This window comes from Triticum aestivum, chromosome 3A, assembly GCF_018294505.1.
Source record: "Triticum aestivum cultivar Chinese Spring chromosome 3A, IWGSC CS RefSeq v2.1, whole genome shotgun sequence".
Taxonomy (NCBI): domain Eukaryota; kingdom Viridiplantae; phylum Streptophyta; class Magnoliopsida; order Poales; family Poaceae; genus Triticum; species Triticum aestivum.
In genome coordinates, this window is record NC_057800.1 from 398355039 (window position 1) to 398427127 (window position 72089).

Genomic DNA, 72089 nt, shown 5'->3' on the forward strand with positions numbered 1-72089 from the left:
ATAAAAGTGTCATGAGTATGACAAAAAAATTTCGTTCGGCCCAAAATGTCATGGATGTGTCTTTTTTTGTAGTGTGTAGATGTGACCAAGACACCTCTCTGATCAATAACCAATAGCGGAACCTGGGTTCTCATATTGGCTCCTACATATTCTACGAAGATTTTTATCGGTCGAACCGTTATGACAACATATGTAATTTCCTTTGTCATCGGTATGTTAATTGCCCGAGATTCGATCGCGGTATCTTCATACCTAGTTCAATCTCATTACCGACAAGTCTCTTTACTCGTTCCATAATAAATCATCCCGCAACTAACTATAGTCACTTTGCTTCCAAGGCTTCTTATGATGTGTATTACCGAGAGGGCCGAGAGATACCTCTCCGATACTCGGAGTGACAAATCCTAAACTCGATCTATGCCAACCCAACAAATACCTTCGGAGATACCTGTAGAGCATCTTTATAATCACCCAGTTATGTTGTGACGTTTGATAGCACATAAGGTATTACTCCAGTATCCGGGAGTTGCATAAGCTCATAGTCGAAGAAATATGTATTTGACATGAAGAAAGCAATAGCAACAAAACTGAATGATCAATATGCTAAGCTAACGGATGGGTCTTGTCCATCACATCATTCTCCTAATGATGTGATCCTGTTATCAAATGACAACTCACGTCCATGGTTAGGAAACCTTAACCATCTTTGATCAACGAGCTAGTCAAGTAGAGGCTCACTAGGGACACATTGTTTGTCTATGTATTCACACATACATTTAGGTTTCCGATCAATACAAATCTAGCATGAATAATAAACATTTATCATAAGTAAGGAAATATACAATAACAACTTTATTATTGCCTCTAGGGCATATTTAATTCACCAAAACCACCCGGGGATTAGTTGCACTTTCAGCGACGACCCCCCTCTCTGGAGCCCCGAACGGACTCCAGATCAGCCCTCTCGATGAAGAACAGGAGGTGGCGGTGGCTCCGTATCGTAAAGCATGATGAAACTTTCTCTCTGATATTTTCTCTGCGAGACGGTACTTATGGACTTGGAGGTAGGGCAAACAAAGGCTCATGGGGCCCACAAGCCTGGGTGGCGTGTCCTAGGGGGAGCGCCAGCTGAGCTTGTGGCTCTGTGGTGGCCCCCTTCGGTAGTTTTTTTAGAAGTATTTTTTATATATTTTAGAAAAATTCTCTCTAAATTTTCAGCCCAATCTGAGAACTTTTATTTTTGCACAAAAAGAACACCATGGTAGTTTTGCTGAAAACAACGTTAGTTTGGGTTAGTTTCATTCAAATCATGCAAATTAGAGTCCAAAACAAGAGCAAAAGTGTTTGGAAAAGTAGATTCGTTTGAGACGTATCAGCCATCTCCTACAATCATAGCACACATTGACAGTAAGTGTAACACACACTACCGGATAATCTAGCTCAACACAACACAATATGAGTAGCATACATCAACAATCATTCTACCAATCCATCACAACTAGCTACCGATCCATTGTGTTCAACACTGCGATACAACCCTAGCATGCTACAAATGCATCCCCAATAGCTACCACAACATCAAAATCTCATAGATCGGCACACGATACAACCTTAGCATGCTACAAGATGCTCACAGAAACCCTACCACATGCTTGAACATCAAACCCTACCACAAGCTCTCAAATCTAACTACACCGAGTACAAAGAAGGGGTGATTGAACTCATAGATGCTATCATTACCATTCGAGGGAGACACGAAACAGGTCAGAGAAGACGAGGACACGAGTCGCCACCGTGGACCGCCGACTAGAGAAGGAGCGCTGCTTACCTGCTCGTCGATGCCAATGCACGTCAGAGGAAAAGGTCGAAAGGGGGCAGAAGTGTGGTGGGAATGTAGGTGGTGAGACGTAGGAGGCTATATAGGGCGACCGAACCGGTAGGAGGTAACCTGAAATCCTCCCGCCGATTTTTTGGAGATGCACGTGAGCTCGTGCCATCTCCTTGGGCGCACGAGCTCAGCGCCACGTTCCCCTCCACTACTTCAGTCGATCCTGGATCACTAGAAACTGCCGGTCCGGGGGTTCCTAGCGGGCTTGGCTGGGAGGTGCTTTAAAGTTCATGCTATGCAGGCCAAACAATGCACGCGGGCAACCGAAAAATCTGATTTAAAAACTGAAAAATGAGAATGGGTGGGTTGAGGGAAGTGATAACATCAAACCCACATTTCATGGCACTTCTCAAATTTGTTTAAGCTTGATGGAGGAGAGATAGATAACAATTTACTATCATAGGTCAAATCACTTGTGACTAATGACATGAACAACTTGCTTGTCGCCCCTTACACCAGAGAGGAGGTCCGCGAGGCACTATTCCAAATTGGAGATTTAAAGGCCCCTGGCCCAGACGGTCTTCACCCAATTTTCTTTAAAAGATTCTGGCACGTCCTAGGGGATGAGTTGACTAATGCATTCCTTGATGCTATCAGTAGGAAGAAGATATCGAAGGGATGGAATTCAGCAAATATTGTCTTAATACCAAAGGTGAATAGCCCACAGATGCTGACTCAGTATAGATATATAAGTCTTTGCAATGTGGTGTATAAGATTATCTCCAAGATGATTGCAAATAGGCTTAAAACAATTCTACCTAGGGTGATTTCTCCAACACAGAGTGTTTTGTCCTAGGCAGACTTATCACATATAATGTGTTGGTAGCATATGAGTGCTTTCATGTAATAAATAAGAAACCCATGGTTCTAATGGCTATTGTGCCATGAAGCTGGATACGATGAAAGCTTATGACAGAGTAGAATGGGGATTTTTGAAGGCCACGATGATTAGCATGGGATTCCATGTGCAATGGGTGGACCTAATCATGGAGTGTGTTTCCCCAGTTAGCTATAGAGGGAGATTTAATGATATTGAGACCGAGGAATTCCTCCCTACGAGGGGATTGACAAGGAGACCCACTCTCCCCATATCTCTTCTTGTTGTGTTCGGAAGGCCTTTCCGGTATGCTTGCCCATGAGGAGGAAGTTGGGGGGGGTGAAGGTATAAAAGATTACATAAATGCTCCCTCTATTTCTCATCTTTTATTTGCAGATGACTCTTTGATATTAATGGGAGCAAATGTACAAAATGCTATTACTCTAAAGAAGGTGCCGGATAAATATTGCAGTAGCTCTGGTTAAGTAGTGAGTACACCAAAATCTAGCATTTTTTCAGCCCTAATACTAGTGTTATAGTTAGAGGGGATGTTTGTAGAGAATTGAATATTTTAACAGAAGCTCTATGATACGTCTCCAACATATCTATAATTTTCTATTGTTCCATGCTGTTATATTATCAATCTTGGATGTTTTATAATCATTTTATATCATTTTTTGGTACTAACCAATTGACATAGTGCCAACTGCCAGTTGCCGTTTTTCCATGTTTTTTACATCGCATAAAATCAATATCAAACGGAGTCCAAATGCCATGAAACTTTAGGACAAATTTTGTGGTCTAGAAGGAACACAACAGGCCCTGGCTGTGTCTGGGGGGGTGCCACGAGGGAGGCACAACCCACCAGGGTGCACCAGGAGGCCCAAGCGTGCCCTGGTGGGTTGTGCCCACCTCGGGTTCCCCCCAGACCGCCTCTTTGCTCTATAAATACCCCAATATTCCCAAAACCCTAGGGGAGTCGACGAAATATTGATCCAGTCGCCGCAGAGTCTAGAACCACCAAATCCAATCTAGACACCATCTCGGATGGGGTTCACCACCTCCATTGGTGCCTCTCTGATGATGCATGAGTAGTTCTTTGTAAACCTTCGGGTCCGTAGTTAGTAGCTAGATGGCTTCCTCTCTCTCGTGATTCTCAATACAATAGTCTCTTGGAGATCCATACGGTGTACCTCTTTTTGCGGTGTGTTTGTTGGGATCGATGAACTTTGAGTTTATGATCAGATCTATCTTTTTATATCCATGAAAGTATTTGAGTTTCTTTGATCTCTTTTATTCATGATCTCTTATAGCCTCGTATTTCTTCTCCGATATTTGGGTTTTGTTTGGCCAACTTGATCTATTTATCTTGCAATGGGAAGAGGTGCTTTGTAGTGGGTTCGATCTTACGGTGTTTGATCCCAGTGACAAAAAGGGAACCGACACGTATGTATCGTTGATACTAAGGATAAAATGATGGGGTCTATCTCTACATAGTTAGATCTTGTCTACATCATGTCATCGTTCTTATTGCATTACTCCGTTTCTCCATGAACTTAATACACTAGATGCATGCTAGATAGCGATCGATGTGTGGAGTAATGGTAGTAGATGCAGGCAGGAGTCGGTCTACTAATCTTGGACGTGATGCCTATATAATGATCATTTCCTGGATATCGTCATGAGTATTTGAAGTTCTATCAAATGCCCAACAGTAATTTGTTCACCCACCGCTTTGCTATTTTTCTTGAGAGAAGCCACTAGTGAAATCTACGGCCCCCGGGTCTCTTTCTTATATTATTTGCCTTTGCGATCTACTTTTATTTGCATTTATTTTCAGATCTATTAATACAAAAATCCAAAAATACTTTGTTGCACTTTATTTTATTTGTGATCTATTTATCCAATCTATTACAACCTTTTTCCCGTCACGCACCAATTCCTGGCACTGTTACCCGAAAGGGATTGACAACCCCTTTAACATGTCAGGTTGCGAGGATTTGTTATCTGTGTGCAGGGGCTGTTTATGTTGTGTTGCTTGATTCTCCTACTGGTTCGATAACCTTGGTTTCATATCTGAGGGAAATACCTACCGCCGATGTGCTACATCATCCCTTCCTCTTTGGGGAAATACCAATGTAGCTTCAAGCGACATCAAAAGGAATTTTTGGCGCTGTTGCCGGGGAGGATCGTCGACATATACCAGGTTCCTAATCACAAATCTCATCTCCTTTCAATTTACATTATTCTCCATTTGCCTCTCATTTTCCTCTCCCCACTTCACAAAAATTTGTCGTTTTATTCGCCCCTCCTTTTCCATTCATCGCTTTCTCGTCAGATCTATACTTTGCTTGCAATCATGAGTGATTTCGGTATGGCACCAACGGATGATGGCCTAACTCCTAAAATTGGACGTACGGGCAATCTGGATGCCAAAACTTTTATCCTAGGGCAAGGAAACGTTGTGGGAAAAGAACGGATCCAAGAATTTTTCAATTGTGTTGGGAATCTAAGTCTTGATGATGCTCCTATACTTAAAACTACTAGATCTTATGCGGATGCTATTTCAGCACTAGTTCTGAAACTTGAAAGTAAATTTATTCGTACTCATCCTACTTTGGAAAGATTGTTTTTTGAGCTTCCTGTTATAAAGAATCCTAGGGCTAAAAAGTTGGCCACTCTCGTTCTTATGAATGAGTTTGACTACATAATACGTGAAGCTAGGGAAATCTTTGATTTTTATGGTATGAATCGTGAAAAACCTATGATAGATGAAATTCTTTACAATAGTGACTATGCTTTAAGATATTTGCTTGGGGATAATAAAATCTTTGATGAGAATCTTAAAAAGGAAGTCCCCGTTCTAGATATAATCCAACAAGTTTTCAACAACGTTAACCAACATTACTCTTGGATTGTTGCAGGGAATCAAAGAGGTTATGATGAACATCAACTTAGGAATGTTAAGGTTTCTATGGAAAATATGTTTTATGTTGTGTTTACAAAACCCCATGATTAAAGCACCCCTAAGAAGGTTACGAAGAAAGATGACAAAACTTAGATCCTTGCTTTATGCCTAGCTAAGGGCGTAAAACTATAGCGCTTGTTGGGAGGCAACCCAATGAATAAAATTTATTTTTGTGTTTTGTTTCCTTTTTTTGCGTGTTGGCACAATTATGCTACTGTTATGATTGTATTTTTATGTTTTAATTAGTGTTTGTGCCAAGTAAAGCCTTTAGGATCTTCTTGGGTGATAGTTGTTTGATCTTGCTGAAAAAATAGAAACTTTTGCGCTCACGGAAATAATTATCATTTCTTACTAGAGAGCGATAAAATAACTATTCCACTTGCAGTAGATCAATATACAAATTTCTCAGTCCGTCCTAATTTTTCAGAATTTTTGGAGTTACAGAAGTATTCGAAATAGTCAGATTGCTACAGACTGTTCTGTTTTGACAGATTCTATTTTCTTTGTGTTGTGTGCTTATTTTGATGGCTCTATGGTTTTCTTTGATGAGTTTTTCCATATAAAAGTTGGAATACAATAGATATAATACAAGAACAAAATATGAATTGGTTTGATACATCACTTATAGTAGTGATTTATTATTCTTATACTAACGGAAGTGACGAAGGTTTTGTTGAGTTATGTGTGATTGGAGTTTTCAAGTTTTGGGTTATCTTATGATGGATGAAGGAATAAGGAGTAGAGGAGCCTAAGCTTGGGGATGCCACGGCATCCCAAGCTATTATCCAAAAATGAGCAACCAACTAAGCTTGGGGATGCCCCCGAATGACTTCTAACAACCATTGGTATTTTACTCGAAACTATATTTTTATTCGTCACATACTATGTGTTTTTTTGGAACATCTTGTATGATATGAGTCTTTGCTTGTTTTATTTTGTGTTTAAGTCTTGATCCCTTGATGGACACACCTATTTGAGAGAGCCAAAATTATGTCATGACTTGTTAGAATTGCTCTCTATGCTTCACTTAAATTTTTATGAGCTATGGACTTGCTCTAGTGCTTCACTTATATATTTTTTGAGCACGGTGTGCTTTAATATTTTTTAAGAAATGTTCTCTTGCTTCACTTAGATTTGTTTGAGAGTTAGTAAAATTTTCAAGAAATTCTCTCTTGCTTCACTTAAATTAATTTGAGAGAAAGAAAAAATATGCTCATGATCTTCACTTATATTTGTTTGAGCTTGTCAAAAGCAACACATGAAAATTAGTCCCAAAGTGATAGATATCCAAGAAGGATATAATAAAAACTTTCATGAAGATCATTGGACAAAATAAACTTGATTCTTAGTAATAGTTTTGAGACATTATGGTGTGATATGTGAGTCATCTTGATGAGTAATTATGCTTTAGTAAGAATATTGGCGTTAAGGTTTGTGATTCCCTATGCAAGCACGAAAGTCAATAGTCATGCAATGAAATTATATCCTACTTATGGTGCATTATTCGGTGTTAGTTATGCTTAATGCTCGCTTATGAGATTATTCGTTTCTTGGTTGGTCGCTTCCCAATCTTTTGCTAGCCTTCATTTTGCACTAAGTATGATCGCTACTTGTGCATCCAAAAACCTTCAAACCAGTTTTGCCACATGAGTCCACTATATCTACCTATATGGTATTCTTTTGCCGTTCTAAGCAAATTTGCATGTGCCATCTCTAATTTTCAAAAATAAACTTCTCTTTTGTGTGTTTGTTTCGCTCGCAGAGCGGTGAGGGTGGCTAATATTTTCCATGCTATATGTGTTATTCCCAAGATGAGTGTTTATTCACTTGTCATTGCACGAGAGTAAGGCAAAGGTATTAGGGATGCCCAGTCCCGAAATGCAAAAAAAAATGAATTTACTAAAGGAAATATGCCCTAGAGGCAATAATAAAGTTGTTATTTATATTTCCTTATATCATGATAAATGTTTATTATTCATGCTAGTATTGTATTAACTGAAAACTTAGTACATGTGTGAATACATAGACAAACAAAGTGTCACTAGTATGCCTCTACCTGACTAGCTCGTTGAATCAAATATGGTTAAGTTTCCTAGCCATAGACATGAGTTGTCATTTTATTAACGGGATTACATCATTAGAGAATGATGTGATTGACTTGACCCATTCCGTTAGCTTAGCATTCGATCGTTTAGTATATTGCTATTGCTTTCTTCATGACTTATACATGTTCCTATGACTATGAGATTATGCAACTCCCGAATACCGGAGGAACACTTTGTGTGCTACCAAACATCACAACATAATTGGGTGATTATAAAGGTGCTCTATAGGTGTCTCCGATGGTACTTGTTGAGTTGGCATAGATCGAGATTAGGATTTGTCACTCCGATTGTCGGAGAGGTATCTCTGGGCCCTCTCGGTAATGCACATCACTTTAAGCCTTGCAAGCAATGCAACTAATGAGTTAGTTGCGGGATAATGTATTACGAAACGAGTAAAGAGATTTGCCGGTAACGAGATTGAACTAGGTATTGAGATACCGACGATCGAATCTCGGGCAAGTAACATACCGATGACAAAGGGAACAACGTATGTTGTTATGCGGTTTGACCGATGATACGTCTCCAACGTATCTATAATTTTTGATTGTTCCATGCTATATTATATCATGTTTTGGACATTATTGGGCTTTATTATACACTTTTATACTATTTTTGGGACTAACCTATTAATCGGAGGCCCAACCCAGTATTGCTGTTTTTTTTGCCTATTTTAGGGTTTCGCGGAAAAAGAATATCAAACGGAGTCCAAACAGAATGAAACCTTCGGGAACGTGATTTTCGGAACGAACATGATCCAGAGGACTTGGACCCTACGTCAAGCAACCAACGAGGAAGGCATGAGGTAGGGGGCGCGCCTACCCCCCCCCCCCCCCCAGGCGCGCCTTCCACCCTCGTGGGGCCCATGTTGCTCCACCGACGTACTCCTTCCTCCTATAATACCTACGTACCACCAAACTACCAGATACGGAGCCAAAACCCTAATTCCACTACCGTAACTTTCTGTATCCACGAGATCCCATCTTGGGGCCTTTTCCGGAGCTCCACCGGAGGGGGTATCAATCACGAAGGGCTTCTACATCAACACCATAGCCTCTCTGATGAAGTGTGAGTAGTTTACTTCAGACCTAGGGTCCATAGTTATTAGCTAGATGGCTTCTTCTCTTTTTTTGGATCTCAATACAAAGTTCTCCCCCTCTCTTGTAGAGATCTATTCGATGTAATCTTCTTTTGCGGTGTGTTTGTTGAGACCGATGAATTGTGGGTTTATGATCAAGTTTATTTATGAGCAACATTTGAATCTTCTCTGAATTCTTTTATGTATGATTGGTTATCTTTGCAAGTCTCTTCGAATTATCAGTTTGATTTGGCCTACTAGATTGATCTTTCTTGCAATGGGAGAAGTGCTTAGCTTTGGGTTCAATCTTGCGGTGCCCTTCCCAGTGACAGTAGGGGCAGCAAGGCGTGTATTGTATTGTTGCCATCGAGGATAACAAGATGGGGTTTATATCATATTGCATGAGTTTATCCCTCTACATCATGTCATCTTGCTTAAAGCGTTACTCTGTTCTCTTGAACTTAATACTCTAGATGCATGCTGGATAGCGGTCGATGTGTGGAGTAATAGTAGTACATGCAGGCAGGAGTCGGTCTACTTGTCTTGAATGTGATGCCTATATACATGATCATACCTAGATATTCTCATAACTATGCTCAATTCTGTCAATTGCTCAACGGTAATTTGTTCACCCACCGTAAAACTTATGCTCTCGAGAGAAGCCTCTAGTGAAACCTATGCCCCCCGGGTCTATTTTCCATCATATTAATCTTCCAATACTTAGTTATTTCCTTTGCTATTTATTTTACTTGCATCTTTATTTCTCTTTATCATAAAAATACCAAAAATATTATCTTATCATATCTATCAGATCTCACTCTCGTAGATGACCGTGAAGGGATTGACAACCCCTTTATCGCGTTGGTTGCGAGGAGTTTATTTGTTTGTGTAGGTGCGAGGAACTCGTGTGTGGCCTCCTACAGGATTGATACCTTGGTTCTAAAAACTGAGGGAAATACTTAAGCCGCTCTACTGCATCACCCTTTCCTCTTCAAGGGAAAACCAACGCAGTGCTCAAGAGGTAGCAATCGATAAAGATCTTTGTAGAATACGTAGGAGCCAATATGAGCATCCAGGTTCCGCTATTGGTTATTGACCGGAGTCGAGTCTCGGTCATGTCTACATAGTTCTCAAACCCGTAGGGTCCGCACGCTTAATGTTCGGTGATGATCGGTAATATGAGTTTATGTGTTTTGATGTATCGAAGGTAGTTCGGAGTCCCGGATGAGATCGAGGACATGACGAGGAGTCTCAAAATGGTCGAGACATAAAGATCGATATATTGGACGACTATATTCGGACATCGGAAAGGTTCCGAGTGATTCGAGTATTTTTCGAAGTACCGGAGAGTTACGGGAATTCGCCGGTGAGTATATGGGCCTTATTGGGCTTTAGGGAAAAGAGAGAGGGGAGGATGCATGCCCTCCCAAGGCTTAGTCCAAATTGGACTAGGGGGAGGGGCTGCGCCCCCTCCTTCCTTCTCTTCTATTTTCCCTTTCCTTCTCTCCTACTCCTACTACATGGAAGGGGGAGATCCTACTCCCGGTGGGAGTAGGACTCCCCAGGGCGCTCCATAGTAGAGGGCCGACCCTCCCCCTCCTCCACTCCTTTATATACGTGGGAGGGGGGCACCCCATGGACACACAAGTTGATCAGTTGATCTTTTAGCCATGTGCGGTGCCTCCCTCCACCATAATCCACCTCGGTCATATCGTAGCGGTTCTTAGGCGAAGCCCTGCATCGGTAGCATCATCATCACCACCATCACGCCGTCGTGCTGACGGAACTCTCCCTCGAAGCTCTGCTGGATCGAAGTTCGTGGGACGTCACCAAGCTGAACATGTGCTGAACTCGGAGGTGCCGTACGTTCGGTACTTGGATCGGTCAGATCGTGAAGACGTACAACTACATCAACCGTGTTCTCATAACGCTTCTGCTTACGGTCTACGAGGGTATGTAGACGATACTCTCCCCTCTCGTTGCTATGCATCACCGTGATCTTGCGTGTGGGTAGGAAATTTTTGAAATTACTGCGTTCCCCAACATTTACTTTATGTTGTCAAATAATAAATTCCTTGGAAATTGTTTGTATGGAGGGCACCCATGGATATGGTTAGCCATGGAAAGTGAAAGTATGGTGGAAAAGGAATAAACTTTATTTTCTGTCTGGGAACCGCCTATGGTATATCTATAAGCATGGAAATTATTGGGAACTCTGAGTCGTTTTCGTTGGTGGGATGGATACACCTCCCAAAATGTTTTTATCTCTAAGTTTTTCGCTTTGAGCTTTGGCACCTCTACAAATCCCTACTTCCCTCTGCGAAGGGCCTTTCTTTTACTTTATGCAATTTTTCTTTTGAATTTGAGTCTCCATCTTCTCTTACAAAAGCACCAACTAGGAGGCAATATGATCGTACTTGAGTATTGGACATAGCTAATATGCGAGTGTGTTTCATGAATGGATCAATGGTTGAGCATGATGGGCTAGGGATAGCTTATTTTAGCATTGATATTTTGAAAGACATGGTTGCTTGTTGATATGCTTGAGTATTTAAATTATCATGTCAAAACTAGACTATTGCTTTGAACAATATAAAAGTCCAAATGTCCATGGTATAAAAAAGAAATATGATATGACATGTTAGGCAGCATTCCACATCAAAAATTCTATTTTTATCACTTCCCTACTCGAGAACGAGTAGGAGTTAAGCTTGGGGATGTTGATACGTCTCCAACGTATCTATAATTTTTGATTGTTCCATGTTGTTATATTATCAATCTTGAATGTTTTATAATCATTTTGTTGTCATTTTATATCATTTTTTGATACTAACTTGTTGACATAGTGCCAAGTGCCAATTGCTGTTTTTTTCCATGTTTTTTACATCGCAGAAAATCAATATCAAATGGAGTCCAAATGCCACGAAACTTTACGGAGAATTTATATGGGACAAAAGGAACACAACGGGCCCTGGCTGCGCTTGGGGGTGCCCCGAGGGAGGCACAACCCACCAGGGCGCGCCAGGAGGCCTAGGCGCGCCCTGGTGGGTTGTGCCCACCTCGGGTGCCCCCCGGACCGCCTCTTTGCTCTATAAATACCCCAATGTTCCTAAAACCCTAGGGGAGTCAACGGAATATTGATCCAGCCGCCGTAGAGTCCAGAACCACCAGATCCAATCTAGGCACCATCTCGGATGGGGTTCACCACCTCCATTGGTGCCTCTCCGATGATGCGTGAGTAGTTCTTTGTAGACCTTCGGGTCCATAGTTAGTAGCTAGATGGCTTCCTTTCTCTCTCTCTTGATTCTCAATACAATAGTCTCTTGGAGATCCATATGATGTAACTCTTTTCGCGGTGTGTTTGTTGGGATCGATGAACTTTGAGTTTATGATCAGATCTATCTTTTTATATCCATGAAAGTATTTGAGTTTCTTTGATCTCTTTTATGCATGATCTCTTATAGCCTCATATTTCTTCTCTGATATTTGTGTTTTTTTGGCCAACTTGATCTATTTATCTTGCAATAGGAAGAGGTGCTTTGTAGTGGGTTCGATCTTACGATGCTTGATCCCAGTGACAGAAAGGGAACTGATACGTATGTACCGTTGCTACTAAGGATAAAACGATGGGGTCTATCTCTACATAGATAGATCTTGTCTACATCATGTCATCGTTCTTATTGCATTACTCCGTTTCTCCATGAACTTAATACACTAGATGCATGCTGGATAGCGGGCGATGTGTGGAGTAATAGTAGTAGATGCAGGCAGGAGTTGGTCTACTAATCTTGGAGGTGATGCATATATAATGATCATTGCCTGGATATCGTCATGAGTATTTGAAGTTCTATCAATTGCCCAACAGTAATTTGTTCACCCACCGCTTTGCTATTTTTCTCGAGAGAAGCCACTAGTGAAATCTACGGCCCCCAAGTCTCTTTCTCATATTATTTGCCTTTGCGATCTATTTTTATTTGCATTTATTTTCAGATCTATTAATCCAAAAATACAAAAATACTTTGCTGCACTTTATTTTATTTGCGATCTATTTATCCAATCTATTACAACCTTTTTCCCGTCATGCACAAATATCTGGCACCGTTACCCAAAAGGGATTGACAACCACTTTAACACGTCGGGTTGCGAGGATTTGTTATCTGTGTGCAGGGGCTGTTTACGTTGTGTTGCTTGGTTCTCATACTAGTTCATTAACCTTGGTTTCATATCTGAGGGAAATACCTACCGCCACTGTGCTGCATCATCCCTTCCTCTTTGGAGAAATATCGACGTAGCTTCAAGCGACATCAGTCTATCAGACAAATACCTGGGTCTACCCACTATGGTTAGGGTTGACCATGGTGAATGTTTCCAGCACCTCATTCATAGAGTATGCTAGAGGCTAAAAGGATGGAAGGAAAAAGTGTTATCCACGCAAGGTAAAGAAATATTGTTGAAGTCAGTAGCACAAGCTATTCCTTCATATGCCATGTCAGTATTTAAACTGGCCAAAGGAATTTGCAAATCGATAACTGATGAGATGTTAAGCTTTTGGTGGGGAGATAGTGAAGATAAGAAAAAGATGCATTGGTATGGATGGTGGAAGATGTGCATCCCAAAGAAGAAAGGGGGCATGGGTTTTAGAGACTTGCACAACTTTAATCTTGCTATGTTAGCAAAGCAGTGTTGGCGTCTAATCCAGAACCTTGATTCATTGTGTGCACATGTATCAAGTACAAAATATTATGCTAATGGAAATATATTAACGACTAGCCCCAAGAAAGATTCTTCATATACTTGGCAAAGTATAGTCTTAGGGATCCAAACTTTTAAGAGGGGATATTTGTGGGGAGTTGGAAATGGCTCAAAGGTCAAAATTTGCAAGATCCTTGGATTTCGTCTAGTGTTTCAAGGAAAGTGATCATACCAAGAGGACAAACTTTACTATCGAAGGTGGAAGAATTAATCAACCCACATATTGGTCAATGGGACGAGGAACTCATACGTTCTGTTTTTAGCTAAGTGGGTGTTAGTAGAATTCTGCAAATCCCTCTTCGAGTTTGATATTGTAGAGGACTTTGTTGCATGGAACCACACAAGGTCAGGATACTTATGAGCGCGATCTTCATATCATGTGGAGTTTGATCACCAATATGGTCAGCGAACATTACTTACTAATGGTGCTAGAAGTGTTCAAGTAAATGAAATTTGGAAGGATATGTGTAGAATCGAGAAGAGGTGTCTAGAGGGGGGGTGATTAGACCCTTAACTAGAAAAAGTAGCAGTTTTTAATTTCTTTAAGTTAAGGTGGAGTTTTAGCACAAGTTTAAACATTCACAATACATTTCAAGCAAGCATGGCAAGAGTATATGAGCAACGGAAAGTAAAGCATGTAACTTGCAAGAAAGTAAAGGGATGGGATTGGAGTGTGCAAACGCAATTGGAGACATGGAGATTTTTGGCGTGGTTCCGATAGGTGGTGCTATCGTACATCCACGTTGATGGAGACTTCAACCCACGAAGGGTAACGGTTGCGCGAGTCCATGAAGGGCTCCACCCACGAAGGGTCCATGAAGAAGCAACCTTGTCTATCCCACCATGGTCATCGCTCACAAAGGACTTGCCTCATTTGGGTAAATCTTCACGAAGTAGGCAATCTCCTTGCCCTTACAAACTCCTTGGTTCAACTTCACAATCTTGTCGGAGGCTCCCAAGTGACACCTAACCAATCTAGGAGACACCACTCTCCAAAAGGTAATAAATGGTGTGTTGATGATGAACTCCTTGCTCTTGTGCTTCAAATGATAGTCTCCCCAACACTCAACTCGCTCTCACTGATTTGGATTTGGTGGAAAGATGATTTGAGCAGAAAGCAACTTGGGGAAGACTAGAGATCAAGATTCTTGTGGTTGGATTGGAATATCTTGGTCTCAACACATGAGTAGGTGGTTCTCTCTTAGAAAATGAATGGTAGAACTGTAGGCACGTTCTGATGGCTCTCTCCACGAATGAAAGTTGGGTGGAGGGGTATATATAGCCTCCACACAAAATCTAGTCGTTACACACAATTCTCCAAACTCGGTGGGACCGAAGCAAGAAACTCGGTCAGACCGATTTAGTTCAAAATGTGAACGTTAGGCATTTCGGTGGGACCGATATGATCAACTCGGTGGGACCGATGTGCTAGGGTTAGGGTAAAACCTCAATTCGGTTTGGCCGATTGCACAAACTCGGCGGGACCAATTTTGGTAATAAGAAAAACAGAGAGTTGGTCAAGCAAACTCGGTGGGACCGATTGCATATCTCGGTGAGACCGAAATTATTGCAACAGGTAATAGAGAGCTTGCAAGCCCATCTCAGTGAGACCAAGATCCCATTGGTGAGACCGAACTGATTAGGGTTTCTGGCAGTGGCTATGTCAAGTGAACTCGATGGCGCCAGATATATCAAATCGGTGGGGCCGAGTTTGACTTTAGGTTTGGGACATATGTGGAAATGAGAAAGTGGTTGAGGGCTTTGGAGCATATCACTAAGCATTTTGAGCAAGCAAGTCATTAAGCAACACCTCATCCCCTTTTAATAGTATTGGCTTTTCCTATGGACTCAATGTGATCTTGGATCACTAAAATGAAAATATAGAGTCTTGAGCTTTTGAGCTTTTGCCAATCTTCTGTCCTTAACAATTTGAAGGGGTTCCACATCATCTTGTCCAAGCCACTCCATTGTTGAACTTATCTGAAATATACTAGATAGAAGTATTAGTCCAACAAGAGATATGTTGATATTAATTACCAAAATCACACAGGGAGAATTTGTGCTTTCAATATGTGGCGTTTAAAAGTCCTTGGTAAATTCAAACATTTTGTAAGGAAGGTACTGCGTGGAGTACTCCCATGTTACGTCGTGCTAGCTAGTCGCCATATTCCTGTCACTGCCTGGTGCCTGATGTGCAAAATTGGGTTGAAGGATATACAACATTGCTTGCTCACTTGCACTAGAACGCTGAAAGTTTGGGCTGCTTTAGGCTTGGAGTAGGTCATTATGAAGGCAGTGGTAGAAGATCGCTCGGGATTGTTACTATGGAAATTTTAGAAAGAAACCAGGCAAACTATGGGGACCTACCAATGGCAGAGCTGATTGTTGTTGCAGCATGGTATATCTGGTGGCAACGGCGCCAGTTTGTGAGGGGTGAGACTATCCATTCGCCTGATCGTACGAGCGTTTCTATCAAAGTACTGGCCACAAACTTTGCAAGAGTAGTGACTCCGAGTCAACCAGTTTGAAAGAGTGATCACATGTGGAAGAGACCGCCTCAGGATTTAGTCAAGGTCAATGTGGACGCCACATTTCATCCTGACATGCAATGGGGTGCCACAGGGGTTGTCACACGTGATGATAAGGGGGGTTTTCTGGCTACAACTAACTGGTTTTTTTACCACATGTTAACAATGTCGATTGTGCAAAATTGAGTGCTATTTGTAATAGGCTTTATCTGGCAGCAAACATTGGAGGCACCTGAGTGATTGTTGAGTCAGATATAATACATTTGCGGTATAAACCTTGAACCAACATGAGGACTACTTTGGCCCTAAAGTTATGACGGTAAGGAAATGCCATAACCTTACTAATGAGTTTGGGGAAGTTTCGTATCATCATTGCTTCCGTGAAGCAAATGAGATACAAATTATATAGCAAAGTTTTCCTTTAGTTCTAGAGCTTCTTCACTTTGAGATTCCAATCCTCCTGACTCTATTTCTCACATGCTTGTAAATGACCTATCTATTATTTGAGAAATAAAGTTGTATTATTGTAAAAAAAACGTCAATTTTTTTTCGCATGGGTTTGATTGGGCTCTATGCGACCAACAAAGCACGCCCCAACAGTTACAGTAAGACCTTTTCTGGGGCCTGGTTGGAGGCCCGTTTTAGGGATTGGTTTCACCCTTTCCGCATTATTTTTCCTCCGGATCGATCTAGAAACTCTTGCACCCGTCTGGCCCCAATTAAAATTCGGAGAAGGGAAGCCAGAGAGAAGCAAGAAACGCAGCGGCGGCGGCGGCGGCGCAAGGAGCACGAGCTCGACGGCGCGAGGAGCTCCAACTCGGCGGCGCGAGGGGCCCTAGCTCGACCGTCGCCACTGCCGTCCCCACCTCTCCCTTCGCTCCTTCTCAGCGCGGGCAAAATGGCGGACAGAGACGGGGATTAGGGTTTACGCCGCCGCCACCTCCACCTCCGCCCAGCCCTGCTCCGTCGCCTGCCTCCTCCGCCGGGACTGCACGCATTCTCCCTGGGCGGGCTCAAGTCTGTCACGGGTAACCTCTCCATCTCCATCTCGCCCCGACGCTCGTCTGCTTCCAGTCGCTGCCGGCCCTGTCCGATCGGTAAGAATTCTTCTATGTTGTACTACCACTGTTCACCAATGTAGGACGTTTTGGCAGTTCTGAATTAGTGAACAGAGGGTGTAGCTTTGAACTCATGTGAGTGTAAATCGAGATATTGTAATTAGGGCTTAAACTAGTGTTGGGCTGATTAGAGGACCAATAGGCAGAGTTTCTTGAGATCCAGCAGTGCTAACTGTCCACCTTACCAAGACAGCACAATGAAGGGCCTCATTCTCTAGTCAAAGTCATGTGCACATGTTGGACTAGGATCGCAAACAGTGCCTGGCCATGCTCGAGTAAACATTGAAATACCAACTTTAGTGTTTTTTTCCTGAGAAATCTGCTTTGAGTTATTCCTCATTATATGTTAATTGGTTCTTTCTTGAAGTCAACTAATATTTGAATTAGCTCTTGTCAAGTTTAAATGATAAGAACATGGCCTCTCTTTTGTGTTCTGAATATGAAGAATGTAAACAGGGTAGTTAAATATCTCCTAGTGAGAGTTAAAGAATTGTCTGTTTTTTGACGAGGATACTAATTTATATATTATCTTTAAGACTTTAATTATGACATCTTACCTTCCTCAGATTTCCTTCCAGACAAGCCAGACCAAGCACTACCCCATAGGTTTAGCATTACTAGCAAATGTATGTCCCTGAAACCAATGGCATATTGAATACAAGTTGCTAGTTGACACAAGTTACCTGTGAATTTTGTATTTATGCAACCAAGTATGGTAAAAGTTTTATTCAACAAATATCTTTCAAATATCTTTCAAGTCCTGGAAACAGCCTCTTACAGAAATGTAGGGAAAGGCTGCGTACTATAGACCCAAAGTGGTCGGACCCTTCCCTGGACCCTGCGCAAGCGGGAGCTACATGCACCAGGTTGCCCTTTTAACAAATATCTTTCAAATCTGATATTTGTCTCAATGGATGCAGCTACATTGCTGATACTTGCACTGACCATTTGGAGCTGCTAGCTTGTCTGAAGGTATGCCATATTCTGGATTTCTGGCTATGTGTTCCATTCTTTTGTTGGATTGCGTGTGCACCCAAGGGAATCCCTAGCATTTGCAAACTCGATCAGCATGGCTGGCAAGGAATATATCGCTTAGTGTATAATTTTGATATGGTTTAATTCGGTTACAGTTTGATACTTGGTCATCTTCATTTACGGCACCACCATTTGTTACCAGTTCCATTTTGTCTTCCATGTGAGAATTATTATGTATGGGTAAGGCTGTCTAGAAATTCCCTTCCCCAGGCCCCACCTTGTGTGGGAGCTTTCAGCACTGTGTATGCCCCTTTTTAAGCAAATCATGCAGGCTGTGTTTACATTGTTTAATTGTAAATTAGCAATATGTACAATTTCTCCCATTGTCCTCTAATTGTCTTGTCTTGTCACTCAGGCTTCTTCCTCAAGAAGAGTTACTGTACTTGGAGTTTGTGCACCTGGTACCGACTCTGATCTACGTTTCTTTGGTGAGTGGCTTCACATAACCATTGACCCCCCTTTTTTGGATGTTCACGTTTCATATTGGCATGTCATGTGAGTTACTAAATACATAAAAATAGAGGCTAGGCTTGAGCTCAGCTATTTGAGCTCAAGCTCGTTAGCCTCATGGGCTTGAGTCTAGGCTTGAGCTCGGCTAGTTTAAGGCTTGAGCCGAACTCGTGCTTATTGAGCTTGAACTTTTTTTGAAAGCCTTAGGGTGCTGTTGTCGTAGGTTGTCCAGATATGGCGATACTGATACTGGTTTGGCGACACCATGATACGTAAATATATAGAAATTAATGATTAGATGAAAATATGACAGTTTAGAAATACTAATAAGGCAATGGGAACATGGAAAATGCACCATTAATATAATCCTAGTTTTCTTCAGCCGCTGCAACTTCAGTTTGAAGCTGCCGAAGAGTAGGATCAGTCGCATTTGGGTATTATCTGATCTCCCTCTTGGATATCTTGATCAAATGTGCTTGAACTCTTGTAGTTTCCTCTGTATTCTTGTGCACAATACTTACACCTGAATCGAACATTTCCCCCACCTTATGCATCTGCCTCTATTATGTCTACACGATTCCATAATGGCCTGTTGGCTGTTGCCTAGATCATTTGCGGCACATCCTAAAATAGTGTGAGGCGCATATATGTAGATAATGAGGACCAATTTCAACAAAGCAAGGACACTCAGGGTAAAATCTCAAACTCACCATGGCTAAGAAAAGGTCACTCAGATTTGCTGGGTGGATTAGTGGTTGCTACCTTTTCTCTTCTCAAGTGTGGTGCCAGTTTTGGGGAGGGATCAACGGAGGCCGTCCTCCTCTTTCCTCGCCGCACCGGCGTTGCCCAGGCAGGGACGGAGCCAGGATTCTTACATAGGAGGGGGTGAGGTATTTTGCCTATAATGTGGGGACTGATCAGAAAAATGCGTAGGCAATAGCCTAGGCTAATGAAACCAAATCTTCATCAAGGAAAAAAAAACAGGTGGTGGCTCTGAACAATTTAGTTTTCACTAAAAATTGCCATAAAGCAAATGCAAAAGGCAATTTTCATGTCATGAATTCTCTACTGAGGATAAACAGTGCAAAAGTTTGTCTCACAGGTCATGAATTCTCTAAGTAATTTCTTCAGTATGAAGTTTCTACAGTTCTGATTAAGTAGTTCTGAAGGCTCAGATTCATCATTTCATCTAAATATGAGATAAGCCAAGGATTAACTAACAAGAGAAAAGAGAATAACCTAGCCTTTCTTTTTGCGGGAAGAGAATAACCTAGCCTTTCTTTTTGCGGGAAGAGAATAACCTAGCCTTTTATCCTTGCCTCATTGCCACCTGCACCCGCCAGCCGCCCTCCAACAGCCTAGTATCCTGGCTGTATCCCTCTGGTATTCGAATTAATTTAATTTTATGGAAATAAAAATAATCTGATACATACGGATTATGTATCCAGACGTATCCTGCCACTGATGCGCCAGTTCTCTGCAGTACCTGAGCTTCCTAGGTGTTATTTGTGTATGAAGGTGCACAAACTGGAAATCACCACCTGGAAGATCAGCGGGTGCTGTCGACTTGGTTGAGATGAGATGAAATCATATGACAAACTTTGAGGAAAGAAGATTACTGTTCTCATTGCTTAATTAGAAAAGCACAAGACCTAGCTTTAAGGGCCCCTTCTATGTGGCTTCGGCTTGTGCGTATGCCAGCCTAAACTTGATTATGCTTTGTTTAATTGATAATATCATTCTGTTTGGACTGTTTTAGCACCCAATTAAGCAAGAGAATAAATTTTATATATTCATCATTGTATATACCTATATTAAGTTTGTCATTGTCTGTATACACACATAATGTATTCATATGTTTGCTCTCACTATGTACAATAATTACCATACAGCATATTGAAAAAAATCCTAGACATAATAATACTAGAAGCAGACGTGTTCGTTGCCGCTCCGTTTCCTCTTCAGCGTATCGCTGTTGGTCCATGTTTGGCACTGGGTTCTTTCTTTCTGGGCTATATTCTTGTAGTCTGAATGCTAATCTTTGGATGTGTTTGGTTTGGGAACAAAGTGGAATGGGATGTCATGGTTCGATTCCACTGGAATGTGTCGGTTCCATTTCAGTGTTTGGTGGAGGCAATTAGGTGGAATAGAATGGTTCCATGTCAGCGTTTGGTTGAGGGAGCAGAACGTAGGAATGGCAAGACTCTCACATACGTATATTACATTGTTGGTATTATAGCTCCTGACATTTCCTCAATATCTGTCTGTACATGTCAAAAATTTGGTCAAAATACAAGTCATGCACTCAAAATAGGGAAGCAAAATCTTAGCATCGAACATTGTCGGTCGTATATCGTAAGCATCAAACATCACCGCTGCCGCTACGCTCGTAGGTTTTGGTCAGCTGCTGATGTTTACTAGCTCACCAGCTTTGGTAGAAGTCCTGCCTGCCACAACTGCTCTGCTTCTTTTCTGCTCGTCACCAGTGCGTCACCTGCTGGTTGAGGTCATAGAGGAGGAGGGCGACCTTGTTCTAGAAAGTGAAAGATAGCGCGGACAGAGGAGGCTGGCTCCATGGCCCTGGATCTCTCTCCCTCGAGATCTCCTGCTGACAGTTACGCCGACATTGTCTTGAGGCCAGCGGCAGCTGCGGTTCGCTCCGGCCACTCCGCTTGTTGCGTTGATGGGCTCTTTGTTGAGAGAGGGGGTGGTTCCGCGTGATTCCAGCGATTTGGAGGAATGAGTTGGTTTGGCATCTAGGAGGAACTAGCTGAATTCAAGCACGCGGAACATCGAGCACAGACTGAGCAGAAAAAAGGACAATATATTGTTTTAAGTTTTTTCTGCTCAGTCTTTAACACCAAACATATTCAGGCATGTGCGTCTATTTTCTAGTCCTTTCATCAACAAATGGCATGAATCTACCACTTCAAGCACAGCATAGTAGAACACTGGTGAGCCACCAAGGGGAGCAAGCTGGAATGCTTATCCATATATATGGCATAAATTTGCATTGCAAACTCTACATGTCGATGCCACAGTTTGGAGGTAAAAACACAGTTGCAGGTTGGAAGCATAGATAAAAACACACTTGCAGTTTGGAAAATGTTGCCCCCTTGTCCTGTGACTGAAAATAACTAATAAATAAATGTATGAAACATATGTGCATTGTTTATAAAGCGTCCCGCTTCAGACGCTTAAGCGTCGCTTAAGCGATAAGGCGCCCTGGCAGCGCCTTAGAAATATGCCGCTTTAGGCGCTTAGGCGTCAGAGCGGGTGGTGCTCGCTTTAGGTTGCTTTACCGCCTTATAAACCATTAACGTACTGCAGTGCTAATGATTGAAGTAGAGGAAAGTAATGCTACACTGTTAGTAAATTGCCCTGATATTTTCAATTATACACCGAGCAAAAGTTTGTAAATACCTCTTCACACATAATATTTGCGGGATGTACTCATTTACTAAAGTTTACACTGAAAATAAAATTTGTTCAATAGGAAACTGTTGTGAAACCGAAAGGTAATTCATTGAGAAGAGTATGATGGATGTTACATGCTAATTGATTTTCTGTTCATTTGCTTGCTTGACCATACTATATGTACACAAATAAGATGGAGGGAAAGCAAACAGATACATAATACTGGAACCAGAGAAGAATACTTGCATGATTTCACATTTATGTACTTTCTGCACCTTCATTCACACTGCTGTAAACTAAATATGATTTTCCTAGCAGAAATTCTTCTATGAGAACCGGAAGAAGAACATGATCAGTAACATGATCAGTAAGTTCTTTAGCTCACTCTTATGTATTGGCAGTCAACCATAACCAACAACATAAAACATAGAAAGAAGATTCTAATCTTGTAGTACCAGGAGAACACATAGGGCCCCTGTTCCTAAATATTTGTCGTTTTAGAGATTTCAAATGGACGACCACATACGGATGTATATAAACATATTTTAGAGTGTAGATTCACTCATTTTGCTCCGTATGTAGTCACTTGTTGAAATCTCTAGAAAGACAAATATTTAGGAACAGAGGAAGTATCATACAATGCGCTTGGTAAGCATCATACATATAGAGGGGAAAGTTATGACCAAAATTAAATGGAATACAAAACGGAGTACAAAGATCGTAGGAATATATGAATATCCATTGTTAGCACCATAAACACTTGAATATCTGAAATTCTGAATCAAAATTAGAAAATCAAACTCAGAAACGGGCAACAGTAAAAAATCTGAAGAAAGTAGAGAGATCGAGATGGGGATCAAAAGGTGATGGTCTGAAAAGAAAATTAAGGCACAGTTATGGAGTTCTAAGAAAAAACACAAGTAAATGAACATATTTTGACAATTTAAAAGCACTTGAATTCAAAAGGAAATGATTTGTATGAAGCTAAGTCTAGATGTAGCCGAATCTGATGCATGTTTCGTAACCGTGATATGCAGAGTCTCTGATTTCTAAAGATGTGAGCCAATAATAATAATAATAATAATAATAATAATAATAATAATAATAATAATAATAATAATAATAATAATAATAATAATCTGATTAATATAATTTTTATTTTTTTGACTACTGATATCCTTGCAAATATTTAGGGGTTGTTTGGTTTCTAGCCACATCTTGCCACACCTTGCCACACCTCACCTTAGGCAAGTTTGACTAACTTAGGTGGGTGTTTGGTTCTAGCCACACCTAAGGCAAGATTTTTTTTATAAGTGAACCCCACATGTCATAAACACAAAAAGTGTGGCAAGATTCCCTTATGCAAGCCAAAGAGTGGCTAACAATTTGAGCAACTCAAGTTAGGCAAGTATGGAAAGTGTGGCAAAAATAATGTGGCAATATATGGCAAACATAGTCACAATCCAAACAGCTCCTTAAACTACATACTAGAAATGCGTTTGTGTAATTTCACCCGGAAAAGTTTCACAATAAACATAATTTCCAAATTCAAGGTTATATGACGATGACTATGCCACTATCTAAAACGGCGTACACTGAGCCTCTTTGTTTACACTTGATTTGCACTGTCAAAAAAGTACTGCTATAGAGTTTATTGATCTGTAGAATATACAAAAGGTTCTTGTCAAAAGAGAAGAAAAAGACCAATTAAATAAAAGAAAAGAGGAAAAAGGTCATACAGATCCGCATGATGACTCCACAACAGCGGCACCATCGTAGTGCCTGGCCATGGGCACGCCCGCTTTGGCCAACGACATCTTGATCAGGTCCAGCGTGGACTCGAAGAATGACCACGATCCTAACTCCAGGGCCCACCATTGCCTGTAGCCACCTCATCTAGCCGAGCACCATATCCCATCCAGGAAAAAAGCAACTGTACCTCGGGTCACGACGGACTGTGTGTGTGGGGGGGGTCACCTCTTGCTCTTATCGGATAGTATCGGCTGGAGCAGTTGAGCGGCGACGACGTTGATGATGCCGCTGGCGAACAGACATGCCTAGGGCCGCAACTTCGTGACTATGGCTGCTTCTCTCATTGTCCACTGATGCAGTACCCTTGCGCCAAACAAAGAAGCAACTCTCCTTGGTCGCTGACCACGACCTCCTCTTTGCTGTCGTCGAACTTGAACATCACGTATGAGTGCACTTTCCTCCTCTTCAGACTTCAGCTCCATGAAGCGCTCTTGCTCTGCTTCGACAAGTCAATTGCCAACTCCCCCATCAGCCACAGAATAACATATGTTCCTGCTCGCACGGTTGCCAAGATCGATGAAAAAGAAAGGAAAAATAAACCATGAGCGTAAAGCAAGAGGGGAGGGCGTGGGGACTCACCAGGCATGGCCATGCCAAAGCCGCCAACGCCATGTGCTCTTGCTAAGATCTTGGTCTCACAACGCTGTGGTGCTGGTTGATCCGAGGGAGGTAGGCGGACCGAGGGATCGATCCCACGTGTGGTGGAGGAGATTGAGTCGTCGCCTAAGAAGCACTGATACGGCCAGAACTGCGGATTTGCCGTCCTGATATGGGGGACACGGGGATACGCGTATCCCGCAGTATCCTACTTTTTCGAATTAAAAAAAAGAAATAAAATCGGGATATGGCGTGGACACGGTGGGGACTCGGCAGCCAGCCTCCAGTGACCATGCTGCTGCCCAGTTCTCCTCCTGATAGCAACCATGGTTGAGCAGGTAACCTCGGTGGCTGCTAGCAAGGAAGGAGATCTTGGTAGAGGAAGATGGCAAGGCGGCCGCCAACAAGGAAGAAGCTCCGGGCAGGAAGGAAGATGGGATTGTGGTGGCCAGCGAGGAAGAAGATTTGGGCAGGGAGAAGAGGGTGATGAAAGCTGCCGATTTGGCAGCGTTGTCGTTTCTTCACTGGCGGCTGGAGAAAGGCAGTGCGAGAATGGGAAGTTGGGGATGGCTGGAGTGCTACTAGTCTAGGGTTTTCTGGAATTGGGCCTTACATGGGCTCTAAGTTGACGGAGAGCTACATGTGGGCTCTAAGTGGACGGAGAGCTACATAGGCTCTAAGTGGACTGCTCTCAGTCTTTCCTGAATAGAAAGGAGACAACATATATCCAGTACTAAAAAATTCTTGTTAAATCTTTATACATATCCATTTTCAAAATACTTTCATATTTATTTTTCTAAATACTTATATACCCCGCTGTATCCCTGAATGGCTGTTTTTGGAAAATGCTGTATCCCCGTGTCTCCGTCCCCGTATCCATGCTTCTTAGGTCGTCGCGACCTGGTGTGTAGCCCTTTTCTCCTCTCTTCGCATTTTCACAACGGAGATCGTCCAGAAAATTAAGCACACTCCGGATTTCTTCATGCAAGTTTGGCACTACATCTTGTAAAATATCAAAGTATTGCCAGGAACATCAAATATGTACTTCTCCTAAATTCATAAAATTCAGAAACATGCCAAATCGCTATGAGATACACACAAGTCGTCTCGGAATTTGTGGATGCCAAAGCCCAATTTGCACATACCAGAAGCTAAGAAGAAGAAAAGAGTCCGAGTATGATTGGAGACTTAAAGACAGAGGGTGAAGGAAGCGTGGTTGTGGTGGCTGTGTTCCTCATCCAAGCGTCCTCAAGCAGGCTTTAGGTGCAGTATGGGGTGACCAGAGGTGGAGCTGAGCAGCAGTGTGCTAAAGGAGGAAGTTGTTGGGGTGGAGGAGGTGTGGACAACGGCTGCGGCGCTCCCCTCGCAGGCGACCATGAACTGAAGCAGAGTTCGGAACCGTTGGTGTACGCATGCAATGCTGTGTGAACTTGGCACAGAGAGCAGCGGCGCGAGCGGCGGCTTACACTCCTCCCATCGACGGTGACAGCGTGAACTCAAGGGGGAGAGATGGCGGCAGCGGCATGACAGGCACCTATGATTTGTGACCGTGGCCGAGTGGAGGTGGAGTAGATGCAGGGAGGGGGAAGGTGGGGAGGGGGATGCATCGGCGAATTACCTTTTTATACGGGATAATGAGCGGTGAGGCAGTAGCTGCTGGTTATGTGTCCGGTAATTAGCAGTAATTAGCAGAGACATGTACGCACCATCGCTCCAGATGCAGCACGAATGATCCAGAAAACCAAAAAAACTGCACCAGCCACTCTCGAGTTGTACCCGGCCAGGTCCCCTTCACCATCAGGAAATCCCACTGAAAGCATAACAATATTCTAAGAAAAAGAGATAACAGCCACAAGCTCAAGTTCCTCCCTGGGGAATCAGTGCATTCTGTTCCAGTTTGCAACCAAACACACGACTTGTAGGTGTGGAACCAACTCATTACATTCAACTCTGTTCCTCTAACCAAACACACCCTTTGTTTGTTCATTGGCTTATGTTTCTTTGCATCGGTGGTGGTTTGGATGCAGTGCGAGTTTTGTGAGGCCTGCATGTAGCGGTACTGGTGTTGGTTGTGGACGGGTTAAGTGCTGCGCTGGTGTTACATGTAGCACGGTGTTGCTGTTTGCTGTGGTTTGTCACTGCGCTATGTCGGTTCCATATATTTTCTATAAGTTAGGCGATGCCGTTAGGTCACTGAACTGTCTGAATCAAAATTTAAAAGCAGCATGCACGGCATAAGCAGTTCACTTATGCACTGTGAAACAACACGTGCAAGCATTTAGTTTGTGTTTTTCATGGCCGCATTTAGTGCTACAGAGCTACATTCATTTTGTTCATGGATTGAATCTGAATAACATTATGGATACTGCTATAGAATACCTAGGCTATCTACCTGCAAATTTGTTCAGAGGGCTAAGAAATGGTGACCTTGAACTCAAATGATGTAGACCAAGCTGAGCATATAACTAAATTTACTAGAAAAACATGTAACGTAATAGCATAAGGAGTGGCTAACAAGTGTGAAATCCATATCGTTGTGCATGTAGAAGCTACTCATATTCACATTGCTGTTTTGATATGATCTACCTGCATGTCTTGCCTTAGGCCTTCCCAACCTTATTTCTGTAATTTATGGTTCTTTATCAGGAACTTGTTTATAAAGTTATAAACACAAGGCATGCAAAGATCAGTAATCTGAAATAGAGCTATGTAGACGAAGCTGAGTGTAATATCAAAAGCAGTGGCTAACTACTGTGAAGTTCATATCGTTAAGAAACACCACTCAGTATTGGAGCTCTAAATATGACAATAGAAGGATGAACCGCTTTTTTATTTATTCTCCTTGAACTTCTAAGAGCAATTCTATCAGACACCCTAAAAACATAGCCTCTATACGTTTTTCTTGGGCGATGCCAACCACATGCAGGCTGAGGGCGGTGGGATCTTAGGGCCCTTGCTATGCTCTGGATCGGCGGAGCAAGAGAAGAAGAATAAATGCGTGGAGAAGAATCAGGAAGCAGTTTTTTCCTTCTTCCCTTTCCGGTATGATGCCAAGTATGATTTCAATGGCCGAAGACGACGCGAGAGCAGTATGAGCTGGCTGCTGAGAGCTTGACATGTTGGAAGTAGCCGACCACCATCGCTTGCTGACAATTGGAAACACCCACTGCAAACCACCAGGTGCAGCCATAGCTCCCTATCTGTAGGGAAGTTAGATGTTCTATGGATGTATCATGGCTTTGTTAACCATGAAACTTTCTGTTACCGAAAAAGGCTTTCGCCCCGCTTTATATATAAAGCAACATCCAACATACAACCCAGCTGGACGACTCGATACCACAACACACGCACACAAGGCAAGATACAAAGGGTGCTGCAAACACGACGAGCAATGAGCTCCAAAGCGGTGCCTTCAGGAAGGGCACGACACCCGTGATGACTGCCTTCAAGGAGACGACGCCAGATGCGCCGCCGTCGCCGGCCTGACCACAGCCTGATCGGGTTTTCACCCCGGCAAGAGTTCCTTGTCTCCGATACGAAGTAGGCCAATCATGAGGACCACTGCCGTACCCCGGCCACCACGCCGCCTGCACGGCCATGGCCACCAGTGAGCACCCAAGACGCGAGCTCTGCCCACGAGCCCCACGGCGCCCACCTCCAGGGCCGCTGCCCCGACATCCGAGATCGCCCCTCCACCATTGCTAAAGCCCACAGAAGCTGAAGATTGGTTAGAGGCAGCAAGGTCCCACCTTTTGCCCCAAAACGAGCCCTGATGCAGTAGCAGGGCCCAACCGTCCAGATCTGGACAAGAGGAATTTGCCGGCAGCCGCGATCCTCGCTGCAGCCCATCCGTCGCACTCGGTCTGACCCCCCAGATCTCGGCGACGCTAGGGATGGGGCCACCCTTGCCTCCATCCCCGAGATGCTCCTGCCACCATCGGCCAGCCAGAAATGCTCGAGCATTGGACCACCGCACCGGCCATCGAGATCCGCCACCAGCCGTCGCTCCAGGGGACAGCAGAAGCAGAGGAGGGCGAGACAACCACCAGTGCCGCGCCACCTCCGCCAGCTGAGCGCCACGGCAGAGGCGGCTGCCCGCGGACCGCGCTGCCCACAGCCCTAGCCGCCCGAGTCAGCCGACCGTCGTCACATCCCTAGGCGCACACCGCCGCCGTGCTGCCAGTTGCGCCGCCGCAACACCAGCATGGGGTCACCGCGCCTGTGCGACGCCTCGCCGTGGCGCCCAACACCCGTACGCCACGCCCTGGCCAGAGCCGCCGGCCCGCGCCAACCGCTCGAGCGAGAGGACTAGGAAGCCCTGCCGCTTTGCCTGACCGTGCCCGCTGGTGGCGGTGAGGGAGGATAGTGGAGGGAGGAGGGAGGCCAGGCGGCGCGATCTAGGGTTCCCTCCCCGTCGCCACGCGGGAGGTGAGGGGGTCTCTTTGCGTTCATCGAAACTTTCTGTTAGTGAAGAGGCATGCAGTAATTATCCTAACAGATGACTAAAATTGCATTTGTGCGAATCATATTTGTGATTTCATGAGTACTCTGAAAAATATTCATTTGAGCTATTCATTTGAGCTATTATATTTTTCACAAAATATATTCTGATACTAGACTGAGAAAACACTGAAGCAAAGTGGCAATAGAATCAGCAAATGGTGACAAATAAAAGCAGCACATTGTAAAATGATGTCCGTGTTGTGAAGCAACAATGAAAATAATGATATTTGTCACTGTTAATGTTAAAAGAACATAGATTAAGCCGAGAATGATTACCCTATCACTATCTTACATGTAGGGCATGTTTGGTTGGATCCACAGTTTGCCACACTTTTCTACCACAAGTGTGACAAATGTTTGGTTAAGCCACAGTTGTGGCATGCCACACTTCTTAGTCACATACCCCACTTGTTATAGACTCAGCTGCTAGCCAACTTCTGCTACTAGTGTGGCGATCAATTTGGCCAGCACAAAAACTCTGGCATGCCACACTTGTGGCACAAAAGTGTGGCATAATGTGGAGGACGACCAAACATGCCCGCAATTCCAGGGAGCAACCCATTACTTAATGGAGTTGTTTGCACTTCAAACTTATTTGCCATTGTTTGGATAGGCATGTATATACTAAGGGCCTGTTTGGCAACAGCCTAGCTTCCCAAACTCCTCAACTTCTACTCCTCGTTCCGGTTTCCAGCTTCTCATGTGAGAACTAGTGGTGGAATAAACGTTCGGCATCGCAGCTCCAGCTTCTCGTCGCTGACATGGGTTGACAACCCATTTAGATGGGGCTGAGGCCCGTTTGAGAGGGAAGGGAGCAAAGCCCAGCTCGGTAGACATACAACGACACCTTTTTTCTATTGTGAGAGAGCGGATACGGAGGAGAGATTTTCCGAACTGGTACACAAAGGTCACTTGGCGGTGGCAGCACCTTGTAATAACGCTCAACTCCAACTCCTTCATTTTCACAGAGCCAGGGAAAGGCAGCTTCTCCAACTCCATCAAATTTGCATTAAGAGAAAAGCTAGCTTCTAGATTTGACCTCCACGGAGTTCGCGCGTTCGGCTCAGCTCCATTGTGGAGTTATTGGAGTTGAGAGCCGGGGCGTTGCCGAACGGGCCCTAACTACGTGATCATGAGCCATATACAATATCCCAACACGGTAGCTAAGATCATGCTTGTCCTTGCCTTCTCCAATTGTCCTTGCTCCTTGTATGAACTTGAGGGCTACTTATCTTGTCATGCTTGTCCTTGCCTCCTCTCATTGTGCCCAACCTACCACAAAATTTAACTGTACAAATTGTAATCAGAGTCAATAGAGAAATCTTGCTGTCTCGAAGAATAGGAGTTGTCATCAAAACAGGTGATGTATATAGAGAAAATAATTTTCTTGTCAGTTCAGAGCCAATAGTACCACATTGATGTTTCTAGGAAAGCTAACGCGGAACTAATTGTTACAAAACATTGGTTTTGTAAAAGAATCGTTGCTCCCTGGACTTGGTGCTAGGGGCTTTGGCTTCAGAGCTTCAACCTCGAAGCCGGTGAAGCCACAAATCCTGTGAAGTTGTTCTCGCTGTCCTGGGGTTCCTCTTTATTCATAGCTCTTGTGCCTTTGAATATAAGGATGCATATGGTAGATGCACTGCGATTAGTATACCATCCTTGAGAGTATTAGATGGACACGGATAACGAGAATTCACCTTTTGCATCATGATTTTGCCATGAGTTGACTAATATGTGTGACTCTTGTAGTTGAGTGTTGTAGCCGACGTTGGCTACGGAAGTTGTAGGGTGGGATACTCGGTGGGTGGATGCGAGGGTCATCGCCATGTAGGCGCTGTGGTACAGCAGAAGGGTAGTGGGGAAAGATTGGAGAATTAGAGGGGTAGAAGAGAAGCATAGGTAGAAACTAGATATTGCTTCCTTCCTTACAAGAGGGATACATCCTTATGTAGACCCTTCAAATTGATTGCTGTTCACTAAACAGTAATTCAACACACGCTGAATACTTCTAGACCAGGCTGGGTCCATCTAAGAGACGACTGGATTTTACCCACAAAGACTCTTCCTACTTAGGACACATACACCCTGGATACTTCTAGACTATCATCTACTCCCTCCGTTCCTAAATATAAGACCTTTTAGAGATTTCACTATGAACTACATACGGATGCATATAGACATACTTTAGAGGGTAGATTCACTCATTTTGCTCTGTATGTAGTCTATAGTGGAATCCCTAAAAGGTCTTATATTTAGGAACGGAGGGAGTAGGAGATAACTGGACTCTTACCGCAAACAGACATTGAGTGCCTGACATGCTGATACTTGTGGATCCCACTGTATCAAGATCCATCATACCTAGTTGCCTACCCAGTTCCATTCCAAATAATGGAATCAGTATCGTGTATCATCACAAGCCACTGAAGGCAGAAACTACACAGCCTGATTAGTGTCCCCATCTCTGTGCGCGCAGATTAATTAGTGATATTGTATCTTCGGTGACCCTATTAGCACATTAGTGGTACCAACATAGTTCAAAGTTATATAATTGTGTTCTATACAATCTGACAGGCATTTAATTTGACTTTAGATTCCATCCATGCACTAGTTTGATTGTTAACATTGTACAAATGATGCATATATGGACTTAAATGTGACTATTAGCCATAGTTAGACCCTCCAAATCCCAAATCTGTAGTGATCTTATCATTCAATTTTTTAGATCTTAGTACAAATTATCTGACAAATAGAATAGAACCTACACTGCTACACATGATAACCAGTATTACACTCAAGTGATTGCTACTGAGAAAAGGTTGTCTGTTGATCTATCCAATCTGCATTGTCTGTTATTAATTATTTACTTCACAAAGTAGCATCATCATCATGCAATCCCATGAGTGTGTATTTCGTTGGATATAAATATGGTCTTATAACTTCTGTTATTCTTTGACAAATTCCAGGACCTGACACACCAGACGATCTTGTTCGTATCTGACAGCTGGTCCCATATTTGAGATTGTTTGAACAGGGAGACTCAAATCAAATTTGGGTCTTACATAGCCTTCTTCAGCTCATAGCATTTTATGTGAAGGCGTGTGGTTGGTTTTCAGAACCAATATCAGGAGCAGTATTATGGAATCCAACAGAGAAGAGGCCGTCAAGGCTAGGGAAATTGCTTTAAAAAAGTTAGAAAGCAAAGACTTTGTTGGTGCTAAAAGGATTGCACTGAAAGCACAAAGGATTTTTCCAGAACTTGAAAACTTATCTCAACTGTTGACTGTCTGCGAAGTGCATTGTGCAGCAGAGGCAAAGATCAATGAGTTGTTGGACTTCTACGGGATTCTCCAAGTGGATGTAACGGCTGATGAGGCAACCATAAAGAAGCAGTACCGGAAGCTTGCCTTTTCACTTCACCCTGATAAAAATAGTTACCCTGGTGCAGAAGCTGCTTTTAAATTGGTAGCAGAAGCTCACTCAACATTGTCTGATCGAACAAAAAAACCTGCATATGACATCAAGTGGAGGGTTGCTTCTAGAATTGCACCAAAGCAGGGTTCAGAACTAAAGCAGGCCACAGGACCAAAGCAAGGTACCCAACCAAAGCAGGCTACCCAATCAAAGAAGGCAGCAATACCCAAGCAGGCAACAGTACCGAAGCAGGCGGCAGTACCAAAGCAGGCGGCAATACCAAAGCAGGCGGCAGTACCAAAGCAGACAGCTACAGAACAGATGAAGAAACCTGGTGCAAATAGAAGTAGTGTAGCAGGAGGTGAACCACCAGTTCCATCAAACACTGCTGGACAGGCAATATGGACCATATGCATTCACTGTAGAACAAGATATCAGTACTACAGTGGCGTACTAAATCATCGCATCCGCTGTCAGAACTGCAGTAAATATTTTGTTGCTTCTAAGCTGAATGTACAGGATGTGCCTTCTGTATTCACATCAAATTCAATCAGAGGTGTTGGACAACAGAGTGGTTTTCCCAGTCAACCAGACTGTTCTACAAAGTTCTCTCCTTCTAGGTTGAATGGTGATGCTAAGCCCTCGGTGAATGGAGCACAAACTGCTGAACATATGAAGAGTGCCAGAGCGGGTGGTGAGGAGAAGGTTAACCATGCAGGGGCAGGTGGAAAAAGCGGGGTTGAATTTTCAACAGGGAACATGTCTAAATCTTCTACACCAAGTGCAAATGACAAGGCAGGTGGAAGAATGGCATCTGACCCTGCTGGTCCAGATGTTGCTTATAGTAAAAACCCATGCAGTAGGGTAGTAGATACACCAGCAGAGCCAAGTGCTACTGGCAGCCCTAGTCCCCGGAGATCAGCTAGGAGAAAGGCAAACCATGATGCCAGTACCCCGGTTCCCCCTAGCAAAAAAAGGCGAACACTAAAAGATTGGTTTTCAAATGCTGACACTAGTTGTAAAAAAATGTTTGATAATGTTGCTCGTGCTGATGTAAAAACTGGTGAAGCTCATGTCCCTAGCAAAGCACACAATGAAGAGAAAGGAAGCACTGCCAAAGAAGGGAACCAGGAAAGTGTTAAGAAAGAATCTACATGTGATGCATCTGCTGCGAAGAATCCTTGCGATTCTGCACAATTAACCTACCCTGACCCAGAATTTTTTGACTTTGATAAAGGCAGGAATGTGAATTTGTTTGCAGTTGATCAGATTTGGGCAGTTTATGATGACCGTGATGGCATGCCACGGTATTATGCTCGAATAAAGCATGTAGATGCTACCAAATCCACTATTCGGTACACTTGGCTGGAGCATAAGGCAGTTAATGATGAAGAAGACAGATGGACGGATAAAGAACTGCCTGTTGCTTGTGGGAAGTTTAATTTAGGAAAAACAGAGGTATCAAAAGGTGCCCTCATGTTTTCTCATACTGTTGTTCCATGGGTGATGGGCAGAAGAGGGTGTGCCTATGAAATATATCCCAGGAAGGGTGAGGTATGGGCTCTTTATAAGGGTTGGAGTATGGAGTGGTGTTCAGATGCAGATAACCATAAAACATACGAGTACGACGTTGTGGAGGTTCTGTCAGACTTCACAATGGAAGCTGGAGCTGCTGTTTTTCCCTTGGTCAAGATTAAGGGGTTTGTCAGTCTATTTGGAAAAGCAATTGACAGATCATCTTTTGTTATACCATCTAGTGAACTGCTTCGATTTTCGCACAATATCCCATTTTATAGGACAAAAGGAAATGAAAAGGTTGGTGTGGCAGGTGGGTTTCTTGAACTAGATACCGTATCACTTCCTAGTAACCTGGACGCATCGTTTCCATCAGTTACTATCGACAAGACAATTAGCAGTGGTTTCATTGATGCCAGTGATATTAGTACACCAGGTCCTGGAAATGAACCAAGTGCTCAAAAGGAAAATCAGCCAAGTGGAGGAAAACGGATAGATGATTCCCTTGAACAAACCCCAAGACAGAAACAGAAAGGCGGCACTGCGAGTGTGCCTGGTTCTTCTTCTCAGCTATTCCGCACCTCTCCAAGTACTATTGCAACATATCCAGACTCGGAGTTTTATAACTTTGAAGAAGGGCGATCATATAACAAGTTTGAACGTGGCCAGATATGGGCTCTTTACAGCGATCTTGACAAATTTCCCAAGTATTACGGCTGGGTGACCAAAGTTGATTTGGAACCGTTCAGATTGCATTTAACTTGGCTCGAAGCGTGTCCTCAACTGGAGCAAGAGAAGATGTGGTTGGAGCGTGATATACCTGTGAGCTGTGGGACATTTAAGCTCCGCAACTGGAGGATCAAGTATGATTCAAATGACGCATTCTCTCATTTAGTAGAAACTAGCCAAGTTAATGGGCAACGTTTCGAAATTCACCCGCGAGTAGGTGAAATTTGGGCCATTTACAACAATAACTGGGCACCTGACTGGGTTCCTTCCAGCGATGATGCGTGTGAATATGCCATCGGTGAGATTACTGAGCGCACTGAAGCTAGCACAAAGTTCTCGTTTCTGACTCCAGTAGACGGTTACACAGCTGTGTTCAGGTTTGACAATGAAAGGGGTATTCTGGAGATTCCTGCAAATGAGAACTTGAGGTTTTCTCACCATATACCTTCTTACCGTCTGACAGAAGAAAAAAGTGGCACGCTCCGTGGCTTCTATGAGCTAGATCCAGCTTCTGTTCCTGATGCTTTCCTGGTCCGAGGCGGCACCTGCTGACCGACTGACTTGGAAGCTAACATTAAATTACTTCCAATTAAGTCAAGTAGTCATCTGGTCGCTACTATGATCTGGTTATTAATCACACTTTGAAAGTGTTATCTGCAGGGGCGAGCAAATGATCAGTTAGGCTCTCTGTATTTCTAGATGTTTTACCGTATTTCCTAGTGCTTGGGCGTATTTTGGCCATTTCTGTTGTGGACCTTATGAAAGCTAGGTGTGGACCTTATGAAAGACTGGAAAAAAGGTAACTTGATGGTTGTTAGTTTGGATCAGGATTCTGCTTACCGTTGTGTTGTGTGCTATCTGCGTGCATGCATTATTCTGGTTTGTGTTCAGGTTTTTGGCATTGCTGAACTATTTGGAGATGCATTTATGCCCTTTCCTAGGTAAGGAGCAGTTTAATAAATAGATAAATTGCTTAACATTGCTACCAGTACTAAGAGATCGGAGAGTAGAAGAGATCAAATTTCCCGGCACAACCACAAAGCATTAATCTAACAAATATACAAATATGTTGTTGGATTTTTTTCCTTTTATATATTCTCACATATAAGTGGTGTTTAGGGCTTCATTGGACCACATGGTTTTAAAGGATCGTGAAAACTGAAATTGCTCTCGTAGGAACTGAAAGCACATGATTCCATAATACTACAGCAGTGTTTGGGTGCACCTAAGGAATACCATTGTTTTTCGGAATTGCTTTTCATATGATGAAATTAAGTATACGATCTGATCTTGGCCCTACAACAATCACAATTCATATTGATGAAGCACATGGCATGTAATTCATCGTAGACTTATATAATTCTTGAAGCGCACATATCGTACGTACCAGAACTCCTGCTTTCCTCCGACGGAATTAGGCACATGGCATGCGTCGGCCTCGTCCGAGTAGAGCTTTTACAACTACCATGATAATAGTTACAATAACATCATTAGTGGTGCAGACCGCCTGCATGCCTAATGCAAAGCAGATCGTAAGAAACTAAAAGTGAAACTCATGTCAATGCCATCACTTCACTCCTCGAATTATGATCGAAATGGCTTCACACACGACAAAGATTGCACTATTTGCGAACGATTACACCGTGCATGCATCAGCAAATAGAAAAAAACAATTGCCTCCTGCATGTATGCGCGATGCTGGAGCTGCCACATGTGATCGTGCATGCATTGGCTGTAATTTCGTCGTGTATAGTAGCTCTCAATTATGATTGTGCCATTACTTTGGCTATCCATGCAGATGCCACTATTGTGGAACTCTACCTTTGTCATTTCTGATCAGCGGCTATTTGGGGCAAATAATCTCACCACATGCCTTCTCAATCCTTTCGGCGATTCAACATTGCCTTTAAGACCTTTCACCCTTTCCAATTCAATCAAAGAACCATCATCATGAGCTGACACAAAAAATAGCAATAATTGAAGAATAAACTAAGAAGCTTGTGGCATTTTGTATAAATGGCTTAAACGTAATGGCATAGTCACAATTTCAGAGGGAAGTAACAATATTGACATAATTTTTCCTAAAGAAAATCCTTGAGAACGTGGGGACATGCAGACAAACGAGTTTCCTCCCGAGCTAGGTTTTGGGCACCGCCCCTATTTGTACCAATGTGTAGCTAATATGGCAGCTATATTTTAGAAATCCTTTACACATGGAAGAATCATGGATACGAAGTGAGGAGATTGCCGTATAACCAATATATCCCTAATGTTATGCTCCCAACCTTATCTCGCTCAAGTTCTCGCTCATGTGGTCAGAGTAGGAGACCCTGGGATCCCAAAGGGCTCGTTAAAGAGGAAATGGTTGGGAGCAGCCATATGGTGTTCCCAATGAGTAGATATCACCGAACCCCTCCCTTCTTCTACCCCCACACACCTTAAGAAGGTAGGCATAGCTATGCACTGCTCTCCCTCTTTGGAGCATGTGAAACAATCTGAAGCTTCTTCTTGTGTCTGCACATCTTTTGGCAAAATTGGTTCTACATGCTTAAGAAACAACCTGTTTATCTTGAACAACTTCTTGCACACATTCATTTTCTTGTTCACCTTGAGGAGTAACACCAGTAGGAGCTAATGCGTGAATGACCTCTTTGCTGCTTTGAGCCCATTGCAAGGATTTTTCAACAACAACTTTTCCAACTTGAGTGACAATAAGCATTGTTGTGGGGTATCTGTGTCACAGACCGGATTTCAATTTTGGATTTCTTTGGACACAAATTCTAAATTCTAAATATTTCTTCTTTGGATTTAACTCCTACAGTTATTGCAACCCTTTCTCTCGTTCAAATGTTTTGAAGTCAAACTAGACATATCATCGCCTGCCCAAGACATTTCACATATTTTATTTCCAAGCCCTTCACCCTTGAAAATATATTTCTTTCCCTATTAAAATAAATTCTCTATTAAAACCCCTTTGTGAAGGAACCACTATTTCCGTCTCTTAAAAAAAACCAAGAATATTCTTGTGGCATCGCATGATCAGGTGTATATCAAACAAGGAAAAATATTGAGGTTCCATAGTTCAATATTTTCTCTTGAAAACTAATCAAACTTTCTGCCCTAAAGCTTCAAAAAATGGAATGCTATTTTTAGGCTCACCCCTTTTACTTGAAAGATTGTGGAGGCCTTCTATGCATAATAGGGCATCTACACAAGAGGGCATATCCATAAGGCAATCCATTTACCCCCTTTTCAATTCAATGTCCTTCATGTGCTCTCATGGACGTGGACCATGTCAATACAATGAAGTCTTTCCTTTCCCCTCCCCGTCTCTTCTGTTGAGCCTAGAATCCATCGATACACAAACATGTGAAAACTCAGCCCCAGGACTAGCCCAGAGCGGTCACCCATGTCGCCAAGAAGACATAACTACAATCACGGTGCTCACAATAGTGCCCATGCCATGCACTTTTCGCGTGCCGCTCGCAACATCGTCACCACAGTAGAGCATGTCATGCACCCGCGCACACACTCCCCCTCCCGGCAAGCGTCATCTGTGCTATCACCGCCGTTGTGGATTGCTGCACGGTAATGCCGAGCTGGTCGTTCCCCTAAGACCAAATCATCAAGTGAAGCCTACCATTGAAACCGTAGGTTTACTCCCAGAGGGGGGGGGGGGTGAATGGGAGATTTTAAGAATTTCGTCAAACTCTGATGAATTTGACGAAAATCAAAGTGAAGAAATAGAAACACAAGGCAACTAACACAGTAGTGGAAAGCATGCATACAAGATACAAATAGGTGAAGAACATGCATTCATACAAGCTTACTGTTGGGAAACGTAGTATGGAAAAACAAAAAAATTCTACGCACACGCAATGATCTATCCATGGACATGTATAGCAACGAGGGGGAGAGTGTGTCTACGTACCCTCGTAGACCATAAGTGGAAGAGTTTTAACAACGCGGTTGACGTAGTCGAACTTCTTCGCGCTCCAACCGATCAAGTACCGAACGCACGACACCTCCACGTTCTGCACAAATTCAGCTCGGTGACGTCCTCCGCCTTCTTGATCCAGCAAGACGGCGAGGTAGTAGATGAGTTCTGACAGCACGACGGTGTGGTGACGGTGATGGTGATGCGATCTCAGCAGGGCTTCGCCTAAGCACTACGAAAATATGGCCGAGGGAGTAAACGGTGGACGGGGGCGCCGCACACGGCTAAGACAATGTTCTGTCCCTTTGTGTGGCGCCCCCAGTCCCCTCCCCATATATATATATATATATATATATATATATATATATATATATATATATATATATATATATATATCGCGCTATTCGTCACCCTGGGTGAGAAATAGTTATTCTTCACCCCTCTCTATTTTGATGTCAATGCACCGTATTTTTAGGTTTCGTAAATTTTGCCTTATTTCATACGTAAAAAGAGAATGTAAGAAAATATATACTCATCGTAAAAAATATTTTATGTTACGTAAAATTACGAACGTAAAAACATAGTGTAAAACATACATAAAATGCGATATTTCTGGTCTTATAACCTATTTTTTTGTTTTCTTATACCAAATTTTACGTAGTGAATCAATATGTATGTAAGTATTTATATTTCAAACGTAATTTATTTATGAAGCGATCGTAAAATTACCTCGGATGAAGAATAACTTATTCTGCATCCTGGGTGATGAACAGTATTACTATATATATATATATATATATATATATATATATATATAGAGAGAGAGAGAGAGAGAGAGAGAGCACGGCTTTCCTATCAACACTAGCTACAGACATTGCTATCAGAACCTTTCAATTGCCTGGAGATTCGAACTTTGTCGTGGATAAGGTTTCAATTTCTGGAATTATTGGTGATCTCACTGTCCAAAGAGGAAGCCATGTGCCTCTACTTTACTGGCGCTTGGACAAAAATGGCAACCTAGGGCCTGTAGTGTCAGGTGTATTCAGAGTTCGTTTGCAGCCACTTTCCAACATCGGGGCTCTCACATGCAACAGTTTCGACAAGGCTATGGAGTAGGTTTTGTTGCTTTGCTATCTTCAAAAGGTTCCATCCGTGGCCTTCTTTTTTAGCAAAATGACCGTCCATCATCTGCCTCCACTCCTTACGGTTCTGAACTTTTTATTGTTTGAGCCTGAAGATTGCCATACGTTGCAACCAAACTGGATACAACAATGCATCCTTCCATTACAGGCAATAAATTCTGCCACAGTCTACATGCATCCTTACATTACGGGCAATACAGAAATGCATTCTTGCCCATGAAAAACTAGGAGTTTGAGTTTGAGCCTGGAAGCAATCATCTAATGCAACCAAAAATGATATCTCTAATAAATCTGCCGCATTTTCAACCAGCAAACCTGCCAGCTTCAAGTTGCATTACATACCATGGTTCCTACTAGTTTCTTTGTTCATTTATTATGAAAAGTTCAAGCAGGAGAGCTGCATGTAATGGAACCCAATGTGTTGGTAGTTGACCAAGCATTCATAAAATCCGTTCGTTCCGAGCCTGGAGAACTTGATGAATCGTCAACTTATTGTGAAGTGCAAGCTTTTCTGACCGGTACTCACCGTGACAAAAGCACCATCAAATGCAGTCCCAAAAATGTTTCTGTACTGAATACCCTGATCTATATTACATGGCAGCTATTGTTTTTACAGCACCATTTTATTACAGCATAGCTTCAATCCGCCCTATATAGTGATGCATCTCTTCTACAAGTTTGAGCAAAGTACAATGGCTTCAATGGGAGGTTTGGTTTGGGAGATGCAAGTAGTTCCAGGGGGAGTCTCTCAAAGAGTATTATCAAGGTTGAGGACCATTTTGCTGGGATCATTGAACCACCATGTGATGTTCTTGCTGCAGAAAGCGTTTCTGTCAACCAGTCCAGTGAGATGCAGGTATGATTTTTTTTGTAATTTCGTAATACATCTGCGCTTAGTGCACTGCTTAAATTTCTCGGCTGATTTTTTGATATACATAGCAGCTCCCCCCCACCCCACCCCAACAACCATGTTCCTCTGACAGTAAAACAAGTCTCAATGCTCGTTCCTGCAATAAAATACGAGGTGGTCTATCCCTCCATGGGATGCCAATCAGTACAGTAAGAAAACTACAATATATATTATTCACATATGCTTTAAGATTATACCGCAATATAAAATGTCTGATGGTTGTTTGATTAAGGCACGTCTCATTGGAGTTATGTGGAATCAACATGACTCGACGACGATCCACCATAGTAAGAAATTCAAAGACTGAAGTCAGTCCAGAGATTCAAAGAAGATAAGTAAAAAAGGCTACCGGAATGAAAACTGACCAATTTGCTGGTTGACGAATTCCTTGCCGTGCGCTCCGTGGTCATTCTTTTGGTGAAGGAGAAGCTTGTCTCTCTCTTTGGTGCAGGCTGCTCCGGTAAGAAGATGGTTTGGTCACGGGTATTGTTGACGTACCGCAACATCGCGTGTCTTTTTCTATGCCGTGACCTACCAATGTTTGGACCGTGGTCACGGGTATGCCATATTCCTTTCTGTTCGCAAGCTGGTCAAATTGATTTGACTGTCTTGATGTTCAAAATAAACTTACTAGCTAGCGCATGACCTAATGGTTTAAGTCTATCTAGATAATTTACAGAGTGTCTATATACCGAGATAGAAACTGATACACGAATATAGAGAGAATAATGATGGAGATATGATGAGCGATGAATACTTTTTTATTTTTCTGTTTTTATCAAGTACTTCTTTCTTATCAAAATTGTAATAAAAATGTGTGTGAGTATAGTGCACATACAAAATGCAAGTATAAAGTAATTTCAACATTGAAAATATATATATTACGGTGATCCCGTTGATAGGCGTCGTGTTAGGAGAACCAGCACGTAGCCGCCTCCCCCCGCGCCCTCCCAAAAAACCCTAGGGTTTCTCTGCCTCCTGCCTGCACCGCCGGCGGTCCGCCTTGTCTCCGGTGGTCTTAGAGCCATAGGGACGTGGGGGAGCCCAGCCCTTGCCAGTGCGAGGGCTCTGCTTTTAGATGTTCCTTCTAGTTTTGTTAGGATTTGTGTCCTGCTCAGGAAGACCAGACGGCGGTGGCTCCCTCAAGATAGAATAAGGTTCTCCCCACCTCCCCCGCCTCGGTGGTGCATCTAGCATCATCCATGGGCATGTGGAGGTGTGTCTGATGGGTTTGTTCGGATCTGGCCGTAGTGTGTCTACGTTCATGTGTCTTCAGGTTGGATCATTCTGATCTATGCTAGGTTGTTGTTCTAGTGCCCTGGTCCTATAGGGCCTTAGCATGATGACTACCTGATTGTCTACTACAACAAGTTTTGTCCGGCTCCAGTGAGGTAGGGCGATGATAGCGGTGCGCATTTGGCTTACTTCAGTGCTTGTAGTCGTTGTTAGGTGGTCTACAGATCTGGATGTATTTCTTTTTCATGTTCGTTGTACTATCATGCTTAAAAATGAATAGGTTGAAAGTTTTTCAGAAAAAGATAGGCGTCGTGTTCATGTCATTACCGGTTTGGAGTTTTCAACATTAATTTCACTAGCACATGAACATAACATTAGGTGCATATTTGGTTGAAACTAGTACATCAAACCCGATTCAAAATATCTCACATAGATGCTTACTTGAGATTTATAAAATATTGCATACTCCCTCCATTCAGAAATACTTGTCGGAGAAATGGATGTATCTAGACGCCTTTTAGTTCTAGATACTTCCATTTTTACCCATTTCTCCAACAAGTATTTTCGGGCTAAGGTAGTAAAAAATTACTAAAACTGCTAACGTCGATACAACTCTCATTACATCGCGAGCACCACACCGCCGGAGCATGCTTATTTGCCACCGCTATCGACGCGCTCCGGGTAGAGGCAACAAACCTCTCCAGTGCTCCCCCGCCTCCTATAATGGTCAGATCTAGCTCTTCGTCGATGCTCCGGACAATTCATATACTCCCGTCCTCCCTCCCCCCCTCTCTCTCTATGTATCTCTCTCTTGTTGTACGGATTATAATTTAATGTAGCACCAAGATCCTTATACCCATTGGGCCACCGCCCTTTTTGAGTCGCTCCTTTGAAAGTCCGCCATTGCTCCTGACAATTCATATATTCATGTCCTCTCTCTCTCTCTCTCTCTCTCTCTCTCTCTCTCTCTCTCTTTGTGCGTGCGCACGCGCGTGTGTGTGCGTGCGTGCGTGCGTGTGTGTGTGTGTGTTGTCCTAGGGATGGACAAACTATAATTCAATCTAGGCACCAACCCCTTGATGTGATAAAACTCACTCAAAACATAAGTTTATAGAGTTTGCATAGGAGGAAACACAAATTATGGACAGACAGTATGAGTGAAACGTGCAACTTATACCCCTCACGTTAGTCTAGTATCCATGTATTGTCACAATGACATGGGAACCTTAATTTTCCATTGCCCAAACTTTACACAAACGTATGTGTGCACTCTTTTTATTGGATCGGGCACCTTATATACCATGAGTGTTGTACCCATCGGAGCAACACCCTGGTATAGAAGGTCCCTTTGACGGTCCGTCGGCGTGCTGGACAATCCATACTCCCAACCTCTCTCTCTCTCTATGTGTGTGTGTGTGTTCTTTGTGTGCATCAAGGTGCCAACACTTACGTAGTTAAGCTCGCTTAAGAGGAAACAACAACAATGAACAACAATCGTAATTGAAACATGCAAGTTACACCCCTCGGGGTGGTCTTGTATCGTCATAATGACACATGAACCTTCATTTCCCATTGGGGCATCATCCTTTTCTAGTCGCTCCTTTGAAAGTCCTCAATTGCTCCCAACAATTCATATATTCCCGTCCTCCCTCTCTCTCTCTCTCTCTCTGTGTGTGTGTGTGTGTGTGTGTGTGTTTTGTCCTAGGGATGGACAAACTATAATTCAATCTAGGCACCAACCCTTGACATGGTAAAACTCACTCAAAACATAAGTTTATAGAGTTGGCATAGGAGGAAACACAAATTATCACCAGACAATATGAGTAAAACATGCAACTTATACCCCTCATATTAGTCTAGTATCCCCGTATTGTCATAATGACACGGGAACCTTCATTTTCCATTGCCCAAACCTTACACAATCGTATGTGTGCAGTCTTTTTATTGGATCGGACACCTTTTATACCATGAGCGTTGTACCCATCGGAGCACCACCCTGGTATAGGTGGCCCCTTTGACGGTCCGCCGGTGCTCCGGACAATCCATACTCCCAACCGGTGTGTGTGTGTGTGTTCTTTATGTGCGTCAAGGTGCCAACACTTATGTAGTTAAGCTCGCTTAAGAGGAAACAGCAACAATGAAGAACAATCATAATTGAAACATGCAAGTTACAGCCCTTAGGGTGGTCTTGTATCGTCATAATGACACAGGAACCTTCATTTTCCACTGCACGAACTTTGCACAATAGTATGTGCGCACTCTTTTCATTGGACCAGACACCGTTTATCATGAACATTATGCCCATCGGGGCACCATCCTTTTTGAGCCGCTCCTTTGAAAGTCCGTCGCTGCTCCAAAAATTTGTATATTCCCGTCCCGCCCCTTCCCCCCTCTCTCTCTGTGCATGTGTGTGTACGATTTTTTGTCCTAGGGATGGACAAACTATAATTCAATCTAGGCACCAACCCTTGACGTGGTAAAACTTACTCATAAAAAGTTTATAGAGTTGGCATAGGAGGAAACACAAATTATGACCACACAATATGAGTGAAACGTGCAACTTATACCCCTCATGTTAGTCTAGTATCCCTATATTGTCATAATGACATGGGAACCTTCATTTTCCATTGCCCGAACCTTACACAATCGTATGTGTGCACTCTTTTTATTGTATCAGGCACCTTTTATACCATGAGCAATGTACCCATCGGAGCCCCACCCTCGTATAGAAGGTCCCTTTGATGGTCCTCAAGACTTGCTATATCCGGCTGCATGCTCTTATAGTATAAAAAAGTTTCAAACAGCGTAAGCACTCCGTCCGTCCCATAATGTAATACTTTTTTTTGTAGTGTCAAAAAATGTCTTACATTATGGGACAGAGGGAGTACATAATAGCCAAGAGTAACCAAGGGTGGGTGAAACTCAACTCCAAAAAGTATTCACTTTGGTACAAGTAGTAGTGTGCATATAGCCAAAGAACTCACCATCAGAAGCTCCAGCCGACAGCTAAATAGTGCTCCTCAAGGCAAGACATCGCCACAAATGTGTGATTTAATAGTGCTCCTCTAGAATCAATTTAACAGTCGACTTGGGAGATAATCACATATTTGTGACTATTAAATTGATTCTAGAGCTTTTGTATCTAAGCCATTGCAGGAGGACGATTATGTTGCCTCGGTAGCCTGCCTATTGACATGATGCGGTATGGGATGGTGGGCTTGGACGATGGCAACTAGGCCGCGCCCAGCGGGTGCACAGGCAGGGACCAGTGCGGCCAGAACCCTGAACACAACTTAGTAACTTCAGTTTTTTAGAAATCAGAACCAATATCTTAGGGAAAAAACAAAAAGGATTCTTATTCATCTCATTTTGATACATAACTATCATTCGGTCAGCACAAGCTGGGCAACAAACTGCCACATTCAGGGGGAGGGTAACATTGTATTAGGGTACAAGACGAGTCAATATAACTGAAACCACGACAATGACTAAATAGCCACACAATCAAAGAGCAGGGTGCACATTTCATTTATTCAGAGAACATAGTGCACACGCAGTGCTCAAACATTTATTCAGATAACACATGTTTAAAAGATATAGAGATTGACACTTCATGGTCATTTAAAACAAACTGGAAAATCTGTCATCAGGGAAAGGGTAACTCCGAAAATTTCAGAGAAGTGTAAAGCTAACAAATCTGGCAGGTTTCATCATTGTCAGAATAGCATAAATGAAAAATATGGAAACATGACAGAAAATCTTGAAGCGAATGGATAACCAGTAAGCCAGCCACCCCAATTCACGCACCTCCGAGGACTGTGACAGCAGGCTCGCCCACAGCCCGGTTGCAAGTGGATGCGTGGCCGCAGGCAGCGAGTTCCGCACGGCCATTGGCGCGGGCGTCTTCCCCGCCACCCGAGCTAAAAAGTTCAGAGGGTGAGGCAGCTAATCCATGTAGCACATAACACCTTAAAACTTGAACCACGAGCCATGTATGATGGAAAGGAACCAATTCAAAATCCATCCAGCTCGCTCCAGAACTGCATACAACGATGGAGATGTAAACATCAAAATTTAAAAAACATGAAACGATGGACAACACACTTGCCAGAACATGAACAATGCCCATGAGCAGAAGAGGAAGTTGGGTAGGAGGGTGAAGAACTCGCAAAAAATCAAAATAATGTAACAGCAATCTCACCTTTGAGCAACCATAAAATCAACTTCAACCACAAATATGGCCTTGTGGAAGAGGACGGGGAAAACGAAATAAGAACTGTTCTCGCAAATCCACTTCAGTTTGGCGACATGGCGCAGAAGACTGGGAGACGAATGAGTGATTCCTCGGACATCCATGAATTACATATTAGCACCTGCATAATCGAGAAAGCAGATTAGAAATAATGGTAGAATCTGAACGAATTAAGAAGATGTGTGTGTGTGTGTGTGGGGTGGCAGAGAAGGACGACGGTGGTCGTCGCACGACCCGTGATGGATGAGCTCCACCGGCGACGCCCACGACCTCCAAAGAAGGGGTGGAAGAGGGTCGAGCGGAGCTGCTCGCCGGGGAAGGGAAGGCAGCTGGCCATGGAAGGGAGAGGATTGGGGCGGTGGGATCTAGATCAAGATTTATTTCTTTTTCTAAGAACATCTAGATCCGAGATGGAGAACAAGGCAGAGAGGGGGACGGTTTTTTTTGAGTGGAGAAGGACTGAGCGAGGGAGAGAGAAAACGGGACGGAAATAGCCCAGCCCACAAACTTAGCATAGCACGGCCAAAAATATAAACCATAAAAAAAATGCACGAACCTTACCTACGCAAGGAACCGATCGCATGTTGAGAACCTTTCGTGGGCTGGAACTCTTTGCTGGCGGCCCGAACACTGACACAGTGCAGGCATGCCAGGCTACGGGCCGGGCCTAATGCCTATGCACATGAGAAAGTGGTCCAGATTCATCTAAAAGAGGAAATAAACTTCACACAACCAAAATGATGAAAATGTTTAGAGGGAAAGAAAGTGGACCATATCCCAACACGAGCATGTGGCTCAGATTGTTACCTCTAGAGGGAAACACAATAGCTTTGCTTTTCCCTATATATATATAGGTGGGGGGAGGGGAGGCAGCCAGGGCGCGTCCTAGGGATGGCTGCCGGCCACTAGGGCTCCTGCCCTGCCCTGCGCCCCTTGCCATGTATTCCCCAAGGGGGAAGGGAAGAGGAGGAGAGGGAAGGAAGGGGGAGACCTAGTTCCCTCTTTCCTTCTCTCCCCTAAGGCTGGCCACCTATAGGGGGCACACCAGCCCCTTGTGGGCTGGTGTGTTCCCTCACTTGGCCCATTAAGCCCATTACTTCCGGTGACCCGACAAGTACCCGGTATCACCCGAAACACTTTCGGTGTCCAAATTGAAGGAAATATGCCCTAGAGGCAATACTAAAGTTGTTATTTATATTTTCTTATATCATGATAAATGTTTATTATTCATGCTAGAATTGTATTAAATAGAAACTTGATACATTTGTGGATACATAGACAAAACACCGTGTCCCTAGTAAGCCTCTACTAGACTAGCTTTTTAATCAAAGATGGTTAAGTTTCCTAACCATGGACATGTGTTGTCATTTGATGAAAGAGATCACATCATTAGGAGAATGATGTGATGGAGAAGACCCATCCGTTAGCTTAGCATAATGATCATTAAGTTTTATTGCTATTGCTTTCTTCATGTCATATACATATTCCTTTGACTATGAGATTATGCAACTCCCGGATACCGGAGGAATACCTTGTGTGCTATCAAACGTCACAACATAACTGGGTGATTATAAAGATGCTCTACAGGTATCTCCAAAGGTGTTTGTTCGGTTGGCATAGTTCGAGATTAGGATTTGTCACTCCGAGTATCGAAGAGGTATCTCTGGGCCCTCTCAGTAATACACATCATGATAAGACTTGCAAGCAATGTGACTAATGAGTTAGTTACAGGATAATGTATTACGAAATGAGTAAAGAGACTTGCCGGTAACGAGATAGAACTAGGTATGAAGATACCGACGATCGAATCTCGGGCAAGTAACATACTGATGACAAAGAGAATAATGTATGTTGTCATTATGGTACGACCAATAAAGATCTTCGTAGAATATGTGGGAACCAATATGAGCATCCAGGTTCCGCTGTTGGTTATTAACCGCAGAGGTGCCTCGGTCATGTCTACATAGTTCTCAAACCCGTAGGGTCTGCACGCTTAACGTTCGATGACGATTTTGTATTATATGAGTTATGTGATTTGGTGACCGAATGTTGTTCGGAGTCTCAGATGAGATCACGGACATGACGAGGAGTCTCGAAATGGCCGAGAGGACGATGGTATTCGGACACCGGAAGTGTTCCGGGTGTATCGGGTACATATCGTGTCACCAGAAGGGGTTCCAGACATCCCCCTGGCAACTACATGGTCCTAATGGGCCAAGAAGGGGACATACCAGCCCCTAGGGGGAAGGAAAGAGGGGAAGAGAGAAAGGAAGGGGAGCAATTCGGCCTCCCCCTTCCTTCTCTCCTCCCTCCTCCTTCCTTCCCCCTTCGAATGAAAATGGAAGGGGGAGGCCGAATTGGGAGGCGCCCCCCTTGGCTGCGTCTCCTCCCCTCCAATATATTGCTATTGCTCCCATTCCTTTAGCTTAGCATTTGATCGTTTAGTACATTGCTATTGCTTTCTTCATGACTTATACATGTTCCTATGACTATGAGATTATGCAACTCCTGAATACTGGAGGAACACTTTGTGTGCTACCAAACTTCACAACGTAACTGGGTGATTATAAAGGTGCTCTACAGGTGTCTCCGATGGTACTTGTTGAGTTGGCATAGATCGATATTAGGATTTGTCACTCTGATTGTCGGAGAGGCATCTCTAGGCCCTTTCGGTAATGCACATCACTATAAGCCTTGCAAGCACGGTAACTAATGAGTTAGTTGCGGGATGATGTATTACGGAACAAGTAAAGAGATTTTCCGGTAACGAGATTGAACTAGGTATTGAGATACCGACGATCGAATCTCGGGCAAGTAACATACCGATGACAAAGGAAACAACGTATGTTGTTATGCGGTTTGACCGATAAAGATCTTCGTAGAATATGTAGGAACCAATATGAGCATCCAGGTTCCGCTATTGGTTATTGACCGGAGACGTGTCTCGGTCATGTCTACATAGTTCTCGAACCCGTAGGGTCCGCACGCTTAAAGTTCTGTGACGATCGGTATTATGAGTTTATGTGTTTTGATGTACCAAAGGTAGTTCAGAGTCTCGGATGAGATCGGGGACACGACGAGGAGTCTCAAAATGGCTGAGACGTAAAGATTGATATATTGGATTACTATATTCGGACATCGGAAAGGTTCCGAGTGATTCGGGTATTTTTCGGAGTACCGGAGAGTTACGGGAATACGGGGGAAGAAGTATTGGGCCTCATGGGCCAAGTGGTGGAAGCGAGGAGGCAGGACAAGGCAGGGTGCGCGCCCCCCTAGCCCAAACCGAATTGGACTAGGGGGACGGCCCCCCTTTCCTCCTTTCCTCCCTCTCCTTCCTTCTCCCTCTCCTCCTTCCTTTCCCCCTCCTAGTAGGAGTAGGAAAGGGGAGTCCTACTCCTACTAGGAGGAGGACTCCTCCTCCTAGCGCGCCCTGCAAGGGCCGTTCGGCCTCCCCCCTTGCTCCTTTATATACGGGGGCAGGGGGGCACCCCAAGATAGACAAGTTGATCATTGATCTTTCTTAGCCATGTGCGGTGCCCCCCTCCACCATAATCCACCTCGGTCATATCGTAGCGGTGCTTAGGCGAAGACCTGCATCGGTAGCTTCATCAACACTGTCACCACACCGTCGTGCTGATGAAGCTCTTCACCAAAGCTCTACTGGATCGTGAGTTCGCAGGACGTCACCGAGCTGACCGTGTGCTGAACGCGGAGGTGCCGTACGTTCGGTACCGAGGATCGGTCGATCATGAAGACGTACAACTACATCAACCACGTTGTCATAACGCTTCCGCTTACAGTCTACGATGGTACGTAGACAACACTCTCCCCTCTCGTTGCTATGCATCACCATGATCTTGCGTGCGCGTAGGATTTTTTTTGAAATTACTACGTTCCCCATCAGTGGCATCCGAGCTAGGTTTATGCGTAGATGTTATATGCACGAGTAGAACACAAGTGAGTTGTGGGCGATACAAGTCATACTGCTTACCAGCATGTCATACTTTGGTTCGGCGGTATTGTTGGATGAAGCGGTCCGAACCGACATTACGCGTACGCTTACGCGAGACTGGTTCTACCGACGTGCTTCGCACATAGGTGGCTGGCGGGTGTCAGTTTCTCCAACTTTAGTTGAACCGAGTGTGACTACGCCCGGTCCTTGTTGAAGGTTAAAACAGCACTAACTTGAAGAAATATCGTTGTGGTTTTGATGAGTAGGTAAGAACGGTTCTTGCTGAGCCCGTAGCAGCCACATAAAACTTGCAACAACAAAGTAGAGGACGTCTAACTTGTTTTTGCAGGGCATGTTGTGATGTGATATGGTCAAGACGTGATGAGATATAAATTGTTGTATGAGATGATCATGTTTTTTTAAAGTTATCGGCAACTGGCTGAAGCCTTATGGTTGTCTCTTTATTGCATAAGATGCAAGCGTCATACAATTGCTTTACTTTATCGCTGTGCGATAGCAATAGTTGCAGAAGCAATAGTTGGCGAGATGACCATATGACGACACATTGATAGAGATCAAGATGATGGAGATCATGGTGTCATGCCGGTGACAATAGAGATCATGACAGTACTTTGGAGATGAAGATCAAAGGCACAAGATGATCATGGCCATATCATGTCACATATATTGATTGTATGTGATGTTTATCTTTTATGCATCTTATTCTGTTTTGATTGACGGTAGCATTATAAGATGATCTCTCACTAAATTTCAAGGTACAAGTGTTCTCCCTGAGTATGCACCGTTGCCAAAGTTTGTCGTGCCGAGACACCATGTGATGATCGGGTGTGATAAGCTCTACGTTCGTATACAACGGGTGCAAGCCAGTTTTGCACACGCATAAATACTCGGGTTAAACTTGACGAGCCTAGCATATGCAGATATGGCCTCGGAACATTGGAGAACGAAAGGTCGAGCGTGAATCATATAGTAGATATGATCAACATAGTGATGTTCACCATTGAAAACTACTCCATCTCACGTGATGATCGGACATGGTTTAGTTGATTTGGATTACGTGATCATTTAGATGACTAGAGGGGTGTCTATCTAAGTGGGAGTTCTTAAGTAATATGATTAATTGAACTTTAATTATCATGAACTTAGTCCTGATAGTATTTGCATAACTATGTTGTAGATCAATAGCTCGCGATGTAGCTCCCCGTTTATTTTTGATATGTTCCTAGAGAAAAACTAAGTTGAAAGATGTTAGTAGCAATGATGCGGATTGGATCCATGATCTGAGGATTATCCTCATTGCTGCATAGAAGAATTATGTCCTTGATGCACCGCTAGGTGACAGACCCATTGCAGGAGCAGATGCAGACATTATGAACGTTTGGCGAGCTCGATATGATGACTACTTGATAGTTTAGTGCACCATGCTTTACGGCTTAGAATCGGGGCTTCAAAGACATTTTGAATGCCATAGAGCATATGAGATGTTCCAAGAGTTGAAATTAGTATTTCAGACTCATGCCCATGTCGAAAGGTATGAGACCTTTGGCAAGCACTTTGCCTACAAGATGGAGGAGAATAGCTCAGCTAGTGAGCATGTGCTGAGAATGTTTGAGTACTACAATAACTTGGATCAAGTGGGAGTTAATCTTCCAGATAAGATAGCGATTGACAGAATTTTCTAGTCACTATCACCAAGTTACTGGAACTTCGTGATAAGCTATAATATGAAAGGGATAACGGAAACGATTCCCAATCTCTTCGTGATGCTGAAATCGACGAAGGTAGAAATCAAGAAAAGCATCAAGTGTTGATGGTTGACAAGACCACTAGTTTCAAGAAAAGGGCAAAGGGAAGAAGGGGAACTTCAAGAAGAATGGCAAGCAAGTTGCTGCTCAAGTGAAGAAGCCCAAGTCTAGACCTAAGCCTGAGACTAAGTGCTTCTACTATAAAGGGACTAGTCACTGGAAACAGAACTTCCCCAAGTATTTGGCGGATAAGAAGGATGGCAAAGTGAACAAAGCTATATTTGATATACATGTTATTGATGTGTACTTTACTAGTGTTTATAGCAACCCCTCAGTATTTGATACTAGTTTAGTTGCTGAGATTAGTAACTCGGAACGGGAGTTGCAGAATGAATAGAGACTAGTTAAGGGTGAAGTGACGATGTGTGTTAGAAGTGGTTCCAAGATTGATATGGTCATCATCGCACACTCCCTATACTTTCGTGATTAGTGTTGAACCTAAATAAATGTTATTTGGTGTTTGCGTTAAGCATGAATATGATTTGATCATGTTTATTGCAATACAATTATTCATTTAAAGTCAGAGAATAATTGTTGTTCTGTTTACATGAATAAAACCTTCAATGGTCTTACACCCAAGGTGAATGGTTTATTGAATCTCGATCATAGTAATACACATATTCATAATATTGAAGCCAAAAGATGCAAAGTTAATAATGATAGTGCAACTTATTTGTGGCACTGCCGTTTAGGTCATATTGATGTAAAGCACATGAAGAAAATCCATGCTGATGGGCTTTTGGAATCACTTGATTATGAATCAGTTGATGCTTGCGAACCATGCCTCATGGGCAAGATGACTAAGACTCCGTTCTTCGGAACAATGGAGCGAGCAACAGACTTGTTGGAAATAATACATACTGATGTATGCAGTCCAATGAGTGTTGAGGCTCGCGACAGGTATCGTTATTTTCTGACCTTCATAGATAATTTGAGTAAGATATGGGTATATCTACTTGATGAAACATAAATCCGAAACATTTGAAAAGTTTAAATAATTTCAGAGTGAAGTGGAAAATCATCGTAACAATAAAGTAAAGTTTCTACGATATGATCGTGGAGGAGAATATTTGAGTTACGAGTTTGGTCTTCATTTGAAACAATGCGGAATAGTTTCGCAACTCACGCCACCTGGAACACCACATCGTAATGGTGTGTCCGAACATCGTAACCATACATTATTAGGTATGGTGCAATCTATGATGTCTCTTACCGATTTAGCACTATCGTTTTGGGGTTACGCATTAGAGACAGCTGCATTCACGTTAAATAGGGCACCATCTAAATCCGTTGAGACGACGCCATATGAACTGTGGTTTGGCAAGGAACCAAAGTTGTCGTTTCTTAAAGTTTGGGGTTGCGATGCTTATGTGAAAAAGTTTCATCCTGATAAGCTCAAACCCAAATTGGAGAAATGTGTCTTCATAGGATACCCAAAGGAGACAATTGGGTACACCTTCTATCACATATCCGAAGGCAAGACATTCGTTGCTAAGAATGGATCCTTTCTAGAGAAGGAGTTTGTCTCGAAAGAAGTGAGTGGGAGGAAAGTAGAACTTGATGAGGTAACTATACCTGCTCCCTTATTGGAGAGTAGTTCATCACAGAAACCGGTTCCTGTGACACCTACACCAATTAGTGAGGAAGCTAACGATGATGATCATGAAACTTCAGATCAAGTTACTACCGAACCTCGTAGGTCAACCAAAGTGAGATCCGCACCAGAGTGGTACGGTAATCCTGTTCTGGATGTCATGTTACTTGACCATGACGAACCTATGAACTATGAGGAAGCGATGATGAGCCCAGATTCCGTGAAATGGCTTGAGGCCATGAAATCTGAGATGGGATCCATGTATGAGAACAAAGTATGGACTTTGATTGACTTGCCCGATGTTCGGTGAGTCATTAAGAATAAATGGATCTTCAAGAGGAAGATGGACGCTGATAGTAGTGTTACTATCTACAAAGCTCAAATTGTTGCAAAACGTTTTCAACAAGTTCAAGGTGTTGACTATGATGAGATTTTCTCACTCGTATCGATGCTTAAAAGTCTGTCTGAATCATGTTAGCAGTTGCCGCATTTTATGAAATCTGGCAAATGGATGTCAAAACTGTATTCCTTTATGGATTTCTTAAAGAAGAGTTGTATATGATGCAACCATAAGGTTTTGTCGATCCTAAAAGGTACTAACAAAGTGAGCAAGCTCCAGCAATCCATCTATGGACTGGTGCAATCATCTCAGAGTTGGAATATATGCTTTGATAAAGTGATCAAAGCATATGGTTTTATACAGACTTGCGGTGAAGCCTGTATTTACAAGAAAGTGAGTGGGAGCACTACAACATTTCTGATAAGTATATGTGAATGACATATTGTTGATCGGAAATAATGTAGAATTTTCTAGAAAGCATAAAGGAGTGTTTGAAAAGAGTTTTCAAAGAAAGACCTCGATGAAGCTGCTTACACATTGAGCATCAAGATCTAAAGAGATAGATCAAGACGCTTAATAAGTTTTTTCAATGAGTACATACCTTGACAAGATTTTGAAGTAGTTCAAAATGGAACAGTCAAAGAAGGAGTTCTTGCCTGTGTTGCAAGGTGTGAAGTTGACTAAAGACTCAAAACCCGACCACATCAGAACATAGAAAGAGAATGAAAAGTCATTCCCTATGCCTCAGTCATAGGTGATACGTCTCCAACGTATCTATAATTTTTGATTGTTCCATGCTATTATATTATCAACCTTGGATGTTTTATATGCCTTTATATGCTATTTTATATGATTTTTGGGACTAGCCTACTAACCTAGAGCCCAGTGCCAGTTTCTATTTTTTCCTTGTTTTAGAGTATCACAGAAAAGGAAAATCAAACAGAGTCCAATTGACCTGAAACTTCACGGAACTTCTTTTTGGACCAGAAGAAATCCAGAAGACTTGGAGTGCATGTAAGGGGATCAATGAGGAAGCCACGAGGCAGGGGGCACGCCCACCCCCCTAGGCGCGCCCTCCACCCTCGTGGCTCCCCTGACGTACTTCTTCTGCCTATATATCTCCATATACCCTAAAATGATGGAGGAGCACAATAGATCGGGAGTTCCGCCACCAGAAGCCTCCATAGCCACCGAAAACCAATCTAGACCCGTTCTGGCACCCTGCCGGAGGGGTAATCCCTCTCCGGTGGCCATCTTCATTATCCCGGTGCTCTCCATGATGAGGAGGGAGTAGTTCTCCCTCGGGGTTGAGGGTATGTACCAGTAGCTATGTGTTTGATCTCTCTCTCTCTCTCTCTCGTGTTCTTGAGGTGGTACGATCTTGATGTATCGCGAGCTTTGCTATTATAGTTGGATCCTATGATGTTTCTTCCCCCCTCTACTCTCTTGTAATGGATTGAGTTTTCCCCTTGAAGTAATCTTATCGGATTGAGTCTTTAAAGATTTGAGAACACTTGATGTATGTCTTGTCGTTCGTATCTGTGGTGACAATGGGATATCACGTGATTCACTTGATGTATGTTTTGGTGATCAACTTGCGGGTTCCGCCCATGAACCTATGCATAGGGGTTGGCACACGTTTTCGTCGTGATTCTCCAGTAGAATTTTTGGGGCACTCTTTGAAGTTCTATGTGTTGGTTGAATAGATGAATCTGAGATTGTGTGATGCATATCGTATGATCATACCCACGGATACTTGAGGTGATGTTGGATTATCTAGGTGACATTAGGGTTTTGGTTGATTTGTGTCTTAAGGTGTTATTCTAGTACGAACTCTAGGGCTATTTGTGACACTTATAGGAATAGCCCAACAGATTGATTGGAAAGAATAACTTTGAGGTGGTTTCATACCCTACCATAATCTCTTCATTTATTTTCCGCTATTAGTGACTTTGGAGTGACTCTTTGTTGCATGTTGAGGGATAGTTATGTGATCCAATTATGTTATTATTGTTGAGAGAACTTGCACTAGTGAAAGTACGAACCCTAGGCCTTGTTTCCTATCATTGCAATACCGTTTACGCTCACTTTTATCATTAGTTACCTTGCTGTTTTTATAATTTCAGATTACAAATACCTTTATCTACCATCCATATACCACTTGTATCACCATCTCTTCACCGAACTAGTGCACCTATACAATTTACCATTGTATTGGGTGTGTTGGGGACACAAGAGACTCTTTGTTATTTGGTTGCAGGGTTGCTTGAGAGAGACCATCTTCATCCTATGCCTCCTACGGATTGATAAACCTTAGGTCATCCACTTGAGGGAAATTTGCTACTGTCCTACAAACCTCTGCACTTGGAGGCCCAACAACGTCTACAAGAAGAAGGTTGTGTAGTAGACATCAAGCTCTTTTCTGGCGCCGTTGCCGGGGAGGTGAGTGCTTGAAGGTATATCTTTAGATCTTGCAATCGAGTCTTTTAGTTTCTTGTTTTATCACTTGTTTAGTTTATAAAAGAAAATTAAAAAAATGGAATTAAGTTTGCCTCATACGCTTCATATTTTTAATATCTTTCGTGAGTATGATGGAAAGGAAAATTGTGCCAAAGTGTTAGAAGAAGAATGCATTAAAATGTTTGGCACTAAATATTTGAATGATGAGCATGATTGCAATGTTGTTAGTATGAATTCCTTGAATATCCATGATGCTAATGATATGCAAAGCCACAAGCTTGGGGAAGCTATGTTTGATGAAGATGATATTTTTTGTCCCCCAAGATTTGATGAACAAATTTATTATGATGAAAGCATGACTCCTATTCATAATGATTATATTGATGAAAGTGGATTTGGAGAGGTCATGACTTTATTTTGTGATGAATCCACTATTTCGGAAGAGGTTCCAATTGATTATGAGAACAAAGTTGCTAACTATGATGATTATTGTGATGACTTGTATGCTATAAAGAATAATGATATCCATGAAACCTATCATCATGATTTTGGTTTTCAATTGGATTATGCCTCACATGATAATTATTTTGTTGAGTTTGCTCCCACTATTATTCATGAGAAGAATTTTGCTTGTGTGGAGAGTAATAAAATTTCTATGCTTGTAGATTATGAAAAGAATGTTTTAGGTGCTGGTTATATTGTTGAATTCATTCATGATGCTACTGAAAATTATTATGAGGGAGGAATATATGCTTGTAGGAATTGCAATAATATCAAGTTTCCTCTCTATGTGCTTAAAGTTTTGAAGTTATGCTTGTTTTGCCTTCCTATGCTAGTTGATTATTGTTCCCATAAGTTGTTTGCTCACAAAATCCCTATGCATAGGAAGTGGGTTAGACTTAAATGTGCTAGTCATATTCTTCATGATGCTCTCTTTATGTTTCAATTCTTATCTTTTATGTGAGCATCATTGAAATCATCATGCTTAGCTAGGGGCGTTAAACGATAGAGCTTGTTGGGAGGCAACCCAATCTTATTTTTGTTCCTTGCTTTTTGTTCCTGTTTATTAATAAATAATTCATCTAGCCTCTGTTTAGATGTGGTTTATGCTTTTAATTAGTGTTTGTGCCAAGTAGAACCTTTGGGAAGACTTGAGGAAAGTCTTGTTGATCATGCTGTAAAAAACAGAAACTTTAGCGCTCACGAGAATTGCTGCCATTTTTTATTGGAGAGTGCTATTTAGTTAATTATTTTTGCATATGATTAATAGATAAATTCCTCACGTCAAGCAATTTATTTGAGAATTTTATGAGTTCCAGAAGTATACGTTTGATCCAGATTACTACAGACTGTTCTGTTTTTGACAGATTCTGTTTTTCGTGTGTTGTTTGCTTATTTTGATGAATCTATGGCTAGTAAAATAGTTTATAAACCATAGAGAAGTTGTAATACAGTAGGTTTAACACCAATATAAATATAGAATGAGTTCATTAGAGTACCTTGAAGTGGTGTTTTGTTTTCTTTCGCTAACGGAGCTTACGAGTTTTCTGTTAAGTTTTGTGTTGTGAAGTTTTCAAGTTTTGGGTAAAGATTCGATGGACTATGGAATAAGGAGTGGCAAGAGCCTAAGCTTGGGTATGCCCAAGTCACCCCAAGGTAATAGTCAAGGACAACCAAGAGCCTAAGCTTGGGGATGCCCCGGATGGCATCCCCTCTTTCGTCTACTTCCATCGGTAACTTTACTTGGAGCTATATTTTTATTCACCACATGATATGTGTTTTGATTGGAGAGTCAATTTATTTTGTTAGTATTTGCTTGCTGTTATTTAGAACAATGTTTTGCATCTCTTATTTCAATAAAAGTGGCATTGATAGTCTTTACTATGCCTATGTTACAAGTCTTCATGTTGCTGTTTGAAAACAGAAAGTTTACCGCTGTTGCAATAATTCCCTAGAAAAGTCAGAATGTGATAAAATGATGAAACATTTTGCATATTAAGCTCTAATAAATTTACTACAGTGGGAATGTTCTTTCATAATTTTCGGATTTAGGTAAGTATGGATCTTGCTGCACTCTTTACAGACTATCCTGTTTAGGCAGATTGCTGTTATGTTTGCATTGTTTGCATATGTTTGCTTCTTTAATGATTCTATTTGAGGATAGGACTATTAGATATGCCGAGGCATTTAGTATGGAATGATGAATAATAATTTTAGTGATTTTCTACAGTAGAGTATGATAAGGTTTTGGCAATGGTTTATACTAACTTATCTCACAAGTCCTTGTTGAGTTTTGTGTGGATGAAGCTTTTGAGATTTAGGGAGACCGTGATATGAGAGGAATTAAGGAGACACAAAAGCTCAAGCTTGGGTATGCCCAAGGCATCCCAAGATAATATTTCAAGAAGTCTCAAGCTTCTAAGTTTAGGGATGCCCCGGTTGGCATCCCACCTTTCTTCTTCAACAACTATCGGTTAGTTTCAGTTGATCCTAAGTTTTTGCTTCTTCACATGAGGTTTGCTATTCTTAGAATGTCATTTTATTTAGTTTTGCTTGCTGTTTGAATAAAATACCAAGATCTGAATTTATTAAATGTTAGAGAGTCTTCACATAGTTGCATAATTATTCGACTACTCATTGAGCTTCACTTATATCTTTTGGAGTAGTTTGTCATTGCTCTAGTGCTTCACTTATATCTTTTTTGAGCACGGTGGTGGTTTTATTTTGAAGAAATAATTGATCTCTCATGCTTCACTTATATTATTTTGAGAGTCTTTAGAGCAGCATGGTAATTTTCTTTGGTTATGAAACTAGTCCTAGTATGATGGGCATCCAAGAGGGATATAATAAAAACTTTCATATAGAGTGCATTGAATACTAAGAGAAGTTTGATACTTGATGATTGTTTTGAGATATGGAGGTAATAATATCAAAGTCGTGCTAGTTGAGTAGTTGTGAATTTTAGAAATGCTTGTGTTGAAGTTTGCAAGTCCCGTAGCATGCACGTATGATAAACATTGTGCAACAAATTTGAAACATGGGGTGTTCTTTGATTGTCTTCCTTATGAGTGGCGGTCGGGGACGAGCGATGGTCTTTTCCTACCAATCTATCCCCCTAGGAGCATGCGCGTAGTGCCGAGGTTTTTGATGACTTGTAGATTTTTGCAATAAGTATGTGAGTTCTTTATGACTAATGTTGAGTCCATGGATTATACGCACTCTCACCCTTCCATCATTGCTAGCCTCTTCGGTACCGTGCATTGCCCTTTCTCACAATGAGAGTTGGTGCAAACTTCGCCGGTGCATCCAAACCCCGTGATATGATATGCTCATTCACACATAAACCTCCTTATATCTTCCTCAAAACAGCCACCATACCTACCTATTATGGCATTTCCATAGCCATTCCGAGATATATTGCCATGCAACTTTCCACCATTCCGTTTATCATGACACATTCATCATTGTCATATTGCTTAGCATGATCATGTAGTTGACATAGTATTTGTGGCAAAGCCACCGTACATAATTCTTTCATACATGTCACTCTTGGTTCATTGCATATCCCGGTACACCGCCGGAGGCATTCATATAGAGTCATCTTTTGTTCTAGCATCGAGTTGTAATCATTGAGTTGTAAATAAATAGAAGTGAGGAATAAAAGAAAGAGAAAGGCCATAGAAAAAAGAGAAGGCCCAAAAAAAGAGAAAGCCCATAAAAAAGGGAGAAGGCCCAAAAAAATGAGAGAAAAAGAGAGAAGGGACAATGCTACTGTCCTTTGCCACACTTGCGCTTCAAAGTAGCACCATAATCCTCATGATAGAGAGTCTCTTGTTTTGTCACTTTCATATACTATTGGGAATTTTCATTATAGAACTTGGCTTGTATATTCCAACAATGGGCCTCCTCAAGTGCCCTAGGTCTTCGTGAGCAAGCAAGTTGGATGCACACCCACTTAGTTTCTTTTGTTGAGCTTTCATACATTTATAGCTCTAGTGCATCCGTTGCATGGTAATCCCTACTCCTTGCATTGACATCAATTGATGGGCATCTCCCTAGCCCATTGATTAGCCGCGTCGATGTAAGACTTTCTCCTTTTTGTCTTCTCCACATAACCCCCATCATCATATTCTATTCCACCCATAGTGCTATGTCCATGGCTCGCGCTCATGTATTGCGTGAAGGTTTATGAGTTTGAGATTACTAAAGTATGAAACAATTGCTTGGCTTGTCATCAGGGTTGTGCATGATGAGAGCATTCTTGTGTGACGAAAATGGAGCATGACCAAACTATATGATTTTGTAGGGATGAACTTTCTTTGGCCATGTTATTTTGAGAAGACATGATTGCTTAGTTAGTATGCTTGAAGTATTTTTGTTTCTATGTCAATATTAAACTTTTGTCTTGAATCTTATGGATCTGAATATTCTTTCTACAATAAAGAGAAATACATGATGAATATGTTAGGTAGCATTCCACATCAAAAATTATGTTTTTATCATTTACCTACTCGAGGACGAGCAGGAATTAAGCTTGGGGATGCTGATACGTCTCCAACGTATCTATAATTTTGATTGTTCCATGCTATTATATTATCAACCTTGGATGTTTTATATGCCTTTATATGCTATTTTATATGATTTTTGGGACTAACCTATTAACCTAGAGCCTAGTGCCAGTTTCTGTTTTTCCTTGTTTTAGAGTATCGTAGAAAAGGAAAATCAAATGGAGTCCAATTGACCTGAAACTTCACAGAACTTATTTTTGGACCAGAAGAAACCCAGAGGACTTGGAGTGCATGTAAGGGGATGAATGAGGAAGCCACGAGGCAGGGTGGCACGCCCACCCCCTGGGCACGCCCTCCACCCTCCTGGCTCCCCTGACGTACTTCTTCCGCCTATATATCTCCATATACCCTAAAATGATGGGGGAGCACAATAGATCGGGAGTTCCGCCGCCAGAAGCCTCCGTAGCCACTGAAAACCAATCTAGACCCGTTCCGGCACCGTGCCGGAGGGAGAATCCCTCTCCAATGGCCATCTTCATCATCCCGGTGCTCTCCATGACGAGGAGGGAGTAGTTCTCCCTCGGGGATGAGTGTATGTACCAGTAGCTATGTGTTTGTTCTCTCTCTCTCTCTCTCTCTCTCTCGTGTTCCTGAGGTGGTACGATCTTGATGTATCGCGAGCTTTGCTATTATAGTTGGATCCTATGATGTTTCTCCCCCCCTACTCTCTTGTAATGGATTGAGTTTTCCCCTTGAAGTAATCTTATCGGATTGAGTCTTTAAAGATTTGAGAACACTTGATGTATGTCTTGCCATGCGTATCTGTGGTGACAATGGGATATCACGTGATTCACTTGATGTATGTTTTGGTGATCAACTTGCGGGTTCCGCCCATGAACCTATGCATAGGGGTTGGCACACGTTTTCATCGTGATTCTCCGGTAGAATCTTTGGGGCACTCTTTGAAGTTCTATGTGTTGGTTGAATAGATGAATCTGAGATTGTGTGATGCATATCGTATGATCATGCCCATGGATACTTGAGGTGACATTAGGGTTTTGGTTGATTTGTGTCTTAAGGTGTTATTCTAGTACGAACTCTAGGGCTGTTTGTGACACTTATAGGAATAGCCCAACAGATTGATTGGAAATAATAACTTTGAGGTGGTTTCGTACCCTACCATACTCTCTTTGTTTGTTCTCCGATATTAGTGACTTTGGAGTGACTCTTTGTTGCATGTTGAGGGATAGTTATGTGATCCAATTATGTTATTATAGTTGAGAGGACTTGCACTAGTGAAAGTATGAACCCTAGGCCTTGTTTCCTATCATTGCAATACCGTTTACGCTCACTTTTATCATTAGTTACCTTGCTGTTTTTATAATTTCATACTACAAATACCTTTATCTACAATCCATATACCACTTGTATCACCATCTCTTCGCCGAACTAGTGCACCTATACAATTTACCATTGTATTGGGTGTGTTGGGGACACAAGAGACTCTTTGTTATTTGGTTGGAGGGTTGCTTGAGAGAGACCATCTTCATCCTACGCCTCCTACGGATTGATAAACCTTAGGTCATCCACTTGAGGGAAGTTTGCTACTGTCCTACAAACCTATGCACTTGGAGGCCCAACAACGTCTAGAAGAAGAAGGTTGTGTAGTAGACATCAATAGGTTCTATAAATTATGCTATGCTGTTTACCAGTCCTATTGTATACCTTAGCATCATTCTGGCAAGGGAGTACAATAGTGATCTAGGAGTAGATCACTGGACATCGGTCAAAATTATCCTTAGAGGACTAAGGAAATATTTCTCGGTTATGGAGGTGATAAAAGAGTTCGTCGTAAAGAGTTCGTCGATGCAAGCTTTTTACATCGATCTAGATGACTCTAAGTCTCGATCTGGATACATATTGAAAGTGGGAGCAATTAGCTAGAGTAGCTCCGTGCAGAGCATTGTAGACATAGAAATTTGCGAAATACATAGGGATCTGAATGTTGCAGACCCGTAGACTAAACTTCTCTCACAAGCAAAACATGACCACTCTTTGGGTGTTAATCACATAGCGATGTGAACTAGATTATTGACTCTAGTAAACCCTTTGGGTATTAGTCACATGGAGCTGTGAACTAATCACATAAAGATGTGAACTAGATTATTGACTCTAGTGCAAGTGGGAGACTGAAGGAAATATGCCCTATAGGCAATAATAAAGTTATTATTTATTTCCTTATATCATGATAAATGTTTATTATTCATGCTAGAATTATATTAACCAGAAACTTAGTACATGTGTGAATACATAGACAAACAAAGTGTCACTAGTATGCCTCTACTTGACTAGCTCGTTGAATCAAAGATGGTTAAGTTTCCTATCCATAGACATGAGTTGTCATTTGATTAATGGGATCACATCATTAGAGAATGATGTGATTGACTTGACCCATTTCATTAGCTTAGCATTTGATCGTTTAGTATATTGCTATTGCTTTCTTCATGACTTATACATGTTCCTATGACTATGAGATTATGCAACTCCCGAATATCGGAGGAACACTATGTGTGCTACCAAATGTCACAACGTAGCTAGGTGATTATAAAGGTGCTCTACAGGTGTCTCTGATGGTACTTGTTGAGTTGGCATATATCGAGATTAGGATTTGTCACTCCAATTGTCAGAGAGGTATCTCTAGGCCCTCTCGGTAATGCACACCACTATAAGCCTTGCAAGCATTGTAACTAATGAGTTAGTTGCGGGATGATGTATTACGAAATGAGTAAAGAGACTTGCCGGTAACGAGATTGAACTAGGTATTGAGATACCGACAGTCGAATCTCGGGCAAGTAACATACCGATGACAAAGGGAACAACGTATGTTGTTATGCGGTTTGACTGATAAAGATCTTCGTAGAATATGTAGGAACCAATATGAGCATCCAGGTTCCGCTATTGGTTATTGACCAGAGACGTGTCTCGGTCATGTCTACATAGTTCTCGAACCCGTAGGGTCCGCACGCTTAAAGTTCTGTGACAATCGGTATTATGAGTTTATGTGTTTTGATGTACCAAAGGTAGTTCGGAGTCCCGGATGAGATCAGGGACATGACGAGGAGTCTCGAAATGGTCGAGACGGAAAGATCTATATATTGGACGACTATATTCGGACATCGGAAAGGTTCTGAGTGATTCGGGTATTTTTTGGAGTACCGGGGAGTTACGGGAATACGGGGGAAGAAGTATTGGGCCTCATGGGCCAAGTGGTGGAAGAGAGGAGGCAGGACAAGGCAGGGAGCGCAGCCCCCCTAGCCCAAACCAAATTGGACTAGGGGGACGCCCCCCTTTCCTCCTTTCCTCCCTCTCCTTCCTTCTCCCTCTCCTCCTTCCTTTCCCCTCCTAGTAGGAGTAGGAAAGGGGAGTCATACTCCTACTAGGTGGAGGACTCCTCCTCCTGGCGCGCCCTGCAAGGGCCGGCCGGCCACCTCTTGCTCCTTTGTATATGGGGGCAGGGGGCACCCCAAGACACACAAGTTGATCATTGATCTTTCTTAGCCGTGTGCGGTGCTCCCCTCCACCACAATCCACCTCGGTCATATCGTAGCGGTGCTCAGGCGAAGCCCTGCGTTGGTAGCTTCATCAACACTGTCACCACACCGTCATGCTGATGAAGCTCTTCCCTGAAGCTCTACTGGATCGTGAGTTCGCGGGACGTCACCGAGCTGAACGTGTGCTGAACGCGGAGATGCCGTACGTACGGTACCGAGGATCGGTCGATCGTGAAGATGTACGACTACATCAACCGCGTTGTCATAACGCTTCCGCTTACGTTCTACGAGGGTATGTAGACAACACTCGCCCCTCCCGTTGCTATGCATCACCATGATCTTGCGTGTGCGTAGGAATTTTTTTGAAATTACTACGTTCCCCAACACATGCTACGTTTCCCAACAGTGGCATCCGAGCCAGGTCTATGCGTAGATGATATGCACGAGTAGAAGATAGAGAGTTGTGGGCGGTGATCGTCATACTGCTTACCACCAGTGTCTTATTTTGATTCGGCGGTATTGTTGGATGAAGCGGCCCGGACCAACCTTACATGACCACGTTCATGAGACCGGTTCCATCGACAGACATGCAACTAGTTTTACATAAAGGTGGCTGGCGGGTGCTGTTTCTCCAACTTTAGTTGAATCGAATTTGACTGCGGCCGGTCCTTGTTGAAGGTTAAAACAATAAACTTGAAAAACCACCCTTGTGGTTTTGATGTGTAGGTAAGAATGGTTCTTGCTAGAAGCCTGTAGCAGCAACGTAAAACTTGCAACAACAAAGTAGATGACATCTAACTTGTTTTCGGAGGGCATGTTGTGATGTGATATGGTCAAGACATGATTTGATATACATTATTGTATGAGATGATCATGTTTTGTAAAATTTATTGGCAACTGGCAGGAGCCTTATGGTTGCCGCTTTGTTGTATGAAATGCAAACGCCATGTAATTGCTTTACTTTATCACTATGCGTTAGCGGTTGTAGAAGCAATAGTTGGCGAGACGACCACGACGCTACGATGGAGATCAAGGTGTCAAGCCGGTGACGATGGAGATCATGATGATGCTTTGGAGATGGAGATCAAAGGCACAAGATGATGATGGCCATATCATGTCACATATTATGATTGCATGTGATGTTTATCTTTTATGCATCTTATTTTGCTATATTATGATTGCGGTAGCATGATGTAACGCCCCGGATGTAATTTGCCATATTTTGCCGGCGTTCTGGGAACGGGGGTCCCCAGACTTGCCTGCCTGCGGCCTGCGGCGTGGCTCAAGTGGGGACCCAGTGCACCCATCTTCATCAACTCAAGCTCAAGACCCTCGCGAGGGGCCAAGCCTCGCGGGGCGGACAACCGGAAGCTTCCTCAAAGGCAGCCTCTTTAGGAAGGCTCGCGAGGAGGCGGAGAGATCAAGGCAGGGGTACCTTGCGAGGAACCCGTGACGCAAGCCATGACGATCAAGACCAGGCGGGCGCCGACCTGCGCAGTGTCCTTGTTTCCTCTTTGTTGCAAAGGGGGCAAGCACAGGCAAAGGCATCAAGCAAAGGTTACCACTCCGGTGCAACGAGACCAAGACCAGCAGAGGGGCAGGACGGAGGTCACCGTGGAGCCCAAGACGGCATCATCGCCAGTACTTTTGGCAGCCGAAGACCACCTTTGGTCAGGATAACTTGTACTAGATGTTCCCCTTCAAAATGGCCAATTGCTGGCGCCCTTCCCGCTCATTATTTGGTGAGAGGCCCAGGGCCTCTATAAATAGAGCTAGCCACCACAGAGTGGAGGACATCCGGACAGAGATCAATCGATCCACCGATCGAGAGAGAGGGACAGCTAGAAATCTGGTAGAGCCCTAGCAGAGAGAGAGAGAGAGGCGACTGAACTCACCCTAGCAGTTCATCGCACCAGATCAAGAACACCTCTCGCGAGGCCATTCTTCCTTTGTACTATTCATCATCAGCCCCAGAGGCAATCCACCACACCACACACTCGAGTAGGGTATTACACCACAACGGTGTCCCGAACCAGTATAAACCTTGTGTCCGATGCGTTGTTCGTTGTTTCCAGCTTAGATCACGCGAGGAGATTGGACGTATATCGGTAGGGGAGAGATCTCCGCGCACACCCCAGTGTTCGAACCTCAAGGGTCTGCCGGAACCCGAAATCCGACATTTGGTGCGCCAGGTAGGGGTGCGCCGGAATCTTTCTTCCGCTGTTCGCGTGTGATCTTCCATCATGTCCATGGCTGACGCTCGTCGGGCTCGCGCCGAGCGCCGGGCTACTCTCGCCACCCGCGTCGCCCAGACGGCGCCCGTCGGCGGTCGCCCTCGTCGTTCCCCGTCGCCTGCCGCCAACGCCGCCACCGGTCCGGCGGGGAACGAGCAGCAGGCCTCGTCCCAGCATCCTTCGATATGGCGGGAGGGCCGCACCGCCACACCATCGCCAACTCCAGCCGCTTCGTCGTCCCACGCCCGTCGCGCTGCTCCTGGCAAGAGAGCTCCTGCACTACCGCCTCATCGACGACCTCTACGAGGACTGGCTCGCCCGCATCACCGAGCTTGTGAGCGCAGCAGGGGGCTCCCCCTTGCCGTCCTTATCACTGCCTCGCCCTCCATTCCGCGTGGGAGGCGAAGATCAGGAGGTGCCTCCACCACCTCCTCCCCAAGAAGGCGCCCTCGCTCCAAGGCACGCAGCCCCAGGGCGAGACCCTCCGCGTCCGGCGCCTACGCAGCAAGAAAGGAGCTACCAAGAGACCCCTCGTCCCCGAGAAGGTGCTCGCGCGCTCCCAGCACCGATGCGCCAAGATCGCGTCCCTGCACCTCCACGCCAAGACCCCGCCCTGCTTCAAGCGGCGGCGCGCGGAAATCCCCAAGAGCAAGCTCAGTACCAGAAAAGGGCACCGGTGGCCACAGCCAGCTGCCGCGCCCTCACCTTCGAGCTACGCGGTGTCGCATGGCCAGGAAAGTTGAAGCCTGACCTGCCCCCTCGCTACGATGGCACGGCGGACCCCGCGGAGTTCCTGCAGCTCTACGAGCTGTGCATCGAAGCCGCTAATGGAGATGAAAGGGTCATGGCGAACTGATTTCCCATGGCGCTCAAGGACGGGGCCCGCACCTGGCTCCTGAACCTGGCTCCTGGCACGATCTCCTCCTGGGACGAGATGCGCACCCACTTCATCGCCAACTTCCAGGGCACTCGCGACCGGCCCCCGGCCGTGAGCGATCTGCGCTGCATCAAGCAGCAGCAAGGGGAAACCCTGCAGAAATACATCCAGTGCTTCAACAACGCTTGCCTCAGGATCCCCAAGGTGACTGAAGAAGCCATCATCTCGGCCTTTTCCGATGGTGTGCGCGGCATCAAGATGAAGGAGGAGCTAGCAATCCACGAAGACCTATGCACATTCCTGGAGCTGTTCAACTTGGCGACCAAGTGCGCCAGGGCTGAGGAAGGGCGCCTTTCCCTCCTCGAACTCCCGGCTGCCGACCCAGAAGAGAAGAAACCCAAGGCCAAGGATGTGAAGCGCAAGGGGGCTGCCATGCTTGCAGCGGAACCAGACACCAAGCGAGGCAGGGATCAACCTGAGTCATCCAAGGGCAGCCGGTACTACGTGGACCACGACCTCCACACCCACAACACCAACGAATGTCAAGAGCTCAGGGCCGTGAGAGATGGACGTGTCGGCCGACGCCCCGAGCGCAACGACAAGGGATATGGCCGAGGAGGAGAAAGAGGTGTCAGACAATGGGAAGACCGTGGCCCTCGCCAAGGGTGGCGTGACCGACCTCACGAGGATTGCTGGCAGGACCAGCCTCGCGAGGGAGGCTAGGAAGATCAGCCTCATGAGGATTGCCCGCACGACAATGCAGGCCTTCCTCCTCTGCCACCACCACCAAGAAGGAACAAAGACCAACATCAAGACGAGAGGGCTGGGGGCTTCCAGGAGCCGCGTGCGATCGCTTGCATCTTGGGTGGCGCGCAGGACCCAGCCTCACAGCGCGTCTTCAAGCAGTTTGCTCGCGAGGTGAATGCAGTCCTCCCCAAGCTTGAGGCCACGTGCCCACTCAGGTGGTCTGCGTGTGCCATCACGTTCAGCTCAAGTGCGCGACAATGGCCGGAGTCCTTCCGATGCTTTACTCCCCGGTCATCAGCAACGTGCAGGTCACCAGGACCCTCATTGATGGCGGAGCAGGACTCAACGTCCTGTCCGCCGAGACGTTTGATAATCTCCAAGTGCTGTACGATCAGCTTCAGCCAACCAAGCCCTTCTCAGGAGTCACTGATGGTTCCACTGTTCCGATAGGGTAGGTTCGCCTTCCAGTCACCTTCGGGCAGCGCAACAACTACCGCACCGAGCTCATCGACTTCAACGTCGCCCACATCCATCTGCCATACAACGCCATCCTCGGGTACCCAGCCCTGGCCAAGTTCATGGCAGTAACTCACCATGGATACAATGTCCTCAAGATGCCAGGAAGCGGTGGAGTCATCACCGTGCCCTGTGAGGAAAGGGACGCAGTGTGTTCACTTGAGCGCGCGTTCCAAGCCGCAGCAATCGAAGACCCAGACCACATGAACGCAAGACTTCCCGAGGCGACCCTTAAGAAGAAGAAGGTTTCGCCTGGCCCAAGCCACAAGGAGGCAGGCGCCTCTGGAGGTATTGCGTCAGGATCCGCGCCCGATCAGGGAGCGCCACCCTCGCTCGCATAGGAAGGCGCGCCCGGCGCCCTCCTCAGGAAGGGCTCGGGGGCTCTTTCTTAGAGAGCCACCGACCTCGCCAAGGTCACGAGGGAGGCGCTCGGGCACCACTTGGAGGGGTGCTTCCAGGCATGTTTCCCTCAGGAAGGTACAAGGCACAGAAGACCGAACCCACAGGAGTTCATCTCAAGAAACACCCACGAGCTGCAGGAGCCAAGAGTCATGCGCGGCAGCCGCCACTTACCCACCATGGCCCACATCCAGGTGAGGATGGTGGGCTGCGCGTCTGCATCGACGTGCCAGGGCTCAACCGGGCCACGTCTCAGGAGCGCCTCTGGCCTTCGCGCGTGGGGCGTTGCGAAGGTCCACCCCACAACTATGTTCGCATGCCTTTCGGCCTACCGAACACGGTCGCCGCTCATCAGCGCCTGCTGAGGAGCATTCTGGAGGCTCAGGAAGTCAGGCATCGTGCGGTCCTGGTGGAGATGGAGATGGCCCTCGGAGACCCAGCTGCGCCTCCGGAGCCTCCCAAGCCTCCCGAGCTTCCTGGGCCTGGGGGCTCGTGAGGGTCGACGTCATCATCACGCAACGCCCACTTCTTCAACATCACTTCGTCTTCAACGGCACTAGGTGACATCTTTCTAAGTTCTGTTTTTAGCTGGGAGCGCCCACAGGGCCGCATCATTCCCAGGTCACGTGGGTCCGTCCCAGCGGCATGTATCCGTTTTGCTTATGCTCTTTACTCACCTTGTTGGGGGCGCCCCTCGTGCTGCATCACCCCCGAGCTGCTCGGGCATGGCCCAGCTGCGTTTGCCTTTCTCGCATCTGCTTAAAATGAATTTGCTCTTTCGTGCTTAATTATCACCTGCTGCTTATCACGGACTTCTCCGCTTTCATGCAAAGCGCTTGAACATTAAAAGGGGGGTACCTGAGCATCGCGACTCATGGGCTCCTACTGGCTCTCCAGCCCTCACCAGCGGCATCGTGACCTGTCATACCAGCGGCGGCTGAGCTCGCTCGAGGGCCGGGACCTGAGGACGTAGAGCATTTTCATTCTAACCACCTTACAGGAACACACCATTGATGAAGGCCCAGAGCCAGGCGCAACCCGCCTCGAGGTAGGGCCTTGTGAGTCCCGCGCTGGCTCATGAGTGCCCAGATACACCTCTCCTAGCCCTACCGTGCCAGCCACGTGTCAGGGCGGGGCTGTACATGCCCCGGGGGCTCCTCCCGGAGGGGAGCCCCCTCCCACGTACCAGTGGAAGCACCATGCTCCGTGCTGGCTGACGACACTGCCGAGGAGCGGCTATGCCTGTACACATACGGAAGCGCTATGCTCCATGCTGGTGATAAACAACTGAGGGCGGCCTCCGGCCGTACCAACCTCAGGGAGCCCAAAGCTCAGTGTCCGGCACCATCGCAATGCCTCCCCTCGGGAGCGCCGCGCGAGGGGGCTGGACACGGGGGCTACGCCCGGGCCTCGCCCGAGTGCACGCCACCCAGCCAGGTCCCTCGGACCTGGTCATCACGCGCCCCTTCCCGAGCGGAGCCAAGGTATGGAAACCCGTTTGAACGTCAAGGGGGACTCCTGAGCATCACGACTCAGGAGCCTAACTTGCCCCGTAGCCCCTCACTCCTTAGTCCTATCCTGGTTTCCGGTCGGGGCTAACGCTGGGTGAGGTACGTGCGGGGCCGGGCCCTGCCGACGCAAAACGACCGATCCACTCCTTACTCCACCCTTTCCTACTTGTTGCTTGCGCGTCAAGGGGGACTCCTGAGCATCGCGACTCAGGAGCCTAACTTGCCACGTAGCCCCTCACTCCTTGGTCCCGTCCTGGTTTCCGGTCGGGGATAACGCTGGGTGACGTATGCGGGGCCGGGCCTTGCTGACGCAGAGCGCGAGCAAGTAGGGGAGAAAAATGCAAATTTCAGGAAATTCAGAGCAAATATTACAAGCCATAGGTTGTTTTACGATGCCAAACACAAGTTTAAACGCCTCCGCGAGGCATGGTGCATGTTGCAGGAATAAAAACAGGACAGAAGCCGCGAAGGGATCACTCTCCAGTGGCGCCGCCTCCTGAGGCCGCGGAGCTGGCGGCACCACGCCCGGGCAAGATGCTGAAGGCACGGAACCTCCCCAGCAAAGCTTCGGCTCGGCCTTTCATGGCCTCAGCGGCAGCAGCGGCAAGGTCGCTGCTCACAGGCTCCAGCAGGCCGTCGAGGTCGACGTTGGGGTCGCACAGGTAGACGTGGCTGAGGACACGCGTCAGCGCCATAGAAGACAGGGCACATGCCTCGGCCTCGGACGTGGGGCCAAGGCCGTCTATGACATCTTCAAGCGCATGGACCAGGAAGGGAAGCAGCTTGGCGGGGCCGTCCTCCGTGCCGGCCAATGGATCCTCCAAGCCTCTCTTGTAAAGCCTCTTCAGCGCGGCACGAGCCCTCTTCCCCATCTTCGTGAAGGCCACCCGATCCTCCGCCAGAACCTTCGCCTTGGCGTCAAGCTCGGCCCTCTCCGCCTGCAGCGACCGCTATACGTCTCCATTTCACTGTGGCGGTCATTGAGCTTGGCGTCCCGGTCCTTGACGGCAGCCTCCCGAGCCTTCATCTCCTTCTCTTTCTCCTGGCGGCCGTGGACCTCCTTGGCGAGCTCGTCGCGCAGGCCTTGCAGCTCAACCTCTAGCTCCTTGCAGCGAGCCTTGGCAACCGCAGCATCGCCCAGGGCAGCATCGCCAGCGGCCTTGGCTTGGTTGGCGGCCTGCTTCTCCCCGTCGGAGGCTGCCATGACCTGGCTCAGCGCTGCTCGGACAGAGGCAACAGAATGGGCCCAACCAGAAGCTAGCTCCAGGAGCCCGGCCGCTAGGCGAGGGTCCATGCTCAGAAGATCCTCCCACAGCTGGCTCAGTTCGCTGGCGACCTGGTCCAGGACGACGGCAGAGGAAGCAGAAGAAGCGGGAA

At 44.3% G+C, this 72089-nt stretch overlaps 2 protein-coding genes across 4 annotated transcripts; one reads left to right on the plus strand and one right to left on the minus strand.

Moving 5' to 3' along the window:
* Positions 1–16819: 16819 nt before the first annotated feature.
* On the plus strand, positions 16820–35559 carry LOC123061403 (uncharacterized). Its single transcript, XM_044484493.1, has 4 exons — positions 16820–17230; positions 18172–18223; positions 18642–18714; positions 32029–35559. The coding sequence occupies exon 4, from the start codon at positions 32201–32203 to the stop codon at positions 35270–35272; it is 3072 nt and encodes a 1023-aa protein (XP_044340428.1). The 5' UTR covers positions 16820–17230; positions 18172–18223; positions 18642–18714; positions 32029–32200; the 3' UTR covers positions 35273–35559.
* Positions 35560–36291: 732 nt separating this feature from the next.
* On the minus strand, positions 36292–46695 carry LOC123061404 (uncharacterized). 3 transcript variants are annotated; one of them, XR_006428991.1, is made up of 4 exons: positions 46147–46695; positions 45753–45985; positions 44930–45227; positions 39567–41240 (listed from the first exon to the last, which is right to left on the minus strand). XR_006428991.1 is itself a non-coding variant. In XM_044484494.1 (3 exons), the coding sequence occupies exons 1-3, from the start codon at positions 46299–46301 to the stop codon at positions 36557–36559; spliced, it is 507 nt and encodes a 168-aa protein (XP_044340429.1). In that variant the 5' UTR covers positions 46302–46695; the 3' UTR covers positions 36292–36556. The 3 variants fall into 3 exon arrangements, 2 of the variants coding, with proteins under 2 accessions (XP_044340429.1, XP_044340430.1); XM_044484494.1 differs by lacking the exons at positions 39567–41240; positions 44930–45227 and adding an exon at positions 36292–36675; XM_044484495.1 differs by lacking the exon at positions 39567–41240 and having other exon boundaries at positions 42276–45227.
* Positions 46696–72089: the final 25394 nt, after the last annotated feature.

What these genes read in the sequence shown, in the direction of transcription:
- LOC123061403 (XM_044484493.1), top strand. Translation starts at nt 32,201, where the DNA reads ATGGAATCCAACAGAGAAGAGGCCGTCAAGGCTAGGGAAATTGCTTTA.
- LOC123061404 (XM_044484494.1), bottom strand. Translation starts at nt 46,301, where the DNA reads ATGGATGTCCGAGGAATCACTCATTCGTCTCCCAGTCTTCTGCGCCAT. An exon ending in GATTTTATGGTTGCTCAAAG is followed by an intron (nt 45,986 to 46,146) that starts GTGAGATTGCTG and finishes CGTTGTATGCAG; the next exon opens with TTCTGGAGCGAGCTGGATGG. An exon ending in TGCTGTCACAGTCCTCGGAG is followed by an intron (nt 36,676 to 45,752) that starts GTGCGTGAATTG and finishes TTTTTGTGTCAG; the next exon opens with CTCATGATGATGGTTCTTTG.